The sequence below is a fragment of the Helianthus annuus genome, chromosome 4 (assembly GCF_002127325.2).
Source record: "Helianthus annuus cultivar XRQ/B chromosome 4, HanXRQr2.0-SUNRISE, whole genome shotgun sequence".
Classification (NCBI taxonomy): Eukaryota; Viridiplantae; Streptophyta; class Magnoliopsida; order Asterales; family Asteraceae; genus Helianthus; species Helianthus annuus.
Window position 1 is genome coordinate 167,983,490 of NC_035436.2, and position 72,089 is coordinate 168,055,578.

Consider the following 72,089-nt stretch of genomic DNA (forward strand, 5'->3'; position numbering starts at 1 on the left):
GCTTAAAAACAAGGTTGAGACATACAAAATCAGAGGTTAACCCTCAAATACTTTCTGTTTTATTTAGGGTTTTTAACCCACAAGTGGTGTTCAAGCTTCAAGCTTGATAAAGGTGTGATTGTGGACTAACTTGGGTTGTCCAACATAAAATCCCCACATCCCTTGATGATTTCTCATAGTGTAGATGTTTCTTATTCTTGTAATAATATTAGTTCATGACCCTCCTTGTATGTTTTTACATCAAGTGTAGTGGTGAACCATAAGAGGTACCTAAATGGAAGCTTGTTCTTCCTACCTCCTACATGAATTCTATGACACAATAGAGGTACCTAAATGAAGATTTATCTTCTACCTCATGCTTGATTATTGGACTAAATAATACATATAATACTTATACATATATTTACTATTCGAACTCTTGATGGTGGACTTGTGTTCATTCGTCAAAGTATTAGAATACATCATCCAAGACATAAGACTTGTTACGATTCTAATGAGTATACTACTCGTGAAAACATTAACCCTTGAGGTTTCATAGTGTCAAGAACAAGTACTTGGTGTTAAAGGATGATTACTTTTGAATACATATATATTCTTGTGTTTTAACTTCCTAAGTCCCTAAACGAACATATTCAACCTTCTAACCTCATCAACTTCGTCACATTGGATAATCGGAAAGCATATGCGAATTTGTGAGTATACTCGCAACCCCTTTTTATGTTTACCACTTTTTGGGGTGTAACATGTTTTACTATTAAACTACACTTAAACTTATTCTTTATGCAATGCACAAAACAATCCTTATACATGAATACTATGTTATGATACTTGATACTTACGTGGACCAAACTTATGTGATATGTTTTAGTCATTAGCTCTCACGAGCCTCCCTTCGACATGTATAGCGCTATAGGAGTAACGCACCGCCCCCCTTAAACTTGGGTCATGTTGAATTTATTAAACTTTCTTGCGTAAACAGAGGTTGGCTAGAAATATTGCATGCCACGATAGGTTGATCTCGTATAAACTAAGTTGCAATGTGGATTCGTTTTAAACTTTTGTACTTATACTTATACTTATGCTTAAACTTATATACTCGCCTTTTCTTTTGCATTGAATTGTATTTTAAACATGTTACAGGTCGAGGATTGATGATGCTATGAAAACGGACTAGCAAAGATGCCTAGATACACATATAGACGTTAGGTTTAAATGTTGTATCAATTTTGATTATGTTGTTATGTATTTCTTTTGAAATTGTTGATATTTGAAATTCCTTGTATTGTTGACAATTTAGTTTATGAAATGAAATCGGTTTATTAAATATTGACACAAGTAGCGTTATGAAGTCTCTAGCAATCTTCACACTTCGTCTCATCCCGATGTTTCCGCCATTGGTTGGGGTGTGACATCGGCGGCAAGCAAGTAAGTCTCTTCAATGATGATGTCTTGGCGGCATGAATAAAGTCGGCTTCACAATCAGGTAGAGCTCGAATGTTCTTCTTGATAGCCATGTCTGGAGTCTTGACATGATCGGGATAGATAATGCTAAGCTGCTTGAAGCGAGCAGTTAAAGCAGCGTTGTCTCCGTCCTTCTGCTTGATGTTCCAAAACTCGTCCTCCAGCTTTTGGCGTTCATAGGGAGGGCAGAATTCGTCCATCATGATGGCCTTTAGCTCTTCCCAAGTCAGCTCATAAGCTGCATCATTCCCGCGTTTGTTTCGTTCGGACGTCCACCAGTCTAGAGCTCGGGACTGGAAGACACCGGTCGCATTGAGGGTACGGAGATTCTCAGGACAGCCGCTTTGGCGCAGAGTGACTTCAACCGAATCAAACCATTGAAACATGGCGGTAAAACCATCCTCTCCGGTAAACTCTTTTGGTCCGCATGCCTTAAACTGTTTGAAACTGAAAACGGTCTTGTTAGCATCTTTAGGAGCATCGGTTCGCGACTCCTCAGACGATTTGCTGACGTTTTCATACACCTCGCTCACAGCTTTTGCCACTTGCTTGGCGATGATAGCAGCGAGACGCTTGTCTCTTTTCTCTTGGCGGGTAAGTGGGGTTCGGTGTCCAGATGACGACATGGTCTGCAACAGACATCGTCGTAGGTCTCAGACACAACAATCGAATCTCACCTCTCACGTCTACTACTTACTAAAGCTTAGGAACACGTCGAAACAGGTATCACATAAACACATAGGCACATAACCACAGATTCATGTAATCATAAAAGCACAGAAGCACATAGAGCACAGAATCACAGAGGCACATAAGCACAGAATCACATAATCACAGAAACACATACACATTTAATCATAGAGGCAGTCAGAATACAAAAACCTATCATTCAAAGCTCGCGTGTCGTTCGTATATATTGGTCGCGTATAGCGTATCGAGTAGCATCGTATAGTCGTATAGCGTGTCGAGTAGCATAGTATAATCGTAGCATAATATTGCCTAAAATTGCAGCAACTTGTTAGCGTACTGAGATAGAATAGCAATGCGAGTCGTTTGTGTTGATCGAAGTGATAGCAAAAATCGAGTGAACATTAAAATTAAACACATAAACAGGTAATTACACATAAAGCACATAAAATCGACGAATCATCAGAGTCGGCAGTTGCGGGCTCAGAATCGAAACACATAAAATCGAGAAATGGAGTGTCTGCGGCTACTAGACATCGACTACCCAAAGCGATTCGACTACTCGCAGTAGACTTGTCGTCACTTTTCGACTTTCGGGATAGCGTTCCTGCCTCGATTCTTGGGCATTCAACACGCATTCCCTAGGTCATACTTGTGAGTTCAGGTCGTTGGAGTCCGTCGAAGCTTTGGTGAGAGCTTTCGGTAAAACCGAATAGGTCAGAAATGGCTATCAAGGTTCGGGTTTCACCCCTGGTTTAACAACCTTTGTTCCTGAGCTTTTAATAAAATAGAGGAGATTATTCATCAAAATATGGATTTCACTCCTGATTTGGTATAATTCTCCTCGTTTGTTATCGAAAATAATGAGGAAATCATTGCTAAATTGATAAAATCAGCATTGACCAAACAATTTAGTCGAGAGTTTGCGGCTTTCACACCTAATCTTGACTAAATCGCTTGACTCTATTTGAAAATTCGAGTGCAGTGATAGCGAAGAGTATTAGAATATAGCACATAAGCTTGGTCTGTTGGTTCCTAACTATAGTCTAGGTCTCTAAGATAGCGACCCGGACTAGGTCGTGTCTAGCCTAATTCCCTATAGTTATGGCTCTGATACCAATCTCTCACACCCCAACCGATGGCGGAATCATCGAGGCATGGCACTGAGCGAAACAGATTGTCCAGAAGTTTCCATAAAAACTATCATTACTATTCAGTTTTAAATGACACGTCCCATACCGCATCCCAAATAATAAAACAAGTTATTACAGATAAGCATCTAGTCAAATATACTGTTCCGACAACTCAGATTTAAATAAAAATATAAATATTGTTCAAATGCCTCTAGAGACTCGATCTGCAAGATCTATAGACAACAATGCTCTAGACGCTTATTCCTAGCTCGCCTTCCTAGCAGATAAGCATCCTAATTGCCTGTCACATACGTTAAAATAAAGTCAATACATAAAATGTAAAGGTGAGCATACAAGTTTGGTAATAGCATATAGAGTTCGAAATAGTTTACGCATAACCAGCACGTACACAGAGGAAAACGAAGCATGTTAATTATCGACATGGATCTATCGATACCAATGACTGCGGGTTGACTGTCCGAGACAGTTCGCAATACATGATTACCACCGTAATCCATGCAAGTAATTGTCCTTAACAACCCCCGTGTGAACGGGTGCTGAGTCCAAACTATAGTACTACGTCGTTAAGGCAGGTAGACAACATTCCATGTGTAAACATAACAACAAGCATTCATTTAGTTACGTAATACATGCGAATCGGTTAGCGTTCAAATAATTGAGTAGTGTGATCGATTGTGATTTAGATAAGTAACGTATGTAACACCCAAAAGTGCTAAAGCAAAAAGGGTTCGAGTATACTCACAGCGATTGATTGATGGATTGAAGGGAGCGCTTGAGAGTAGGGTTAGCCTGAATAGTTCGATAGCATAATGATAAGTGACGTGTAAAATGGAAACAAGTGATGATGGGTCGAACAGCCTGGTCGATCGAACGGTAGGTTCGATCGAAAGGGTTGTTCGTTCGGTTGGACAGTCCGTTCGGACAGCCTGTTCGATTGGCCGGTAGGCTCGATCGGTTGGACTATTCGAGTGGATTGTTTCTTCCTTTGTGTAGGATGTGTTTGTGTATGATGGCTTGTCCTTTTGAAGTTTTCGTTGTAGTATTTGAGAACATTGAAGTGTTCTTACCTTTCAGGCCGATCGATCGAACGGGCCGTTCGATTGGTCGGCTTAACCGATCGGTTAGACACTTCAGTAGTAGGTCCTCATCAGGTTGTCACCTGATTGGACAGCATGTTCGATCAGGTGGCATTCCAATACGTCGAACGAGTTGAAAATCGATTAAGGGTTGAAGCATAGTATCTCATGATCCGATGAGTAATGTTATCGAACAGTTCGTTCTATCGAACATCACTTCGTTCAATACTATACATCATGAAATTGTCAAAGTGTGGGGCCATGTGCTAGCCGATCGGCTGACGTGTCCGATCGGTTGGGTTGTTCGTTCGAACAGCCTGTTCGGTCGGTCAGCATCCTGACCTGGTCGGCCTGTTCGTCTAACACTTGGTTGTTCTATTTGTTTGACGTTATATTGAGATGTTTTGACAACGAGTTGAACCATGGCACCTTCGTTCTTACTTGTTTCCCCTGCTCGGACAGGAATCACCCAAGTCCGGCCGGTGAACGGTTCGGAACGGAGTTTATAGTTTAACCCGAAGTCGGTGAATCTCATAGATAGAATCCGAATCTTGAACCACTTGACCATTGGAATGATTGGTGAGTTGGCTCAAGCTCCGTTTCTACCGGTTTGAAGGCATTGAGTGTAAAAGAGTTGAAAGAAAGTTGGAAAATCCATCTTTCAATCCTTCACACTATGTAAATGTTCAGATCTGTGATAGATCTTAGTTTGTTTATGTGGAAATCGGCTAGATCCAAGTGATTCTTGGTGGATTGAGGCCAAATCATGAAGTTCTTGAAGAACACGATGATGACATCACCCTAGAATCCTTAGATCTTGATGATTTCAAGGTTAGAAATCAAGATTTGAAAGATAGAAAGGTGTGGGAGCGTGTATTGATCAAGAAAGTACAAGATTTAGGATGAAAACTTACCGAAATCGGAAATCTGAGAAAAGAAGGGGAGCACGAGCTGGTCGATCAGAGGGTTTCCAAAAGTGGAAAGAATGACAATGACATGCCTATTTATAGGCTTCCCAAAGAGGAAAGGGCTGGCCGATCGGCCAAGCATCCCGATCGGACAGCCTGCTCGATCGGACAGTCTGTCCGATCGGCTGGGCTATTCGATCGACTAGGAGCCTGATCGATCCACAGCCTGTGTCAAGTGTTCGGTGCGACGATTTCTGATATTTCGATTTCGATTGGAGACGATACGAGTACGATAGAGTTTCCTATTCAAATTACTTTTAATCCCAACCACTATATCTACATACAAGCATCTACATTCCATATTCGACTTCGATTTCGATTGAGTTCGATTGAATTTCGAGTTTCGATTCAATTGATCACCACACATAACATGAAGTAAACATGCACAAGTAACATATAAGGCACACACACACGTATAATAACACCAAGTTCGCATAATTCGAGTTTCGAGTTCGATTGATGATTCGATTAGCTTGATTATTGATTGATTAACTTTATCGCATTGTTACTTCCTACTATTCACAGTCGTAAATCGCTTCGTGTGGGTTAAACATTCGATTACTTCGATTTCTTTGATTAACAACAGTTACTCCACATAATACAAAACATAAAAAAGACTAATTATAGTCAAAGAAGTCAAACTCGACTTGGACTTTGACTTTGACATTCGAAAACACGGGGTGTTACAATCTTCAAAGGCCACACGTCAGAAAAAACTACAACTGTCATCAACCCCAGTAACACACATTTACTTCAACCCCACTGTAGACAGCATCATAGAAACTAGAAACAGGTAAAGAAGAAAACTCTTTATCTTACTCAATTATAAGATTTACTTTCTAATCTAACAAACAACTTTACTTCTATCGGTTCAAAGATGGAACACAAGTTCTACTGACAGCAACCCCTGGCCACGAATCACATGAACGCCATCTTCGCGCAGAAGACAGAAACAAAAGAACGATTTCAAAACTCTTAGAACACCAAAAAGAAAACCAGGTACTCAAATAGTCTTCTTATGAAAGTCACAACTTATATTATTCATTAAAATAATGTCATGATCTAATAACTTTGTGATATAGGGGTAAACGTTCAGTTGCAAAGCATCAATCACAACTTACATCAAAGGCCGGGCATGGTACTACATAATGTGCCCACAATGCCCAAGAAAAATAATCGAAACAAAAAGAGGTTGGTCGTGTGGTAGCCACCAAAACCTACCTGAACCAAAATTCATGTAAGCCTAAGAAAAATAAACACAAAAAACAAAATCAAGAAATCATATATCCTAATTAATAATTAATTGCAGGTACTGCGTCACAGCAACACTCGCAGACAACACGGCTCCTACTATGGCAACATTTTTTGACGAGGCAACCGTTGGGTTAATCGGCCTCCAATGCAGAGACATGATCTTGCAACATGGCTTCGCAGACCGTTATGAAACACCAGAACCCCTATATCAAGCCATTGGAAAACAAAAGTTCACAATGCAAGTTCAATATGCCCGTTCATCAACTGCCAACTCAAGTCTTCTCCCCGTCTACAAAGTCTTCAACAACACGCTAAACATCACACCCACACCGCCTTCGCCTACCCAACAAACAACACCTGCTGCAAACAAAAAGCTGGCCTTAGAATCAAATGAATACAGGCCTTCAGCTAAGCGTCAACTATATCAATCAGGTATCCCATCCTATTCCAACTATTAACTTAGACCCATTTTTAACAAAGACATCATTACTAATAAACTTAAACAATATGCCCGTTCATCAACTGCCAACTCAAGTCTTCTCCCCGTCTACAAAGTCTTCAACAACACGCTAAACATCACACCCACACCGCCTTCGCCTACCCAACAAACAACACCTGCTGCAAACAAAAAGCTGGCCTTAGAATCAAATGAATACAGGCCTTCAGCTAAGCGTCAACCATATCAATCAGGTATCCCATCCTATTCCAACTATTAACTTAGACCCATTTTTAACAAAGACATCATTACTAATAAACTTAAACAACACATACAGAAGGCGTAAGCGACACCAAGAAACTCAGGTTCCCGGAATAGATCGCTAACAAATACCAGCCCAGCAAGAAGAACGCAACCAAATGCATCAGAATACGCTACATTTTGTACATCTGAAATAACTGAAGTAGTTATTGTAAATAAACTTATGATACGTTCTACAAAACCATGGACTGCTTTTTGTATGTATTAACCACATTTTGTAACCAAACCTTGCAATCTATTATATGAAAACCAGGTTGCACCTTTGATCCTCAACTGAATTACTGCCGCGAAGTGCAGGTCAAATCATCTATATATATATATATATGAATTTAGACTCTTGATGAACAGTGCATGAATTTTAGTTATTTTTTTTAGTTTTAAAACTATTAAAGTATTTTATAGAAGAAGAAGATGATTGATTAGTAGCTTTAATAATTAGATCGGTATTGATTCGATTCGTTACAATGTTGGTACAATACATGCATTTTGTATAGGAATCAACAAAATTTTACAAGAGCGAAAACGTTAAAAACGAACACCGGTACTGGCATCGATGTTGTTCGTACGGAACCGGTCGGTTCAAAGTGGCACGGTATCGGTAACGTTATTCGTTTATCCTAATAGATAGAGTTGTATAAATGAAAATGTTTTGAAATCGAAAACAAAAAAAATGAATACAGATATCGGTACCGGTGGTACAGTAGCAATACGATGTTAGATTATCAAAAGAAAAAAAACAATATAAATAAACTCATGTACCGAGAACGATGTTGTTCGGTTCGGTACAATATGGTAGCGATACGGTGTCAATTTATTGAAAGGAAAACAATAAAAAAATAAATACCACTACCGATACAGATGACGTTTAGTCGGTTTCGGTTCGGTTTGGTATGGTATGATAGCGGCATAATATTCGTTATCAATAAAACTTATATCGCAATGTTAATGTTGAAAAAAATAAATAAACATAAAACGCAAACCAACCAAACCGATACTAATTGAACAACATCGGTACCAGTATCAGATATTCGTTTTTATTGTTTTTGATGTAAGGTTTTCTCTTTGGATTACTATAGACTATTGCGAATATTGGTACCATAACGAAAAGAACAGACATCAACCGATTTCCCGCCGCGAAGTGCAGGAGGAATCTCACTAATACATGTTATTTAATGGTGTCGATGAATAGTGGTTCAAAGTTTTTTATTAATGTTTTTTCTAAGTTTGTGCTATTATATTGTTTTTTATTAATTTAATTGATTTTAAACAATTGTTTTCTTATAAAATGAATGCACAATGGTATGAATGTTGTTTGGTTCAGTTTGATATTGTTTTTTTTTAGGTTTTTATTATTATATTGTTTTCTTATTAACTTATGTTTTCAAACAATAAAAATAAATATGTTATTGATACAGATGTTGTTTAATCGGTTTCGATAAGGTTTGTAACGATAGCGGCACGGTATCTGTTTTAGAAATAAAAATCGCAATGTTGAAATAAATAAACATAAAATGCAAACGAACAGAACCGTTATCAACTAAACAACATTAGTTTCGATACCGATATATGTTTTTATTGTTTTCGATCGATGTAATGTTTTCTCTTTCGACTACTATAACGAGTGCGTGTAACGTAACGAACCAAACTGATATCGACTGAATTCCCGCCGCGAAGCGCGGGGGAATCTCACTAGTTAAACATTAAGCAAAACCCCAAACGCCCCTCAAACCTTAATACCCCATTCTTATTAGACTTACACGGGCCGATCCACCAACTTGTGAAGCCAACATTCAAATCTACAATATTGTAATCTTTAAAAAATGTATCACTAAGTTATGTTATGTGTTTCATATGTTATTGTACTAGAGTAGTCTCGTTTAAATATTAATGGCATAAAAGGCACAAGTATTAATTGCATAAAAAACTAAAATAACATATCTTTAAAAAACAAGTCTCACTAAGGTTTTCTAAGACTTGTTTTTTAAAGATAAGTAATTCCACTCGGTACTCTCATCTCAACACCACAGATATCACCTGCTCTCACTAGGGTTCACAAAATCACATGCCTTTGGAACCTAGTTGTTGCCACAATTGCGATGCCGCCACCACACGTTAGTCGCGCCGCTCTACAACAACAGTTATTTATGAACAGCTTCATGCGCAAGTTGCACGTTCATGCGAAAGTTAAATCGTGGGAATGGTGTACGTAAAAGTTATAATTGCACAAAAGTCAAACTTTTGTGTTAATGTTCCATGCAGAACTTGCACCTCGCGCGAAAGACACAATCACACGAAGGTTGCACGTGAATGTCAACACTTTCGTGTGAAGAGACGAAAGTTGCAGGTTAGTCACTGCCACAGGTCGCTCAAGACAACTGGAAACTCCAGCAGAAACAACCTGCATTCATCCTTTATGAGGGTTTATTCCACTACTCACAACAGACTACTTGATCTCGCCGATTTTTTTTAATTATATTTCACTCTACAATCGATCCCTGCGATTAGCTTACGAGGGAATAAAACCTACATTCAATTTATAATATAAAAAAGGAAAATGATTACAATTTACTCATTTGTTTTACAATGTCTAAATCATTTTATTTTCGTAAAATGTTTATTAAGATTGAGGTTACTACTGGCTATGTTTTGAGAAGGGATAAAGTAACTTACTTAATTTTTTATTTTTAAAGTTTATATTGGGTTAAGGTTGATATTAATTGTATTTAGGATCGTTTCTAAAAATTTGGTGGTCCTAGACGAGTACAAATAATGGGCCCTCGGGTGATTATCACCCCTTAGCCCACCTTGCTGCCTATCATAAGCAGACCCTATTTATACATTTAATTAGAACGACACTTCCTAGTATTAGGCTACTTTACTCCTCAAATTGGAGAGCCCCGTTGTCCCACTTTGGTCAGACTATGTTGTCTTAACCGGGCCCACGTTGGCATCAGAGTTTGGCTTAGGCGTTCCCCTGGAAACCATACCGCTGGCTGCCACTTGACAGTCGTTGTGCCACCACAAGAGCAGAACTCTCTGGCACAACACACGGTGGGACGAAAACCCAAGTGGGTCCAGACACCTCTGCAAGAAGGCTCTAATATATGATTGCCTAATCCACCAAAGTGACATAAGTGGGGATTGAACTTGGATTTTCATTGGAGAACCTAAGCCTCTCTACCACTTGACCACAAGTGGTAGATGGCCCTATTCTATACTATTTTAAAAGACAAAGTCTGTGGAAACCCCACCTGCATTGCCTCCCCCTCCTCTATACTTTCACGATGTTGCAATTTTAGCCCATTGATTTTGGTAGCTTCAAAGTTTCATAAAATGGCAAATTTAGTCCCTAAACTACTACTCCATTTTACAAATAGTTTTCTTTTGACACCCCAACTTTGTCGTGGTTTCATTTTCAGCCCCAACTTTGCTGTAGTTTCCTTCTTACCCAAAAACTTTATCAAATTTTATATTTACCCTTTCTTAGCCCTTAAGTTTAGGAAATGCAATTTTTAACCACTTAACTATTTATGAACTTTGTAAATGCCACTTTGACACCCTCGAGAGTTTTTGACTTGATGATATAAATTCGAGTTAGTCAGGTCACGTATAATACGTTATGATTGTACGATATAAATTCGATTGACGTTACATTTTGATCCAACCGCAATGCAACTATAGGATACATTGAGTTCAATCGGATACGTCAAAATGCGCGTTTTCATATGGTTAACACATCACATAACGCTTGGACTAATCCGTTCAATATTTGCGAAATATCCGCGCCGCAACACGCGCGGGTCTTATTACTAGTTTATACATATTTAACTATTTTGCGGATATCCTTTTGTAGATGGATTCAAATGTGAATATACTAAAACTGTATTCATAACTGTTGAAATCGCACATAAATAGTTAAAGTATTTTATGTTGAAACGTGCATAAATAGTTAAAGTATTTGTAACTTCTAACAACAATGAATAGTAAGAGTATTGTATCACCAATTCTGCTTCTCACAATCAAGATGCCATATAAAAGCTTAGTACAATTCATTGTACTATTACATAAGTGTGTTATACCAACAAATGAAACAATATGATAGTATAGACGTGTCGATATCCTCTCGGACATATCTTTTTTGATTTCTATATACCAAGTGTTGGTATTATTTCGAGGTGTAACGGACTAAATCAATGCCGACTTAATATCAGCCACATCTCGTGAGGAATCCTACTCGTTTAATATCAAGAAATAAAAATTGAAAAAACTAAACAGAAAGTCGAAAATGAATTATATAATATATTAAATAAAAAACACTTCTACAATGACTTTTTTTTATATTATTATAATTACTTTTAAACATATTTTATTTTTTCCTTATAACTTTTAAATTACGATGTTTTATAAAATTTAGAGTATGTAGTTGTGATTTACATATTTTTATCCACGTCTTGATGTAAATGTTACTCAAAACTGGCTCATGATTGTAATATACAAATGATCGAAGCACAAACATAATATTAGCAAAACTTACCTTTTTTTCATTATTTTTTGTAATACAATATAATGTTTTATAAAATTCTGAGTAGATTGTTGCGACATGTTTATTTTTACGTACCATTCATTTTTTATTAGAACGAATCAATACATTCTAAACATGCGGTATAAAATTCCATGAAAACAAAGTTGTATTCGCAATAGATTTTTTTTGGAATTGTAAGCTATAGCGAGTGTCGGTACAGTTACGATATCGTAACGAATCGAATCGATACATGATGAACAACATTGGTACTGGTACCGATACTGATATTCGTTTTTATAGTTTTCGATTAATGTAACACACGTCGACATTTTTTTGAGCTTATCTTTTTCAATTGCTTATCGAATGTCAGTACCATGCCAAAACAAACTAGTTAAAAATAAATGACAAAAGTTCGTAACATTAATCAAAATTAAATTGAACTCAGTGTGTCAATGAGTCCTAGATCAATTGGTTTGGGATGAGGCACTCTATCATGGGTTCGAGCCCACTTGGTGCTATTTGCTACAGGTGGGTTTGTAGTTTTACCAAAGTGGGTCTTAGCGCGGTTGGTTTTCACCGGAATGGTGAGTGGGCTGGGTCATTGTATTGTCTGTGTCCGTAGGATGTGGATGACCTCTCGTCAATAGATTTAGTACCCGAGTGACTGGGCTTGTATAGTATTCGTTAACGGTTAAAGAAAAGAAAAAAAAAAAAAAAGAAATGTGTGCACTAATAAGAAACATGAGACGATAGAGCCTTTGTTTGAATGGGAAGGAGACAGAATTGACACCCTCCCGGAATTACAGGGCGTCACCGGCAGCCACCTCTCTTTCTCTCTCCTCTGCTCCTCACCTGCTTCTGCTACTTTTGCAGTGGATTAAAGACCAAATTCAATCACAACCCCATCATCAAAAGATGTGATTTTTATGTAAATACACACACTTTACTTTTAGAGAGAGAAAGCCCCCCACACACACACACACAAAACACCCTATTTATCACCCTTTCTTTCTTTCTTTCCTTTTCACTTTCACCAGATGATGTGTGGTTTAATTGACCTGAACACCGTTAACGACGACGTTTCTGTCGTTACTCCGGTGGTGTGTTGTTTGGAGTTATGGCATGCTTGTGCTGGACCTTTGGTATCATTACCGAGAAAAGGAAACGCCGTCGTTTACTGCCCTCAGGGTCACCTGGAACAGCTACAGTCTGCTGGTAAATGTGTGGGTTCTGGCGAGTTTAGTGTTCCGCCTCATGTGTTCTGTCGGGTTGTTGACGTTAAGCTTCATGTAAGTTTGATTATTGTGTACTGGAGTTTGTGGGTTTGGGTTTATTGATTGATTTGTGAAAGTTTGGTGAAATTAGGCTGAGGCTGGGACTGATGATGTTTATGCTCAAGTTTCATTAGTTCAAGATTCTCAGGTTGGTTTGCATTTTGGTTTTTATGATTATGTGTTTTCAAATTTGTGTTTTATTTGGTCATTTATTTTCTGCTTGAATGTTGAAGTAATGTAGTTAGATTAGTGAAGAACATAAGTTATTGGATTTTATTTTACAAGCTAAGGATTTTAAATTTTGTTATAAACAGAAAATCATATTAAATGAAAACTAAATGGATTAAAAGCGAATATTATAATTACTATTAATAGTATGTAAAATTGAAAATTGAAAAAAAAAAAAAAAAAAAAAACTTAAGCTAAAGGCAAGTGACCGATAATCAAACAGGGGCGGATCTATCTTAGAATGGATAACCTCCGTTGCCTGTTAACGTTCCGACGGTAGTTTAAATTTTGGAAAAATTAGATGTTTTTTCGTTTTTGTTACCTTTTTTTTTGAAACGTTGCTCCTGTAATCATTTTCTAGATCCGCCACTGCAATCAAAGTGAAATACTATTCACAAAACTTGCAAATGTTTTAGAACGACATATATGATTACGTGTTATACAACTGAAAAAGAAATATAAATAGTAAGAGTTAAACATCCACTTCGGTTTACGTGCCGGTTCCAAGTTTCAAACCGAACGAAGCCATAAAACCGGCAATTTGCCAAAAACTAAATAGCTTGGATCGCAAGCAGGTCTATACTCGCTTCAGTTTGGTCGGTTTGAAGTACATAATAACATACTCCATTCCTTTTTTGAAACTTGTTACAAGTAGTAATATTACTCCTGTTTTTCTAAGCAGATTTGTTGCAGTATGGTCAAACTAGTCTCATGATCATATCTTTGTTTTTCTTTCATAAATATTAATGGACCCGGCCACAAATGATATTGAGTTAGCCATCTTCTTTAACTGTCGACTTAAAATTCTACTGGAAATATACTGATTTCCATCTAGACGGTTTTGAACACACTCAAATCTGCCGTACAAGGCAGATGTTGGGTTAATAAGAGATGTTTGAACTCATGTACCACCAACGCGTTTTACAGGCACTGGTTGTAAATGATAGCATAACTCCACAAGCGTGACTACAAAATGAACAATAGTAGTTGGTACAAGGGGATATATGTTACAAACTTTATGGTCCTTTTGTTATGTTAACTAATCACACCCACAGAATAGACGAACTAACAAATGGACACTTTGTTGAATTTTTATCGGTGACATTAAACAGTTGGAGCAAAAATGGCATGAAGTTGGTGAAGGTGGGCGTGGAGTAGAATATGCAGAAGAAGATGATAACGAGGTGATTGAAAAGTCAACAACACCACATATGTTTTGTAAGACCCTAACTGCATCCGATACTAGCACTCATGGAGGATTCTCGGTCCCACGCCGGGCTGCCGAGGACTGTTTTCCACCCCTGGTATGTACTTATATCGAAACAAGCTTACGAGGCCTAAAATCAATTTTTCGTGTAATTTTTTTTTGCTCGACACTGATCTTGTGCTCTTCATGGTAGGATTATAAACAACAGAGGCCTTCACAAGAGCTTGTAGCTAAAGATCTTCACGGGTTTGATTGGAAATTCCGACATATCTACCGAGGTATATAAGAAAATTACAAGTTTGCCGTTTGTCTTTGTTAGAAAGATTTGCAATAACACACAACGAAAACACTGGACTTACAAAACATATGTGGTTACTCGTCACTGATCTGAGCAGGACAGCCTCGGAGGCATTTGCTCACAACTGGTTGGAGTGCGTTTGTTAACAAGAAGAAGCTCATATGTGGAGACGCGGTTCTTTTTCTAAGGTACACAGGAGCTAGAAACATGACGGGTACTTTGGTCATTTTGCGATTGTGCTCTTATGCTTTCGTATTTCAGAGGCGATGACGGAGTACTGAGGCTAGGGATCCGAAGAGCCACACAAGTGAAACCGGCTTCTAGCTTCCCGCCATTTTTTGGGCATCAGTTAAACGACCGTGACTTTTCGAATGTGGTGAACTCCATATCTCAAAGGACCATATTCAGTGTCTATTACAATCCGAGGTAACTAAGTTCTTGGTTTTTTTATTCTCTCATTCACAAAATGACCATTTTGACCTTAAATTCAACTATGTATTTAGGGGTGGCTCATCGAAGTTCATAGTGCCGTATAATCGGTTTATGAAGAGCCTCGCAAATTCATTCTCTCCTGGTATGAGATTTAAAATGCGGGTCGAAACAGAAGATGCTGGAGACAGAAGGTTTGACAAATACTATGATTTCTAAATCTAAAACCCTTAACTCATGCACGATAAGCAACTAGGTTCCGTCCAACAGGTGTACAGGAATCATAACCGGGCTTAACGATATCGATCCTGCCAGGTGGCCTGGATCAAAATGGAGGTGCATAATGGTATGAAGTTCCTCGTCACTGTTTTTCAAACGTCTAAAATACCCTTCCGGCTATTAGTCAAATGTCTAGTATACCCTTACGGGATTGTTGTTTATTATCTTATTTGCAGGTAAGGTGGGATTGTGGGGAAATAGCAAGGCATAATAGGATATCCCCATGGGAGATCGATCGATGTAGTTCACTTTCGGAAATAGAAGGGTTCATGTCGCCATTAATGAAGAGGACACGAACTGGTTTCCCTTCGCTTAATTCAGATTTTACCGTTCTAAAAGGCCCGTATTTTACTCATTAGTTATAAAAAAACATCGTATATTTTATATAATAAACTAATACAGAATCGAAGATGTTGACTTTTTATGTATTCCTTACAGATCGGTCAACTGAAGGATCAGACTTCGAGGAATCAATGCGATTCCACAAGGTCTTGCAAGGTCAAGAAATATACGGTTTTTACCGTTCGTCTGAAATATCTCCATTGGGGAATGATATCAGAAACCAAATAAGCGTAGGCTCCGGTGAATCTTCAAGATTCAATAGGGTCTTGCAAGGTCAAGAAATAATATCAAATCTACAATACGCTGAAAGAGGATCAAACTCCGGAAATTTATGGATTCACCCATCATCATCATCATCATCATCTTCGCCTTCGTCTGTATTACGGTTCCAGCAAGCAGTCAGTCAAGCTCCCAATGCTTGTGCTATTCGATACGGTGATAATATGAAACCGTTAAGTGGTCAAAACCACCAAGATTATCCGTCGAAAAGTCAACAGGAAGAACCAGTGTTGACTTCCACCAATAGTTGCAGGCTCTTCGGTTTTTCATTGACCGAGGGAAGTAATGGTACAAAAGCTCCTCGGGTGTCCAAATGATGAGGATCTAGCGCGTCCAATAGGGCCGGCCCGTTGTGAAGATGATTAGAGGTGTGTTTGAAGCAGAAGTTACAGTGTTTATTATGGGTTTTGTTTATGTCTAGTGTAAACAGTTGATGGAATTTTTAGAAAGCTTTTGTTATCCGAACCCTTTAATCTAAAGTAAAATGCACGAAGAGTTTAACGACAATCAATGAAAACAAACGAGAAACCATAACACTTTTGCCACATCTAAGTAGGAGTCATATTTTCTTCGGCGGGTCGAATTAACTTCAACTCTTGTATCCTCTTCTTTTCTTCGATCATGCCCTCTTTTTCGAGCTCGGTTTCCAACAACTTAAACATTGTATCATAAGGGACAAAACCTCTCATCACCGCATCTTCCAAAAACAAGCATGCGTGTTTAAGTTTTCCGTTCTTGCATAACCCGCGAACCAAAAGGCTATACGTTCCAAGTCCAACACTAACATTATTGTCCAACATATGATTCAACAAGAAAGAAACCACCTTCATTCTTTTCAACTTTAAACACATCTTTAACAATGGCGCATACGTGTCAAAGTTGGGTTTCACGCCACACTTTTCCATCTCATGTAGCAGCTTGAGTGCATCCTCTTCTTGAGTGTGCTCACAAACACTAGTTATCATGGTGTTAAACGTATGAGTGTCGCGTTTAACTCCTTGGTCAGGCATTTCATCAAACACTTCACGTGCGTCCTTTAGTCTACCAGCTTTCGACAAAATGTGAATCAAAGAGCTGAAAAATGATGCATCAAGGACGCAATTATCGGACTTTATTTTCTCATAAACCTTTAAAGCTTCATCGATTTCCTTCGACTTCCCACGAGCATGCATTATAATAGTGTACGTTATAATATTCGGAGGGCATCCTTTTTGTTGCATTTCCTCTAAAACTTGATCAACCTTTCTGAAATCTTTTTCACTACAATAAGCTTCTATCAAAGACGTATAAGAAACAACATCAGGACAAATCCCGTGTTTCTTCATCTCCTCCATGGTGGCTTGAATCTTTCCAATATCCCGAGCTTTAGCCCAGCCATGTATCAACGAATTAAAAGTATGAGAATTCGGAGGTATTTCATCCTTAAACTCAACAAATACGTCATTAGCGCGCTCAACGTTCTTTTCTTTCGCTAATGCATCAACCAATATATTCAACGCCAAAAGATCTCTTTTAACCCCAAATTGCTCGATTCCTCTAAACTCGTCTATCGCTGCTTCATGCAGTCCCGCCTTTGCGAGCCTCCTTATGACCTTTGCGATAGTGTTCACCGTAACATAATCGTCTCCAATCTGAACCATATGTTTAACCACCTGCCGCATCAGATCAAACTTCTTCGACTTCCCCAAACAATCAACCAACAAGTCATACATATCAGGTGAAAACTTGGAACCTAAGCATGATTCAGCCCATGTAAACACACCATAAGCCGACTTCCAGTTATTATCAAATCTTTTCAGCATTTGAGCAACTAAGCTTTCAGATGGAGCAATGTTACAGTCATTTAAAGCTCGTACAACAGACTCAACCGATTCAAAATGCTTCGTTAAAACTTTCGTTATCTTTTTTGTATCGCTCTCGCCCTTGTTACCTACAGTGACTTTATCGTATACCTTGGGTTCTTCGCGTTTATAGTTTTCCATCCAATAAGATACCGAAGGGAGCATGAAATCATCCTCTGGTGTCTTTGTTACTAGACTATCATTTTCTGTAATTCTAACCCAAATTGGAAGATCCGGAGATTCGGTTACCTCTACCGGATCATCAACCTCATCGACTTTTGGGCATTCAGTCATGGTGCAAAATGAAGTGTATAAAATATCATACACTCTGTATACATCTGAACTAGCTATTGACCGTGAAGAACACCAATTTATCTTGAGAAGTTTTGGTGTTGGAATGGCCATTTGAGCATAACCTTGATCCCTAACACCTTCAATTTCAAGTTCAAACAATTAAGTATGCAAGCTCTTGTAAAAGATAGACGGACGTACGTACGTACCTAAGTTAAAGAGATGAGGAAACTGGAAATGGTGATGACGGCGGCTTTGCCGGCGAGTGGAGCGGCGTAGGCAGTCGGCGGTTGCACGGAGACGCAGGGACAGAGAAAGGGGGAGAAAAATAAGGGCTTACAAGTTGGGTTATTGTGTATGATGGGCCGGTTCAAGATCCGAATCCAGTTCTTGAAAATAATTAGTGGGTGGTCTCTAGCGGGTTTTCAGTTGGTATCAGTTCAATTTGCCACGGTAGAGGTTACCGGCTACTGGTATAGCAACTAAAACAGATATGTCAAAGAGGATATTGACACGTGTTTTACATCGATTGGAAAACAATAAAAATGAATATTTAAACTGGAACCAATGTTGTTTGGTCAGTAACGGTTTACATTTTTTATGACACCGTTACAATACTGTTACCGTACCAATGTTAATTTACAATTTTTTAGGTTTTAGTTAGATAATCCATCAGTGTTTTTTTTTTAAATAAGAGTGTTGTAGAGTAAGAGAAGGGCTGTGTTTGTAAATTAATTAAGGTTTGGTTTATTTATATAGAGGGAAAATATATACATATATATTTTAAAAATTCTAACGGTCATCAAATCACCATAACCAACGTCACCACTGAAAACCCACCACACCAATGTGACCACAATTTGCGATGGTATATCACGTGGTCATGGGCACCACGATGCACCATCACATGATGCCCTCCTCCCTTGTGTTTAGAACCTTATATAGGTAGTTTAGAGATACTATATTAGATAAATTAAGATTTGAATATTGTGTTGAATGCTTGAATTTTAGGTTTGTATCTTAAAACCCTTTTAGAATTTGTGATTTAGTTTTGTTAAAACTTGATATTTAGGGCTAATGGAACGATTATTCAAAAGAAATTCATCAGCCTTTGACTTCCATTTAGACATCCAACGTATCGTTTTTCTCTTTTCTATACCATGCATTTTTAAGTTGTTTATAAAAAACTCCCTTGATACACATACTTATAACAACATACAATAGTAAAATGAGTCGACATTCAAATTAAACATATAATTAGTCACATCGATTGGTGATTAACCCTGTTGGCTCCCTCTAGACCACCACTGCGAGCCTCGTTGATCATGACTAATTCCCTACAAGCCACCATTCAGAGTCTAACTTTGATACCGTTGTTACAACCCAATCAGGAAAATTCAACCAAAAATTCTAGTCTGGTGGTGAGAGGGCTCATTTGGTCTTTAAACCCCACATTTGTCGCCCATACATCAGAGCGGGACAATTCTCATACCTTACAATGGTTCTAGTCCGTAACATGCTTTTTATGGTTCGTTCCGATACGTTGTACCATATAATCTGGTACGATGTACTAGTTAAACATGATGCTATTTTTCTACATCAAATTTCGTAATCTCAAGACTTCAAAGTTTAAAACGGTTACTTCAAAGTCAAAACCGAATACACAAGTCAAAACTTTAACGACATAAATGATAAAGTCATAAAACTTAAAAGTACTCAAAAAGACGTGATAAAACTCAGAAAATTCGTCCACTCTATGTTTTTTTTGCCATTAGCATTGTCTTCATCCTTTTGTAGATCTTCCCCTACCATATCTTCTAGTACTGAGCTTTCCAATTTTATAGATTCGGGATCCATATCTCACGTCTTGTGTGGTCCTTTATATGCTTCAGAAAACCTTGAACTCAGGCAGATATTAGAATGGCCATAGACAAGTTTGTCTGCCCTTTTACACTTGAGCCAATATCTCTTCACAGTATAAATGTAGAAATTGGTACCCCAATTTCTTTCGCCTCAAGAACTACTTATAGGTTGCAACAATATCTTTATTGTCACTGCTGCTAATTCGGGTGTTTCCACACCATAAGTGGACCGTCGGTCAATCAATTGCTTGCGTTGTAACTGCATCCAATTAAGCATTAAGTAATTAATAAAGATTATTCTTCATGTGAAACGTAACAAATTTTCCCGTAATATCTTTGTCTCTATTTACAGCAGTCTTACTAAAAGCTTCCATGACACCTTGTAGAACTTCTTTTAACAAAGTTAGGGGCTTTTTCTTTGTATGCCACATGTTGGTAACATTTCAAGAAAACGTGTTTCGTAAAATCAAGAACTTAAAGAAAATCCCAAACAATGTAAGGTATTGTCATTTGCTCCCACCTTTTCAATAGAATTTTCTCGAATTAAGGGAAATGCGACGCATATATAGTTTCCTTCTCAATAGAATTTGCTCTAATTGAGGGAAATACAACGCATATATAGTTTCCTCTATCACGTCTTTGATTTCTCCCAACATATTATCCATCTTCACAGATATTTCGTCCATTTTCGGGCCTTCACTATCGCAAAATTTAACGTCTGGAAAATAGGCTTTGTGATTTTTAGATTGTTTTCAACTTAACAAGTTTGACCAATATTTCTAGTGTGTTCATCGCTTTGTTTTGCCAAATCTCTCCACGAATTTACGGCAATTATTGTAGAAAAGGCCTCTTCACAAAGGATTAACCTCTTCAACAAAATGCAGTAAGAGACAAATTGGATTTTTGCAACATTTAATCGCTCAAAATTTAAATTGTCTCTAAAAACGGATAAAGCTTATCCATGGTTCAAAAAAATACTTGAAATCATTTTTTTTCTTTTTATATGCTTGCAAAAAAAAATCACTTGCCAAACAGAAGAAGTTCTTGATACCTTCCAACAAGAGTTATACTCACAAGATGTCCATGTCCTGAATGGATTAAAGATTTCTAATTTACCAAATCATCGTTTGGTTTTAAATTAGGAACATTGATCAATAAAATGGCCTATGTAATGATATAAGGTTAGAAGTTACATTTCTTGGAAAGAGGGTTATAGAGGCTAAAAATATATCAGGTGCTAATGTTGGAACTAAAACATTCATTCCAAGGCTTAGCATGATACCTTCGGATAAAAAAAATTCAGTCGCTTTTCAAAGGTGATAATTTTCCGTATCAGTGTGTTTTGCCATGACAATCAACAAAAGTCAGGAATAATCTCTTTCAAGGGTTGGTCTTTTTTTAAAAGACCCAGTTTTTACACATGGCCAGTTATACGTAGCATTATTAAGAGAAGGAGTAAAAATGTTAATTCTAAATAAAGTTGACAGACTTCCAAATAAAACAACAAATGTTAACAAAGAAATGTTCACATACTTTGATTTGTTTCTCATTATGTGAAATTGAATTAATTTTTTGTCTATGCTATAGGGTCATGATATAATAGGAAGTTTATTTGGGTAGGAAGGTTGAGAAGTAATCTTGACCATCTATTTATTAATCAAGAGCTAAGATTAAATGCGTGAAATGGAAAAAAAAAAGAGGCGTGGGTTTTTCTAGTGACATTCTAGTCAATCAAAGACAATAGTTTCTCTCTCCTCCAATTCCCTCCATTTTTTAAACGTTAATAACTCTTTCATACGATATTATTTTTTATAAAAATTGCACCAAAAAACAAGCGTTTTTTATCTTTAAAACGAGTATACTATTGCTATATTTTCGAAACCTAGTTGCGTAAAACGCAATGGAAAAAAAACCATAAAAAATGATTTTTTTTTCTAAAACGTTATTGACAAAAAAAAAAACACAAAGAAATATGTTGTTTCTAAACGCAATGGACAAAAAAAACACAAAAGATGTGTGTTATTTCTAAAACGCAATGACTGAAAAACACAAAAGAATGATTTTCTTTTTCTAAAACGCAATGGACAAAAAACACAAAAGAAAATGTGTTCCTTCTAAAACGCAATGGACTAAAAACACAAAAGAAATTGTTTTTTTTTCTAAAATGCAATGGACTAAAAACACATAAAAATGTATTTTACCTAAAACACAATAAACTAAAAACACTTCAAAATGTGTTTCCCTAAAACACAATGGACCAAAAAAAATACATAAAAGTGTGTTTTTCCGCCAATGATGTCTAGATCAAGTGGTGGAGGGCTTGCATTTCTTTTGAGAGATGCAAGTTCGACTCCCACTTGATGTAGAGTGAGACATTGGTGGGCAATGATAGGAGACCTAGGGAAACCTCTGGGTTGGATCCTTGAGCCAAATGGGTTTTACCGGTAATTTCACCGTCGTGCCTACGGGCGGGTGGGTTACCGGGTTTTCCCCGGAATTGGTGGTGGACTCGGGTTACTTTCGGAGTGCTCCGTTTGTCCAGTGGGTGCCCCGAGAGTGCTCGGGATTGAGTTTGTTGGCCGTTAAAAAAAAGTGTGTTTTTCCTAAAACGCAATAGACAAAATACACAAAAGAAAGTGTTTTTTTTTTCTAAAAGTAATGGCCTAAAAACACTTCAAAATGTGTTTTTCTAAAACGAATTGAACCAAAAAACACATAAAAATGTGTTTTTCAAAAACACAATAGACAAAAACACAAAAGAAAGTGTTTTTTTTTTTTTTTTTCTAAAACGCAATGGACTAAAAACACATTTTATGTGTTTTACCTAAAACGCAATGGACTAAAAACACAATAAAATGTGTTATTTCTAAAACGCAATGGACTGAAAATAATAAAAAAAAAACTGTTTTTTCATTCCTTTGTAAAACGTAATGACTCAATTCAAAAACCCAGATCGTAAAAATGTAATTCAAAATTTTCTTACATAGATCGAAGCCGATTTCTTCAGATTTCTTCAACGATTGACGAAATTTGAATGCTAGAAACACTTATTAGCGATCGAATGGAATGGAATGAATTGAGTGATTCGCTTCAAAATCACGGAAAAAAATGAGATATTGTATGAAATTAAACTGAATTTCTTCAAAAAAGTTGAAGAACACGTTGATTGGGTGTTTGAATAATTGATTGGTGACGAAAATCACACTATCATGTAGTGATTGTTGAGATAGAAAGTGAAGAAAAGATTGAAGATGGTGGGTTTTGAAGTTACAGAGAAAGAAAAAGAAAAAAGATTGGATAAAATTTATTAAAATACTTTTCCTCTTTATTTTTAAATTTTAATACACATCATAATCGCGTTTAGGGTTAGGATCAAATACAAAGGATAAAACAAATAAGAAGGGTAAGAAAGATTCTAGTCCATTGATCTTTAGATTTGGAGGGTTGAGATTAGTTGTAGGGAAAAAAAGATAATAGAAGGGCATAAAGGGAATACTATATTTATGGATTTTCTCTCTCCACATGCAAGTCACATGCCAATTCCCCCGTCGATTTAAAACGTCCATAACTTTTTCATACGACATTTTAAAAAAAAAAATTTCACCATAATAACGAGCGTTTTTTTATCTTTAATATGAGTACCATATTATCATATAAAACACTACAAAAAAAATGCCATTTAGTGGCACACGATTTTAATGACATTTAGTATTTGTGCCACTAATTTAGGTTTTTAATGGCACTTTGCGTAAGCCACTTTCATTAACACACTTTTAGTGGCATTTAACCTTTGTGCCACTAAGTTGGATTTTTAATGGCGCTTTGCATATGCCACTAAATTTTTCAATGGGTTTTTAATAACACTTTACATATGCCACTAAAGTTTTGGAGCATTTCATTTGAAATTTTTCTTATTTCCCTCCTAACTTTAATAAAATTTCGTTCCCTCCCAATATATTAGTTTTCCTTCTAAATCTTAAAAACACAAGTTAAAAACTCAACCAAAACCAATAAATCATCTTCACCGAAGTCAATTTCCCTCCTTATTAGTTTTCACGTTGAAAATCTTTAATAGCGTTTTTTTATTTACGTTTTTAGAATTTTATAGTTATGAATGTTTTTTGTGTAATGTTACTAACCATTTAAAAGCATCATCATTATTTATCTTATATAACATAATGACAAATTATTTATTAATTTATATAAAATATGTATATTATATTTTTAATTAAATTTGTTAGAAGAATACGTACGTACTTGCAAAATTTATTTAAAAACTTTAAGCTTCCCTCCCACTTATCAATAGAAATCTAATTCACTCATCTCAAAAAGCATTAATCTTCTTCCTCCCACCTTCTTTAACCTAAAACGCTTATCTCATCCTGTAACCCTTACCGATCAATCGATCCTCACTCTTACCTGAAAAATGACTCAACTCCCCTCAAATCGCCTTCACGAGTCTACCTTTGACCATCACACATCAACAGGTGTGTGGCGTGTTGCTTCTGTCAGCCTTCACCCGTATCGTATTCTTCATCGCAACTGTGGCAACCGTTCTACACCTGGGCAATCGGCTCTCCTGGATTACTTCGACTACAATCACCTCCATCACCTTCCAATCGACCTCTCTTGTAAGTCTAAAGTGAAAGGTTTGAAGATGCATACCAATTGCTCGATGAAATGCATCAACCAAAATACTTTCTATTTCACACGTCTTACTAGATAAATGGTTATCTGTCATTTTTTTTATGAAACTTGTGTTTAGCATGTGTGGGCCTCTAATAAAATAAACCTGGGATTATGATCTTATATGGAAAATTTTGTACAGACCCCAACTCTAACATTGTCCAAGACTTATTCTGGTTTAAAGAATTCAATAAAGTTTAGTAATTGAACCTCCTGATCCTAAAATAACTTGCATCAAGAGTGGATGTCGACTGAAATCTTTCTAATTAGGAGGAGGAACTTGCCTGTGCTGAAAGATCTCCAATGCCTTGGAATCTTCTATATTGTAACATCAAATGAATAAACAAAAACTTGTGTAGTTGCTATTCGGCACCCTGTAGGCTTTTGTATTAACCATATATTAATTGAGATTAAAAATGTTTTACTTGGCTGATTGTTAATGATTACCTTTGAAGTCTTCTGTAGACATTGGAAATAGTCAGGTGCAAACTAAGAAGTTTTTTATGGATCCAACAATGGTTGTTTACTCCAGTGGTTATATTTCGACCCCTTATTATTATGGAGGTAATTGGTACTATAATATTGACTGTTAGCATAATTTTTAAAGAAACTATAGCCATGCTTAGCGGATCCAGTTTGTTAATTATGTATCTGTTTTAGGTAATGATGGGATTACGAGTGATTGGGCGTGACTACTCTAGATATGTAAATCATAATGGAGTTAGTTTGGCTCATCTAAGAACTTGTAACATCGTTTTTCATCAATCATCCTATTTGCGTTTTTTTAAACTAGTTTTCATGGCTTTAATACAGGGTGTATATCGTTATGGTGCCCAAACTTGCTAATACACTAGTTTTTATTTCCAGCATTTGACTTCAAACCGTGGTCTATAGTGTGCTAATGTCATCGCTTCTAAGGGTGAGATCACAACACCTGCAGCTATGGGCCAACAGCCTTTGACTGCTAGCACAATTAAAGCAATCTCTTTTAAAGGTGAGATCTCTCTTGATTTAAAGGGTCAGACCATCTATCATTTCTTCCAAAATCGCATTGCTTCAGACCATTTATTTTTTCTCGTTAGAAAACATATTGGTTGTTAGTTGGTTGTTCAATGGCTTAGTGATAATTACGTACTGGCCTCTAGTTAAAAAACATATTTTATAAAAGTTCCGTTTCGCCATAGAAAAAGAAGTCATCATGTGTAGGGATTTGTAATACATTTAAATCTAAGGGTTATGAGTAGGGGTGCAAATGAGCAGAGCCCGAGATGATAAGTGATTATAAAAATATGTAAATAATTGGCTCGTTTAGGCTCGCGAGCTGGCTCAAGATCGATAAGTGAAGCTCGGGCTCATTTACTAATTGAGTATATAATAAGTCATTCTTATGTGGAACATAAATTTACATAAGAACTGGTGGGTATTAAGTGGTGACACCAAGTAAATAGATGAGAAACAATCAAGGATCTTGATTTGCTTATGATATGTCTGTAGAGCCATACTAGTTGTTGAGCAATTTATACGAGTTGATAATTTTTTAAATCTTCACAAACTGTCAACTAACCCTTTTAGTTTCCCATTCAACAGATGTACTTAATTGTGTCATTAGGATGTGCATGCCTTTAATGGTTGAGGTTGGTTTGATGCAATTTTTAACTTCCCTTTGGAAACAATCCCGTTAAAGCAGGTATTTTTTTTCCAGCAGAATCTTTTTTTCTTTTAATCCTATAATTGTTGTCATTTTTTATTATTCCAGTTCGCTAGCAAATTTTGATCCAATTACTTTGAGTTGATTTGTTCTGCACTATATTCTATATCTCTACAGTGGAACGAGCTCACTTTAGAAATTAATGTAGCTGGTCAATTGGGTCAAAGTACCAAAGTTTTTTATACTCTTATGCCTCTTTTTTTTTTTATTTGAACGGCAAGGAACGACGTGCCAACCACCGTGGCACCGGGCGTTGTGGCCAATAAGTAGTAAGTGCCTTTTAACTGCTCTTACATCTTTGATAGCTATGGTTATCAGATCTAATCAATTTAACATGAATTGGAAATTTCAGGTTGAGTATAGTCAGTTGGCTGATTTAATGACAATAAGTAGTAAGTGCTGGGAACTATGAAGTGGAAGTATGACTACTAAGAAAACGTTAACACGATGATTATTTAACTCGCATGAAGATTGTGAAAGAGATTCATGAACACAATGAAGTTTTGAGTTTTTATTCATACACTTGTTAGTTTATTTGGGTGATATGTTTGATCATTAGACTTAGATCGACACTTATTAGACATTTGGAATCTTTGGAAGATTGATTGAACTTTTAATTGAAGTGATTATTTTATGATTTCTACATTTTACAATTTTGTTTTTATTTTTTAATGTAAATAAATGATAATTGTAATTAATTAAAATTAATATGATAAACGTTAATGGCATTTAATTTGATGTGATTTTTGTGGCTAAAAATATGTGCCACTAAAAGCTCAAGAGTTTGTAATGGCAGATAAAAAAGTGCCACTAAAATCCTAAAACCTTTTTGCGACACATTGAAAAAGTGCCACTAAAAGGCTTTAGCGTCAGCGCTTCTTGTGGCACTTTTTTTATGTGCCGCCCATTCTTACAAGGTTCTTTAGTGGCACTTTCTGGTTTTTCTGTGGCACTTTTTGCATGCCACTAGATGGCATTTTTTTGTAGTGAAAATAAAATAAAAAATTTCATTTTTACTGGGTTTTTTGCATTGTGTTAAAGGTTCAGGTCATTGTGTCTTTTAACTGGGTTTTGGTCACTAAAGTTTCTATACATTGTGTTATTATCAAAACCTATAACACAATGTTAATTTGGGTTCTATCCATTGCGTTTTTATAAGAACCTATAACACAATAAATGACACAATGAAGATGGTGTTATATCTGTGTTTTCTATAAATTGTGTTATTAGTTTAGGTCATTGTGTTTAATATGTTATTCATTGTGTTTTAATATGTTGTCAATTGTGTTTTTATAATTTGTTCAATTTTTTTATTATCTTTGTTCATTGTGTTTTAGTTTGTTGTGTATTGTGTTTTTAGTTTGTTTTCCATTGTGTCTTCATCTGCTCTCCATTGTGTCTTTTATCTGTAGGCATTAATTGTGTGTTTTATCTGTTGTCATTAATTGTGTCTTTTATCTATTGTCATCAATTGTGTTTTTATTTAGTCTGATACTTATTATGTTATACGTTATCGCCATTGTGTTATACGTTATGGTCATTGTGTTTTAGTATGTTGTCCATTGTATCTTTATCTGTTGTCATTGATTATGTTTTTTTATTTACTTTACATTGTGTTTTACATCATGTCCATTGTGTTAATATCAAAACCTTTAACACAATGTTAATTTGGGTTCTATCAATTGCGTTTTTATAAGAACCTATAACACAATATATGGCACAATGAAGATGGTGTTATATCTGGGTTTTCTATAAATTGTGTTATTAGTTCAGGTCATTGTGTTTAATATCTCATTCATTGTGTTTTAATATGTTGTCCATTGTGTTTTAATAATTTGTTCAATTTTTTTATTATCTTTGTTCATTGTGTTTTAGTTTGTTGTGTATTGTGTTTTTAATTTGTTTTCCATTGTGTGTTCATCTGCTCTCCATTGTGTCTTTTATCTGCTGTCATTAATTATGTCTTTTATCTGTTGTCATCAATTGTGTTTTTATTTAGTCTGGTACTTATTGTGTTATATGTTATCGCCATTTTGTTATACGTTATGGTAATTGTGTTTTAGTATGTTGTCCATTGTGTCTTTATCTGTTGTCATTGATTGTGTTTTTTATCTACTTTACATTGTGTTTTACATCATGTCCATTGTGTAATATGCAACTGGGTTTTTGAATTTTTTTTTGAAAAATATAACAATATTCATATTAAAGATAAAAAACGCTCGATTTTATGGTATATTTTTTTTAAAAAAAAACAAATGATGTATAAAAAAGTTATGGACGTTTAAAAATTGGGGGGGGGGGATAACATGTGACTTGTATGTGCATATTCCCTTTCCTCTTGTAGACAAAATTACCCTTTACATTTAATTTCTTCTAGGACACTTGTCACTCTCTGGTTGCTTCTTACCCTTCTTATTTTTAAATACTTTGTATTATAATTCAACTCCATCATAATCATATTGCTTTATATCATTACTAGTCAAAATAAACTTCCATCATCTCTCGAATAAAAGAGTTTTAGATAGTAAAACTCTAAGACTGGAAGGTATGGGGGCCGGCTGATGCCCGGCTAGGCCCGGCGCCGGACCCCCACACCGCCCCCCTGGGGCTTGGCTCGTCCAACCCGGCACCCCACAGCCGGGGTTGCCGCTCCAATGTTTGAAAAGATAGCCGTTGAATAACGACATTTTTAATAAAAAAAAATCATTTTCATTTAAATAAATACCACAATCTAATCCATTTTTATACCATTCTCTCTCATTCTACTCCCATTCTTCTCCAATTCTCTTCCTTTTTTATAAAAACACTCTATAATTTTTATACCATCTCTCCCAATCATGAATCCATTCAACCCAAACAACCCCAACCCGAATAATCCCAATCCGAACCAACCTAATTTTTTTTCGAGTCCCGCTTACACTCCGACTATGGATCCTTCGTGGGGGGCTTCGCAATTTCCGTTTTCGGGTTTCCAACAAACACCCAACGCCTTCTCACAAATGTCTCAACTTCAACAAGTTCAACAATATCAAGCGCTCCAACAAATCATGCAACGCAACACGTTTGAACAACTTCAATCGTAATCGCAACCCCAACCCCCGGTTCAACTTGAAGATGATGATGAAGAAGTCGTCCCCGAATCACCACCGCAAGAGCTCACGCGCAAAAAAAACAAGGGGAAGGGAAAGAAGGTTGAACCCGAAACCGCGCCAAAACCGAGAGCAAAGGGGAGACCTTGGACTAAAGTAGAAGAGGAGGCGCTAGCTATGGCGTATGTTAAGACCTCTACTTGCCCGATAGTCGGTATAATTTTTTTTATTTTTATTTTCGGTTTCTTTTTTTTTAGGAAATTTTAATTTTTTTTTACTAATGCACTATTTTTTAAAATTTAGGAAACAACCAATCGGGTAGTAGTTTTTGGAAGAGGTGAAAAAAAAAATGGACGTCGTAGGTTTTTTTTTATTTTTTATTTTCGGTATTTTTTTTAGGAAATGTAATTTTTTTTTATTTTTATTTTCGGTTTCTTTTTTTTTAGGAAATGTAATTTTTTTTTATGTTATGAAATGAAATTATGTTGTTTTATGTTGTGTTTTTTATGTTGTGTTTTTTAAATTTTATAAAGTTTTTATTAACTTGGGTTATTAAATTAAACCATAGGAAATTATAAAATAATGAGGTGGGGCCCCATCCTCCATCCCCCTCCATCCTTCATTTGGCTCATCCCCCACGAGCCGCCTACATGGCGCGTACGTGGAGGCTCATCCCCATAAGAATGAACCGAACCATACCCTTTAGTCTAAGAATCTTTTTGTGTTTTTTCACATGTTTAGGGCTTTAACGTTGGAGGATTTTTTTTTTTGTAGGTTTCGTTTTATATTGTTAACCTTTTTTTTCTACCTGGCTTTAGTATTAGTCACCCAGTTTGAACACAATATAACTTGATTTTTTCCCCAACCTTACATGTTCGTTTTTTTTTTCTTCTAGTAACAAGTTAATTATTCCAAAATCCAAATTAATCACCAAAAATCTTTTGATAGCCGGTGTCATGACTCTTGACTAAAGAACCATTATTTCATATCACATAATTCAAAACAATTACGATATAACAACAATAACAGTGAAACTTATATTATTATTATTATTATTATTATTATTATTATTATTATTTATTATTATTATTATTATTATTATTATTATTATTATTATTCTGAATTTGCAAATTGACCCCGAAAAAATACAAACGGGCCCTTATGAGACTGATAAACTCTTAGTTAACTCGATTACTACACGAGAATGATCAACATCTTGCTACATAAAAGTTATTCCTTATTCTTTGCTTGATCCACTTGGCAGATGAACAAATGGTGACGTATCATCTTGTCGAACAAAACTTGGAATAACATGAGATGAGACTCCCCTATTCATCGGTCTTCGATCAATGTCATATGACATAAAAGGGCAATCGACATTATAAGTTTGAATGAAGCTCGTGTTCTTAGTTTTAGTGTTTCTCTCGGCTTTCTCATCAAGTGATGATGATTCTTTAAGACCCGAGGCGCAATTTCTTGGTTGTGTTTGATAGAAAACTTTTGAGAGAACTATCTCTCCATCTTTCTCCTCCTCATTGTTACCAAGGTGATATTGGTGCATCACCCAATTCGTTTTCTCTGGTTTCTTTTGGCGACCATAGTTTGTGTAAAGCACAAGTATCTTTTTGTACCCTTGGACTGAGCCTGACATCAAGACTGGTCTAGTCTTGCCTGTTTTGTGCCACCTTGTTTCTCCCCTTTCGGCATCCATGTGCACCTTTCGTCGTTTGCGTGTGCCTGTGGTGTAAGCCTTTGAAGGACGGTGAAAGAAATGACGAATTTGTCCGCCATTGCTAACTCCTGCATTGTTAATACATTGGTTTTGCTAATCAATTTGGTCTTGAATTGTTACAAAACTAATTAACTAAGCTTACTTATGAAAATAAATTATGGTTGTTGAAAATGTAATCGAATTTAAAGGCGTAAATCAATGTAAACATGGTCTAAAATGTTGATTTGGTGTAAATATGTAATGTTATATCGCGCATATAAAGTGAATGTCCCATAAATATATTTACTGTTTTTTTGTTAAGAAAGTTAACTCATGTCTGTTGATAATAGTATGCAATTCCTTTTGGTTTTGTTAAGAAAGTTAACTCATGTCTAATGTTTTGAAATCTGCTTTTTGTACCGTACCGGATTTGACTAAAAAACGGTTTAACCGTTTGTATCAGACGGTGCAACCGGGTGTACCGGGCGGTTTAACCGGTTTTACCGGATGGTTCAACCGGTACAACCGGCCGGTTTGAACCGGTTTTTTAAACCTTGCTCATGTCTGTTGATAATAGTATGCAATTCCTTTAGAAAGTTAACTCATGTCTGTTGATAATAGTTTGCAATTCCTTTTGGTGTTAAGAAAGTTAGCTCATGTCCGTTGATAATATTATGCAATTCCTTTTGGTGGAAGATACTACTTCTGAATTTTAGAAAAATACATATTATTAAAAAAATAAATAACATATATATACTTAGCAATACGTACGTTAATTGTATAAATATAGAATGTTAAATATTTTCATATCGTATACTAATCATAGCGATTCTTATATATTCTTTTAAATCCTAATTATACCTTTAATATGTAAAGTGTAGAGTTCAAATGAGAAGAAATTTTTTGTAAGAATAAAAAAGAAGAAATTTCAACCAATAAGAATACTTTATTTTACTTCATTTAATTTTTGTATTTAATATTAGTGTAAGGATATATTAGTAAACTTAGATGAATCATTAATTGGTAGTCTTCCTTTTAATAGCTAACTACATTAAATTTGTAACTTATTTTAAAAAAAACATATTTTCAAAAAAAAAATATATATATATATATAATTTAAAGTGTAGCATAATATACGTGGTGTGTAGCATAAATTACGAGTTGTGTAGAATAAGTTTCAAAATGTATAGGATAAATTTTGATGTGTGTAAGCAAAAATTTAAGTTTGGATGATGATAGTTTTTTATGACTAATTAATTAGTCAAAGATAATAATAAATGAGTTGAAAAAAAAAACTATTTAATGTTTTACATTTGTACCTTTTCTTCTTTTTCTTCTTAAGTTAATTTTTTTCTCAAATGAACCTTCCCCTAATATGTAATATTATATATATACACACGTATGCTATTCTATATCTATATCTAGTCTATACTATATAATAAAAGAAAATGTTATAAAACATGTGTTACAATAGCACCTAAAATTGAGTTTTCTGTCTAAACCACAATAACACCTTAAATTGTTTTTATTAACATCTTAGAGTAAATTGTCAAAATCGTCCATAAGATTTGGGCATATTTGTCATTTTCATTCAAAACATTTTTTTTTACAATGTAGTCCTTTACTTTTGGGATTTTTTTGCCATTTTCATCCAAAGATCTAATTTACTTTATTTTTTCTGTCAAACATTTAGTTGAAAATGACAAAAAATCCCAAATCTCAGGGATGATTTTGACAAAAAAGATGGCAAAAAAATTACAAAAGTGAACGACTATATGGTATAAAAAATTGTTTCGGATGAAAATGACAAACATACCCAAACATGAGGGATGATTATGGCAAGAGTAAAATGCACGGATAGTCCCTGTTGTTTTGTAAAATAACACCTATAATCCCAAACTTTTGGAAATTACACCGGTGCTCCCTGTGGTTTGACAGTTTGTTACTCGGATAGTCCCTGGAGTGGATGTCTGTTAGTTTTCTCCGTTAAATCTATGTAAAATGACAAAATTATCCCTTGCCACCACCTGCAACTCCACCATGAATGACCCCTGCCTCTGCCGCTCATCTCCTTATAAAAAAGAATATGTATACCGAGAGCCTCGTGATGTTAGATTAGGTGACATAATGGAAAAGCTTAGTCATACATATGAATTAAGAATGGATTGTAATCACACGTTATATATAACTCCCGATTCATGAGAAGTAAAAGCTGATGAATTACAGCTCGATGTGTGTTATCTGCAAATCACAACCGTTGATCCGATTATGGAAGATGAGGATTTAGGAAGCAGAAGGGAGAGGATTTTTTCTATTTCAACTAGTTTTGTTCGGGCTCGTGTGTTTGACCGGTTCTTGTTTGATACCCCTTTTACTAAAAATGGTAAGACTCAAGGTGGGTTGGATGACCGAAAAGAGGAACTGTGGTTCAAACTAAAGGTTTGTTTCCTGCTTTAGTGAACCGCCTTTTGGTTACTAAATCTGAATCACTTGAGTTTTCGCCTGTGGAGAATGCTATTGGTATGATTGAAACCCGAACTATTGCGTTAAGACATGAACTTGAAGAGCCACATAGTTCTGCGGTACACATATTTTTTTTATAAGGAGATGAAGAACACATTAGTGGCAGAGGCAGGGGCCATTCATGGTGGAGTTGCAGGTGGTGGCAAGGGGTAATTTTAATAAAAGCGAGGGTTAATTTTGTCATTTTACATAGATTTAACGGAGAAAACTAACGGGCATCCACTCCAGAGACTATCTGAGTAACAAACTGTCAAACCACAAGGAGCACTGGTGTAATTTTCAAAAGTTAAGGACTATAGCTGTTATTTTTACAAAACCACAAAACTATTCTTGCATTTTACCCTTATGGAAATTTACTAACATTTTATCATCTTACAAAGAATTGTTGTGTTATTTAATGCTTTAATGGAAGTTACTAGTATATTAATTGCATGATTTTAATTTTCCATATATATATATATATCTTTTGAACGACAAATTTCTTTTATTGCATGTTGTCTATGGGATTTGAACCTAAGACTTTCCTCTTTCAAGGTGTTTAAAGGCTTTGTCTTTGCCAATGGACCACAACCCCATTGGTCACGTAATATGTATTGATTTTGAGTTCTTGTTTGAAGACTCAAGTTCAATTCCTATTTGGTGCAAAAAAGGAGTGAGGCACTGATGGACAGTGATAGGAGATTCAGAGAAACATGGGTTTGATCCTTAAGCCAAACGGGTTTTACCGATAATTTACCGTCGTGACTACGGGCGGGTTACCGGGTTTTCCCCGGAATTGGTGGTGGACCACTCGGGTTACCCTCGGAGTAATCCGTTTGTCCAGTGGGTGCCCCGAGAGTGCTCGGGATTGATTTGTTGGCCGTTAAAAAAAATTAAAAATTTTGTCTTTTCTAAGACTACGGGTGTGGAGGGGCTTGCGTTGAGGCATTGCTTGATAAGTGGTGAGGGTGGGATCTACAAGATAATACTCAAAAACTAGGTGTGCGGTGTGGCGTGGCTTAGCTTGGCGTGGCCAGCCATGTGAATGTTTTTTTATAATTTTTTTGTTGTTTAAACTATTTAAAATTTCACCAACCAACCAAAGCCAACCATGTCACCTAGCCCACGCCAGGCTTAATACCCACGCTAAAGGAGCAACGCTATGCCCAACCAAAGGTGGAGCAGATGGCGTTTAGGAGCCAAAACGCACCCAAACTAACGCCCACACCCCAAAGCATAATGGATCACCATCCTATTGGTTTAAATTTGAAATATTAATAAAGTCATTAAAAATTTCAAGTTACAAACTATTATATATATATAAGGCAGGAGTTGGCTACAAAGTCCAAAACTCCTAAAAACGTAAAAAGTCATTAAACACCATAATATTATCCATAAAACACACCTACAACCCACATATTACAGAGTGGAGATTATTAAAATACCATAGTTGTGAGTTTTGTGTTGTTTTTTTTATGTTAATTGAGGATTTCCTACCAAAATTACCGACTAAAAAAATTCATTCGGAAATTCCGACCACTTACCGACAAACTTCCGACTAGAATAAAAGTCAAATATTACCAACCAATTTCCGACCATTTACCGACAAAGAAAAAAGTCGTCGGAAATTTGAAGGAAAGTTCCAACTAAATTCCGACAAAAAAAAAATTGGGTGGAAAGTTGTCGGAAATTTCCGACAATTTTCCGACTAAAACCTTTATTTTTTTATTCAATTATATTGAGCTATATGTATACATGTGAATGTATTTGCTTGTGTCTATATGTATGTGTATGCATATGACTCGGAGTATACACATACACACACATATATATCTATATATAATTATAGAATAATAAAAGCCTAGTTTAAGTAATTAGTCCCGATAGCGTACAAGCACGTATTTTGTGGTTGAACTTGTAATTTGACACCGTGTCATATTGTGGTTGAACTTGTAGTTGGAAAACCATATTGTATTTTGTGGACGAACTTTAGTTTAAAATGGTATCGTATTTAGGATTTTTATTGGATTTTTTCTCTGCATTTTTAGTAAAAAAATCTGGATTTTTTGGTTTTTTTTTTACTAAAAAGTTTCTAGTCGGAAAATGGTAGGAAGAGAAATTAGAAAAACTGGTCGGAAAACAGTAGGAACATGGTTGTCGGAAAACAGTAGGTACACGGTGGTCGGAAAGCTGTAGGAACCTTTTGGTCGGAAAATAGTAGGAAAACGGTGGTCGGAAAGCTGTAGATAAATTGTGGTCTGGACTTTGTCGGAAATAGTAACTTCTTTTTTTTTGTCGGAAATTTGTCACCAATTTAGTCGGATACTTGTCGGAAATATTTTCCTACAAGGGTTTTTCCGACAAACGTATTTCTGTCGGAAATTGGTCGGAAACGCTGTTTGCCGACAGTTTTCCGACAAAAACGTTGGTCGGAAACAAGACAGTTTTTTAGTAGTGTAATCATCATGTTGTGTTTTATATTCGTACCTTTATGATGGTGTGTTTGAAGTTTTTATGAATTATAAGGGTTCTAATATAGTGTTTTAGTAATATTCACTCTCTTTTTGTGTGATTTCAATGTATTTTATTGTTGAAATTGTGATGTTTTACGACTATTTACACTTTTAAGAGTTTTTGACTTTGTTACCAAACTTCACCCTATATATATAGTTTTTGAAAATTATTGTTATACTCTAAAATGGAAAATCATTTTCGTATTATTTTGAAGACCATTTTCAAACTACAGTTGAATTCTTACGGTATTTTTAAAATTCAGATTGTAATCAACAAATAAGGTAACATTTAATAATAAAATCTAAATAGAATAGAATGTTAACTCAACAATTAAAAATTTGAATTTCGACTTTGAAGCCAAAATTTTTATAACTACATAAATTCACGAACTTAGAATAATCATTTATTGGTACCTAGGATTAAGAAATTTTTTATCAGATAATGTATTATTTATGTATCCGTGTATTGCACGAGTCACTAACCTAGTGTGTGTGTATATATATATATATAAACTAGGTTAGAAGCCCGTGTATTACACGGGTTGAATAAATATAATTTTATATACTAAGTAATAAAATAGTTACATCTTATAAACTCGTGTATTGCACGATTTGAATAAACACATGTCTTACACGAACAATGTAATCCGTTAAAACATTTAGTCATCAAGATGTGTTTTCTAACAAAAGAAACTTTGAGGTACTATTTACTTATTGTAACATCTCACTTTATTTTTTATTAGGTTAGAGAGTTGTATATTACATGGTTTATAACATTTTACTTTGTTTTATTTATTTATTATTAGCTTAGAAACTTACGTATTACCTGATATTGGATAATCAGCAGAAAAAAAGAAAAGAAATATTTTAGTAAAAAATATTAAATATACAAGAGATAATCTGGATATTATGATTTAATATTATTATTTCATTGGAGTGTAAAACGTGATAATGGGATCCTTTATTAGAAATAGGATTCTAAATATACCATGTATAAAAAATATATATCTTCTACATGTATTGAATAAATTCTTTTAACGAAACAATTGATTAAAATAAATATTTTTATTTTAATATGTGATTATCAGTTATCCTTGTCCTTATCATTAAAATATAAAAACAATTAAAACTACCAATTAAATAAAATCTTTATCTTTATAAATATTTAAAACGCTAATATTTTTTTAGCTTTTAATAATTAATATATGATTATAATAATTAATATATTATCAGTTATCTTTGTCTTTATCATTAAAATCTCTTCTACAAATTTTAAATTTAATATTATCAATAAATGACTTTTCATAATAAATATTTAGAAAAATAATTAAGACTGTCTCATAAAACGCCATGTGTCCCTAACATAGTTTCTTTTATTATATGTATAGATAACTAAATAAACAGAAATTCACCTGGTAATTTTTCAGGATGAGTATAACAAATCCCAGTTTCACCTTCAATTGTAGGAATGAATTCATCAATAAGGGGATGCAACTCATTTGTATCACATCCAACCTTAGCCTTCAAATGCTCAATAATTTCTTGATCAGTCGGGTCGAATTTCACTCCGGCTGGTAATCCCGGCAAATCATGAATCAACTCCTAAATTTTAAACACACACCAATATGTATCTTTGCAAAACTCATATAAAATCACAAACAAAATTAATCAACACTACAAGAAATTAATGAACATGGTACCTTGGCCTGAAGTTGTATGGCATGACCACAAGAAGGGCAATTTGTGACAACATTTTTAAGATTTCTTGAAGAAGTTGAAAGGTTACTGCTTTCATCACTAGCACCAAGCTGTGTCATTTCTGTTGTTTTTAGCTGTTTTTCATGCTCATTCCAAACCGGGTAATTTGTGTACCCTCGAAGTAAAGCAAATAGTAAAGAATGCCCGATTAATATATATAATATTCTGAACAAAGAAAGATAACTAAATAGTTGGAGTACACAAGAATTAAAGAGCCAGTAAAAGAAAATTCTCTCTTTTAAAGAAGAATATTTGTGAACCAACTCTAGCTTCTTGTGGGTTTGTTCTTCTTCAACTTCTTTTATACCTTGAATCGTCTAAAAGGGCGAGACTCGAACGTTAAATCAGATGTTTCTTGATGTGGGAAAAGAATAGAATCCTTCTTTACTAACTTTATCTTCTGCGAAACCCTAATTTTGCATCAAGAAACACCTCAAAGACTCTAAGTAGGATATATAGAGAGAAAAAGGTGGAGACTTTATGGGCCTTGTTTTGTTGATTATTTATTTGGTATGGATGAATGAAGTTGGTATTTTGTAGACGTAAAGAATTAGAATTGCTTGGAAGCCAAGTTGGGTTATGTTTAGGTGGATACACAGATAAAGTACAAAATCTTAAAAAAGTGGAGGGTTTCTTTGCAACTACAAAGAGTAAAATTACCAAAATACCCTAAACCTTTGCTTAACCCTAGGGCAACTTTCTAACATCAGTGATTGATATTAGGTCGTCATCCCATCCATTAATATCAGTTAACATGAAGAAACCTAATTATATATACAATGGAATATGATGGATGGAGTGGAGATGAAGCAACAGTGGATAGAGCTGGAGTGTCAACCTAGAGTATGATCAAAGCTATCCATGTATATGGCTTCTTTACCTTAACTATGTGTAAAATTGGTATATATGTGTGTAGTTGTAGCAAATTCATTAATGGTAAAACTACTACACACCAACTTCGTAACTTACGTATGTCGTCTTTTGATGTCTTCAAGTATACTTCTCATTTTCAAGCAAAGTGTTTTTTTTTTTGAACGGCAAATTTGGATCACTGACGGACTACTGGAGTATCATCGTGCCACCAGCAGAACCACCCGATCATATCCATCTCCACTAGGCATAATGCCTATACACCAATTCAGGAGGAAACCCAATAAATATGGGAAAAACCCCCTTGTGGGAATCGAACCCAGGACCTATTGGTCCCAAAGTCTTATCCCACCACCAAGATACCACTAGGCTATAAAGCCATGGGCTCAAGCAAAGTGTTAGATGGGATATTCGAACATGTGAAAAAAGATAAAATCAACCAAACCACATGACACTTCGAATAAAACTTTTATATGTATATGCATGTATATTTACATCGGAAATTACGTACATGTTAGTATTATATTTAGACGAAACGCTTTCACATGTGGAATATTGTTGAAGTGGAAGGTTATGTTATATACGAGAGTTGTTGATTAAATAATTATGAGCTTGAATAAATAGCAAAATAGTTGTAGTGGCGACCTAGTGGGGTGGGGGAGGGATGAGAAGTTTCTCTTGTACTCTTTTCAGTTTATCATTAGTTTACAAAAATATTATTGGGTAATGATTCAACTTTATCCTTAATTTAAGCAAACCTTTTGTGGATAAATGCATAGTTGATAAATTTTTATAAGATGTATTCCGTCACATACATATATTTGTGGATAAATGCATAGTTGATAAATTCTTATTAAGATGTATTCCGTCACATACATATATGGATCCCAAACTTTTTTTTTTAAATGGATATATATAATTTGCCCACCTACACACCCGGTTTTTTTTATTAAGATGATATATTTCTCTGCTTTATAAAACACAGAACCCGGTTTATTTATTAAACCAGACTCCTTTAAATTTGCCCACCCACATACAATCTCCTTTTGCATCATATATATACACCGAGTTGTTGACATGTTAGTTTCCATAAAACATGATTCTTAATATTTGTTGGATTTTTCAACTGTTATAAAAATATTCGTATAATAGTATTTGATATGTGTTTCTTGATTTTATAAAAAACGATATTGATTTGTAGAACTGAAAATAAAATAAAGATAAGGATTATTTATATGTGAAAGTGTAAAATACAATATCCCATAACGTACATTGGGTACGAGATGAAATTACGCATGTTGAAAACATAATTACGTATGTTGAAAAACCATAATCACTAAAAAGCATAATCACGAATGTTGAAAATCATAATCACGCATTTTGAAAAACCATAATTACGCATATTGAAAATCATAACCATGCGTGATTATGTTTTTTCAGACATGCGTGTTTTATGTTTTTTCAACATACGTGATTAGGGTTTTGTGTGTTTATAACGTGCACAATTTCATTTCGTACCCAATGTACGTTAAGTAATATTGTACGTTAACTAGGCCCTATTTATATTACGCGAAAAAATATATATAAAACAAAAGGAGCGTGTTGCACGGAGAGGCTAACTAGGCATAGTCTAGCAAAGTGATGTTGTGATTATTTCTCAAGTACATTCAGGATCACTATGTGTAATACCTGTTGGGTAGGAGATGAACATGTTAATGAATTGTTCATGAATACTAACCAAACATAAATGTACGTCCCTAGAATGAATCTAAGAGAAACCTATTCCTTGTTGTTCGATATACAAACAAGTGTGGAATTCAAGTTTGTATACAACCAAGCAAGAACACAACCAATAATAAGATGAATATCACTTCAAAGCTCACAAGTATTGATTTTAGTAGAGTAACGTTACACAAGTTTACAATATATGCTCTCATTCTTTGAATGTGCTCCCCTCTAAAACAGAGTGACAACTGTTAGTATTTATACTCGTACCAGCAGTGCCTTACATCGACACATGACAAAACACATCGACACAGAACAAACGCTATCGATATATGTAACACCTCGTAAAATCATGCCCAATATAATAAAAGACACGTGTCATGAACTTTAAACATGTTATAAATCCGGATCAAGTTAAAAGATATATGAAGGGATTAAAAGTGTTAACATATTAATTATTACATCTGAGTGACCTTTTAACGTTTCTAAACTTTTGTAAAATATAAATACATTCTCATGAATATCTGATAAGGATTTCATAAGTATCCGGTTAAACTTTGTAATGAATAATTCAACATTCAAGAACTTGGGATCACATGTGCAAAAACCGACAATACTTCATTCAATGGCTTTTTCAAAAGATTCCAAATCAATGCTAATGCATGACAACACTTCCAAGAGCATTGAGGCCTGATAATGTGGCCCCCTTCTGCTGAAAGTGACTATAGAATCGAGTTCAGAAAGTTGCATGGTCAAATATAAAAGTTCTCAAAATTTTTGTCTCTGATGGAAGGCTTACGGACCGCAAAGCTTTCGCCTTACGGTCCGTAAGATGGGTTAACTGGGCGATACAATTTGAATTACGGATACGGACCGTAAGGGCTTAGGCTTACGGTCCGTAAAGACTGTATCTGGGACTTTGCAACTAGTTTTAACAGCCTAGGGACACTTGGGAACATCTAGTAGGACACTTGCTTTGACCTTAGGACTTGCAAAACACTATATAAAGGGGCTTGGTTTTCACTTGTTCTTGCACACTTGAAGTTTTCATTTCTCAATTCACTCTCTGAAGCCCCTGCTGATTAAGGAAGCTTTCTAAAGTTCAAAATTCGTGCTAAGGACTCTAGTAAGTGTTCTTAGCTTCCATAGTTAAAGTTTTATCAGCTTAATGACCAAAAGTCAAAGATATCGTAATTAAGCTTTGACTTGGTGATTAGTCACTAACGGTCTAGCCATTATTCAATTAAAAATGGCTATGTGTTGGTAATTATGTAGGTATCAAACCCTTAAAAGGGCACCTTCAAATTATCACGTTATCTCAGTTTATTGTCGGGTCAAACTTCTTAACAAAAAGTCAAACTGGTCAGTTTTTGCAAAATAAATCATAACTAATAATGCAGAGGTTATGAAACATGTTTTGATACTAAAATAACTTGGTAAATAATATAAGAACATGTTTAGGCATGTTCAACCAGACAATTCTGAGTTTAGGCTCGGTTCGCAACCGAAAGTCGCAAAAGTAGACTTTTGCTTTGACTTTCAGTTCTGACTCGATTTAGCTTAGTTTTGTAGGTCCCTTGTCGTGGAGGATGACGAACCTAAACCTTGTTATACAAACTCACTAGCGAGTGCGGAATCCAAGCTAGCAAGCAAACCGGGATGAAGCAAGTATAAACACAACACACAAGGGTTCACCGATTAACACAACTTGTATTAATGCAAATGAAGGTTTCGGTTACAAGCACAATGTTTACAAATCTAACTTGCAAACTCTCAAAGTGTGTGTGTGAGTTTCCGGACAGAATGCTCTCAGCCTATCTCTCGGATGTGTGTGTATTCTCTCTAACAAGTCTTGTGAAACTCAACACACTGCATGGGTATTTATACCCAGCCCATGATGTCTGGTCCGAAGGATCCGATAGATGGTCCGAAGGATCATCTATCGATGACAAAGCATTCGAAGGATCAGCAGGGACCTCGAAAGATCACCTTTCGAGGTCTATCATTCGAAGCCTATCTTTCGATGCCATCGAAGGATCTACAATATCCTTCGATGAGCTATCCTTCGACACAGAACATCCTTCAACATTTACAAACTGTTGTCCAAGTCAAACCGGAGGATGGTTGACCTGGTCAACTTACAAGACCGACAAGGACATCGTTTACATCGTGACCGAATACAGACAAAGTACAGACACAAGTGCACCAACAAACTCCCCCTTGGCTGTAGCTTTGTCTTTATCTTCTATAGTTGTAGACTCGTCTCGAACTTCGATGGTCTTTGGTCTTCGAGTTCTCAAAACTCTGATGTCCTTTCAAGTCTTCAAAGTCGGAGGATCTTCAAAGTCTTCACGTATTGAAAGCAGAGAGTGTATCAACAAACTACCCGTATCATGTAGGAAGTGTGTTGACAAACTCCCCCTTGGCATAAGCTCCCCCTTGAGTTATGCTCGTGAATGACTTGATCTTTATGAAGTGAGATCCTTGTGGTGTTGATGATGGCCAGCGGCAACTCGATCATCTTCATCTTTTGAGCGCCTTCTCGTCGTGTCTTCATTCCAAAGCTTGTCATAGACCATGTTCTCCTAGCCTTTAGAATCTGCACATGCAAGAAATCTAAATGCGTAATGAGAACAACTGCTTGGAATAGTTAGTATATCCAAATGACACACGAATGACCATGTCATAATCAAACACCGTCCGACAGTTTGAAAGTTTAATAAAATTTGTCAATTTTAGTTTTAACTTTCAAAATTTGCAAATTTTGACCGTTTATGAAGATTTAGTCAATTCGGTTTTCGTTCAGATTTCAGGTAACGAAGACTCGAGCTCCAACATCGTACGATCGAAAATAAAGTAGAAAGAAAATCTTTTTGGCTTTTATAAAGTTTATATTAAAACACGCCTAAAATCTTTTTGGTATTTTTGAAATTAAAAGACAACAATTTAAAATCCTTTGAGTGTTATCAAACGACATCACCGCTAATGTCGTGCTGATATGCACCAAACGACGAAACTGTTTAAAAGAAAGCAATAAAGGTTAAGCAGCAAATAAATATATACAGACATTCTTTTTGCGAGTTTCGAGGGTAAGAGAATCATATCAGTGTACGGTCATGCCAAAACACTCTTGTTGTTCAGTTAGTTAACATTAAGATAAGCATCCTATAACAATTTTCGGTATTGTTGTCCACTTAAGCTCAACTTATCAGATGTAATCATGGCGAGGGGATACGTTAGGGTATGATTTATACTTACCGACCGGTGTTCATCCACATCACGACACATTCCCGTATCAAGGTATGCACGAGAATTCATCTTACCGGTGAGTATACCGATTATCATCTGTTTGACCGTATATGATGTGAGATTCTCACTTATTTTGATTTGAAAACAAGCCCTATGTGATATAATCACTTATTGATGAGGAACTTGATTTTCATATGCATGAGGGCACAGGTGCAAGTCCGTGAACAGGTCAGTACTTCCGTACAGCAGAGAGACGAACTTGACACCCGGATAAATGTGATATATTATCACTTATTTGATATGGACATGTGATTGTTTATCACTTATTGAGGTCGAATGCAGTATGCAGTATATAATATGTACACGTATGTATAGTATCATGGAAGATCTAGACTTGCGTCCCCGTTATTTTTCGGTAAAAGATACAACCATGATACCCAGATGATAAGCAGCATAAAGACCGAATATCTCAGAACCTCGGCAATCTATCAAACGAAATTTCGGTACTAAGACCATATGCCAATGAATGGTTCCCACCTGATCTTCAGTCGATTAAGATTTATATCACCCTGCACACTTTAAAATGATTGTGAGCCTACCGATACATCTTATATAGAGCTGCTTATCGTTTTTCATTTAAGGTTTAAAGAGGTTTGGATAGACCACTGATGTACTATCATTTTCTCTTTTGCTCGCCAGGAAACTCATTTTTGTTTTTCTATTGTTTTTGTGTTTTTGAATTTTTTCGATGTTTTTGGATTTTCTGATTTTTTGAATTTACTCCCCCTAAAATCAATAAACTAAGACAAATTTAAAAACACAAAGGTATTTACAAAAATGATTTTCCGATGTTGGTTTTACTCTTGCTTGACCTTAATGCCGTTTACCAATAATAAAAAGTCAAATCTTGATTTGTCAAATGCTTTGGTAAATAAGTCGGCACGTTGGTCATCGGTGTGGACCTTAACAACATCGATTAGCCTTTTCTCAAAGCAATCACGTATGAAGTGATATTTGATTTCGATGTGTTTGGTCTTTGAGTGCTGCACAGGATTTCTAGTGATATCTAAAGCAGCAGAATTATCAACGTAAATAGGAGTAGTTAGGAATTCAAAACCGTAGTCCCGCATTTGTTGTTGGATCCAAAGAACTTGGGAGCAACAACTTGAGGCAGCAATGTATTCAGCTTCGCATGTTGATGTAGCGACACACGTCTGCTTCTTGCACTGCCATGTGACTAGGCGATTCCCTAAAAACTGACATCCAGCCGTTGTGGATTTACCGTCGATTTTGCATCCGCCAAAATCAGAATCACTGAAAGCTACCAATTCAAAGTTATTATCCCTAGGGTACCACAGACCGGTGTCAGGGTACGCCTTCAAATAACGAAAAATCCTTTTTACAGCTGCAAGATGTGAGGCCTTCGGGTTAACTTGATATCTGGCAAGCAGGCACGTTGGGTACATTATGTCTGGCCTTGATGCTGTGAGGTACATAAGAGATCCGATCATTGCGCGATAGTTTGAGGGGCTAACAGCTTCTCCCTTCAAGTCAGGAGTAATTCCGTGATTTGTTGGCAATGGGGTACCAATGGGGGTTGCATCAGACATCTGGAACCGGCTCAAGATGTCACCAACATATTTAGTCTGATGGATGAATATCCCAGACTCTGTTTGTTGTACTTGTAGGCCCAAGAAGAAGGTCATTTCCCCCATAGCACTCATCTCGAATTTATCCTGCATAATGCGCTCGAATTCCCTACACAAGACATCATTAGTAGAACCAAAAATAATATCATCAACGTATACCTGTACCAGAAGAAGATCTCCATCTTGTTCTTTGATGAAAAGAGTACAGTCGATAAGACCTCTACGAAAACCATTCTCCAGCAGATAGTGTGATAAGGTTGCATACCAAGCTCGTGGTGCTTGATGAAGACCATAGAGAGCTTTGTTGAGCAACCAAACCCGATCGGGATGGATAGGATCTTCAAAACCTGGAGGTTGTTCGACGTACACCTCTTCTTCAACCACACCATGTAAGAATGCACTTTTCACGTCCATCTGATAAACCTTGAATCCTTTGAAGGACGCATAGGCTAGAAAGATTCGAATTGCTTCGAGACGTGCCACTGGTGCATACACTTCGTTGTAGTCGATCCCTTCAATCTGACGAAAACCTTGAACGACTAAACGTGCTTTGTTTCGGATAACAACTCCGCGGTCATCCTTTTTGCATTTGAAAACCCAACGGGTACCAATCTTCTTGTATCCAGCAGGTTTCTCTACGAGTTTCCAGACACCCAGCTTCTGGAATTGTTGCAGTTCTTCCTGCATTGCTTCAACCCAAGCGTTATCTTTCAAGGCTTCTTTCCACGTTCTTGGTTCTTCCTGTGAGACATAACACGCGAAGGACCAATCGTTTTGTTGCCCGGATTCTCGAATAGCTGCATACAAGCCTGCATTGTTGTTGTTTCGCAACATGTTTCTTGTTTGAACGCCACTTTGCACATTTCCAATGATGTTTTGTTGAGGATGGGTATTATGAATCCTTGTTTCTGGATTATCTGGAACTGGAACATTTATACCCAGGTTGTTTAGATTAAGATCAACAACCAAATCAAGACCCGGAATTGACGAAGAGGATGATGCAGTAGCCTCAGCTGTTCTATGGGCATCCACTGGAGGAGTACCCTCAGAAGTACCATGAACTGCTGTTGTGGGAGCTTCCTGATCTGCATCTAGAAACTCATCATCCTCTGAAGATTCGTTCAATTCGTTTGCATCATGAAAATCCTCATTGTTGAGAGTATTATTGTTCACCGAAGAAGATGGTTCTTGATTAACAAGAATTGGATGAACCACCGGTGAAACTGTTGCATTGTCACTCTCGAAAAACATCCTAGCCGCAGCATTTTCTTCAACTGTTTCAACATTGATCGAATTGAAAAAGTCATCGTACTCAAACATCCAAGGTTGACCCGGATTTTTAACTGGCAAGGTGTGCCTTTGTACTCTGACCTCAGACCATTCCTCGACCCTTTTAGTCTCTAGATTCCAGACTCGTAAGTTAGGGGTGGCATACCCAAGAAAGTATCCATCAATTGCTTTTGCCCCAAACTTTCCGTTAGGATCGATGATTGTGCATGGAGCTCCAAACGGTTCTAGATAAGACAAATCTGGTTTCCGTTTTTGAAGAAGCTCAAAGCAGGTCTTGTTGTGCCTTTTGACTGTAAGGACTCTGTTCAATGTATAACATCCAGAGGCCACAGCTTCAGTCCAGAATGGAATGGGTAGCTGCGACTCTACCAACATTGTCCTAGCAGTCTCGATCAATGTGCGGTTCTTACGTTCAGCGACACCATTCTGTTGAGGAGTATAAGCTGCACTAAACTCATGAAGAATACCCTTTGAAGTGCAGAACTCCGTCATGGAATGATTTTTAAATTCAGTACCATTGTCGCTACGTATCCGCCTAACCTTTAACTTATACAAATTCTCAATCTGAATGATCAAGTTTTTGATGATGCCAAAGGTTTCACTCTTGTGTGCCATGAACGCAACCCAAGAAAATCTTGAATAATCATCAGTAATCACGAGGCAGTATTGATCACCCCGAATACTCTTGTGCTTGACAGGACCGAACAAATCCATGTGCAAACGTTCAAGAGGAACTGCCACCGTGTTGATCTTCTTTGTAGGGTGCTTCTTCTTTGTTTGCTTTCCTTTCTGGCACGAAACACAGACGTCTTGAAGATGGAAATTTTTGAGGGGAACACCATTCACCAATTCATTTGAAACCAAATGATTCATTTTGCGTAAGTGAATGTGACCCATTCGTCTGTGCCAAGAGATAGTGTCTTTTTCTGTGGCTTTGGAGACGAAACAAGTTGCTTGTGCAGACGTAGTAATAGCTTGGCTCATATCAAGGACGTACAAATCATTTATCCTTGGAGCCGACAAGAGAATCCATTCTTTTGGAATTTTGAAGCCGGGCTTCAGCACATAACATCCATTAGCATCAAAGTGTACTGAGAACTGCTTGTCACAGATTTGAGAAACACTAAGAAGATTGTGATCAAGTTGTTGCACAAAGTTGATCTTGTCAAAGCTGACAATCCCGTTGGATATCATTCCTTCACCCGTTATATATCCACCTTTATCTCCAGCAAAAGCAACATAACCTCCTCTAATAGATTTGACGTCGTAGAGAAGCTTCATGTCGCCTGTCATGTGCCTGGATGCCCCACTATCAACAATCCAATGACTACTAACAGTTCCTCCTGGAACACCCTGCACATGAACTCAAATGAATTAGTTGGAGATGGGGACCCAAGCCATTATGGTCTTGGGTCTCCCATTTTCATCAATGACAATAACTTCTTGTCTTTGATGGTTGGTGAATTGTGATGGCCCCCTTGATTCAGTAACCGATTTAGGTTTCCAGGTCTGTTTTGTTTTACCAGTGTCTTTCTTTAAAATTTCAACTTCTTGATTGTTTGAAGTTTTAGAATTGTCTGGTTTTATAGCAACAGATTGTTTTTGAACCACGTCGATTTTAATTGCTTTCTCAATCTTCTTGTCCTGTTGGCGTTTCTGTTTCTTTTCCCTTTCTTTTACAAGTCGGGGATCTTGTTTTGTGGAAACAGATGGCTTATGGTCAGTCTTGCCACGGGGATCATCAACCTTTTCTTTCTGTTTATGAAGATATGGGCAGTTTCTAATAATATGCCCAATGGTTCCACACTCAAAACATGATCTTCGTTCAACAAACCCCGAAGAATCATGTGATCGTCTAACCGATGATGTTGAACTTTGTGAACCCGAGGTACTAGGTTTTGAACTGCTTGGTTCATTTCTTTTCTCGACGATAGCTTTCTTGACAAAATCTAAGTTAGATTGATTTTCAAACTTTTCAATTTTGTCCGTTCCCGTCGATTTCACAAAGTTAACCTTTTTCTTCTTCTTTTGGTTCGGCTTCTTTTCAGCTTGAGCCGGTGTTTTACCTTTGGGTTTGGTGTGATTTTGCTGTTTTGGCATTGTTGGCAATTTCTTGTTGCCAAATTGCTTTCAGATTTCAGCTTTTGGGATAGGAGGACACTGTGTAACTGTAACTTTAGGTCCTGCCTTTCCCAAGAACTTACTCGTCGAATTCTCAAAGACTTTACTGATTAAGGATTGATTAACATTCTTAATAGGAAAATCTTTGTCAGAGTAAATTTTGTCATCACCAACAAGAGTGTACAGCAAATTCACACTCTCCGGCTCTTTTACAGACGAGGACTCGATTGCAACAGTCTTAGCGGGCTTCACAGGGGGATCACATAGAATGTGATTCTCGAGAGGTATGTCCTCATTCTTGGCTACCGCATCAGACTTTGCTGGGACAGTATCATCAGATTCATCATCATAAGAATCAGCATCCTCAATCACAACTGGAGGATCTTGATTCTGTTCAGCACTTACAAATGTATCTGCTGACACATCTGAATCTGAGGACACTTCCTTTTGGTATCCGAGTCCTGCAGCAAACTCCTTAACATCTAGAGGCACAGAAGGTTCAAATACCACTCTGTCCTCCTCATCTGGCATGGCATCATAATTGTGTCTAACTGGTGGTGGACATTTCTTGTAGCCAATGCATGTGACATCCCTCTTTTCCTTCTGAACATCAATGATGTGATCCAACACATAGCTAGAGCTCAAATAACTGTCTAGCTTAAGCTGGATTGCATCGCTTTCTGTTTTCACACAAGCCATCTCTTTTTGCATAATCTCCAGGCGAGATATATACAAATTGATGTCCGTCTGTTTTCTTGAAACCATTTTTGTCAATTCAGTTTTATCTTTCTTTAATGTCTCAATCATTGACTTAAATTCTTTTTCATGGTTTTCGTAAAACATGTTGGCTTCTGTGCATTTGGAAAGGTCCACAGTCAATTTCTGATTGTGGATGAATGTCACATCATATTTCTCTTGCAAAGCCTCATGCTTGCTTTGCAAGTCACACCACTCAGCACTCAAGGAACTATGTTTGTCTTGCAAGTCAAACAAACTAGCTTGTAAAGCATCATGTTTGGCTTGCAACTCAGACATGTTTCCTTCTAAGTCAGCACACCTAGCACGCAAACTATCACATTCATCACAGTTAATAGCAGTGGGTTCATCGACACATACCTGACTTGATGAACCGTCGACATTAGCCATAAAGGCTGAATGGAGAGAAGACGAAGTATAAGCAGCTTGATCCACCAGAATAGATCTTCTTTGAGCTTCTGCTGCAGCTTCCTCCAAAAGTTCATCAATATCTGCATCGATTGTTGCATTTGATGTCTCACCCACATGATCATCACCAGAATTGGATGATTCTTCATCAACACTCCTGCTGTATCCGGACGAATCTTCATCTTCAGACGATTCACCACCACTGGCAGAAGATTCCACCACTGGTGTGAACTAACTTCTTCACAATCTGAGCAAAACATGCTGTTCCATCGGGAGCATCACCACCCAACTGGATTGACCAGTCACAACCTTCATCCACCTGAACTGCAAGTGCCCGGTTGGTTTGGTTGTTGACAGGCACCAATGTACGCTCATTGTTTCTGTTCTGCTGGTTGCCTTGGTTTCTGAAGGGGTTTTGATTCCCATGTTGAGCTGGCTTTGTACATTCCCTCTTAAAGTGACCCCGTTCACCACAGTTGAAGCACTTAACAGCTTGTTTGTCGAACCCATACTTGGTGTCTCTCTTACTTTCCAAGCTGGTTCTTCCAGTACTTTCCATCCAATCCTTTGCTCTTCTCACAGCACTCGCAAAGGCCCACTTGATATCCATCAAGTCCATCTCTTCTTTATCAATCTGCCTGTAATCTTCTTGTGTCAGATTAATGTTGCCAATCTGACCTTCTATCAACCCACAGTACGCGCTCACTACAGTGTTAAGCAGCTCCATGTGTTCTTTAGCTACTTCTACACTGACTTTAGAGAAGCTTGAAGTGTCGAGCTGTACTGTACTTGGCTTTGATTGTTGTCCAGCAGATGATGTTCCTCCATAACATGCACGTTGTGTTTGAGCAGGAGGAGGAGGAGGAGGTGGCTGTATTGGATTTCCATACATGTCTGTGGTAGGAGGTGGCTTTACAGGAACTTGCACCGGATTGCCATACATATCCGTGCTAGTGACAAAAGCCGTTTGCAGAGGAGCATGTGGACCTGTTCTTGTAGACGAAGTATTGGAAGTTCCACAATACATTTCTGGATTTTGTGGCAATGGAACTCTCTTTGCCTTTAATGTTTCCTCCTGATCCTTGTTTTCCAGCAGCTGCACGAAGTCGTTGATATTTGTAGTTTTCAACACTCCGTTATACTTCAGGATTTCCAAGAAACTACTCCATTGGGGAGGCAAAGCATCAGCAAACTTTTTCACCACTTCTGCTTGAGTTGTCGTCACACCAAAATTATTCAGCTCAGTAAGCAAATGATAAAACCGACTTGTCATGTCTCCCAAAGACTCCTTATCTAAACATGTGAAACAGTCGAATTCTTTCTTGAGCAGATCATGACGCAATTGACGTGTTGCTTCATTCCCTACTCCCCTGGTTTTCAAACCGTCCCACAGCTTCTTCGTAGTCTTGAAGCTGACAAATTGATGATAGATGTCTTTGCTTAACGCCTGAGTGAGAATGGCGTAGGCTTTCTTCTCCAGATCATATATTTTCTTTTGATCTTCTGGAAGATCGGCAAAACTAGCAGTTGTTGAAGCGGCGACTTCGATAGCTTGATCAAAGTCTGTGGTGAAGCGTATCCACAGCTCTGTATTTTGACCCAGAACATATGTACGGAATCTGTCAGCCCAACCCGGATACTCATTTAAATGCATCAGCTTTGGAGGTCGATTCAAACTTCCTGTTTCGCTTTCGCTCAGTAAGATACTTTGGATACTCGGAGTTTGATTCGATACCAATGCCCATTGATTTCCCTGAGAAGATGTCGATACCGGAGACTCGGCCCATGAAGGCGATAGACTTGTAGATGTGTATTTTCCACTGTCTGGCGCCGGTGTACCCCACCATGAGGGAGTGACACCAGAACTTGTATATTTACTGCTGTCGGGGGCCGGATTCCACCAATTCGGATTCATGATTAATGAGCAAAATAAATGCTAAGTGAATAATCCGAAAGATCACACAGCCGAAGGATCTTGGTCGAAAGATCTGAAATCACAGAAACTTGTTAACAATAAACTGACCACAATCGAAAGATAAACTCTTGTTCGAAGGATCAACAGTACTCGAAAGACTACTGTTGAATCGCGAACAATGATTTCGAAAGATTCAAGAACTCGAAGGATTCTCCTTTGAAAGATCCTTATCTTTCGAGTTAAATCCTTATCTTTCGGACACCTGTCTTTCGAATAGATTCCTTTATCGAAAGATATGTTTCAGACTTCGAAGGATGGGTCGAAGGATGATAATCTTTCGAGCCTTCCTTGATCGAAAGATGGTCTTTCGATGTCGAAAGATATCTTTCGAGGGATTCTGACACAACTGACGCTGATTTGATAGGTTGGTGAAAAGGTGATGGGTAGGTAAGTCAACTTTCGGCAGAAAGGGATGTGCAGGTTGTACCTTTCCCACCAACTTTGAAAAATTGCCCAAAATGGATAACCTTATCCCCAAACCAGTCACCGGAATCCTTACCGGAGAAATGGCCGGAAATTACCAAGTTACTTAAAAACAAGTTTTCAAGTTACCCAACCCAACCTTGAACACTCCCGAAGGTTTAGAATCCGTTTTTCAGTTTAAATATGCAAGAAAAACCACCAAAACGGGTGCTAAACCAAGTGTCCAAACACACCAAACACTTGAACAAACCCGGTTTTAAACAAGGTAAAGAGCCAGGCTCTGATACCACTTGTAGGTCCCTTGTCGTGGAGGATGACGAACCTAAACCTTGTTATACAAACTCACTAGCGAGTGCGGAATCCAAGCTAGCAAGCAAACCGGGATGAAGCAAGTATAAACACAACACACAAGGGTTCACCGATTAACACAACTTGTATTAATGCAAATGAAGGTTTCGGTTACAAGCACAATGTTTACAAATCTAACTTGCAAACTCTCAAAGTGTGTGTGTGAGTTTCCGGACAGAATGCTCTCAGCCTATCTCTCGGATGTGTGTGTATTCTCTCTAACAAGTCTTGTGAAACTCAACACACTGCATGGGTATTTATACCCAGCCCATGATGTCTGGTCCGAAGGATCCGATAGATGGTCCGAAGGATCATCTATCGATGACAAAGCATTCGAAGGATCAACAGGGACCTCGAAAGATCACCTTTCGAGGTCTATCATTCGAAGCCTATCTTTCGATGCCATCGAAGGATCTACAATATCCTTCGATGAGCTATCCTTCGACACAGAACATCCTTCAACATTTACAAACTGTTGTCCAAGTCAAACCGGAGGATGGTTGACCTGGTCAACTTACAAGACCGACAAGGACATCGTTTACATCGTGACCGAATACAGACAAAGTACAGACACAAGTGCACCAACAAGTTTAGATATGCCTTAGGGTTACTTTAGGACCATATTACATGTTAGTATAACTCTCTGAGATTATACTATATGGTTCCTTTGAAATCAGAATCATTTGCATGTTTTCGTTAAATGCTTAAAAGTTTACCATTATGCCATTTTGATATAAAAACGAGATTTTTGAAAATGTGAGAGGACAAAAACCTTTATTACTAATTTATAAGCATGTCTTAAAAATTTGACATCAGTTCATGGTCTAAAATAGAAGTTATGCGAGATATCGTAAAATGGAAGCTTTTTATTAATTAAATGGCATTTTCAATATAAATCATAATTAAACCCAATTTTTGACACCAAACTTTATACCTACTGTTAAGATATAATATTTAGGGATTTTTAGAAAGTTTTGCCAAATTTTATACTGACCATAACATAGAGTTCTAGTGTAAATTCGGTATTGACGAAATTGCCCTTTTCATTGATTAAATGAGTTTTATGTATTATTTTGATACCAAACCTTTTCCTATTGATTTAATATGATAAATAAAATATTTTAAGCTTTAGAAACTGATCAGGACTTCAAAATTTTATAAACATTTCAAATATCGTCAAATACCGACTTTTATGCTTATTAAGCGCATAGTATGGTTTAAAACCATATTCAACGCTTAAAACTTATTACCTACCTGATGTTATAAATAAAGTTTTATACTTTAACAGTAGATATAAGTCTTGAACTCAGATTTCCAAATTTGACCCTTAAAGCATATGTGAAATGACCAAAATGCCCCAACGGTGCATAGTTTGGCCATAAATAATAAAATTCACATATGTATGATATCTTACTGATGTAACTTATTAAAATAAGTATTTTTACTGATTATTTTAGACCAGAATCTCAGATTACTATTTAACCTCTTTTATAAACTTTAAAATGACCAAAATACCCCTACGGGGCTTAAGTTGTTTTAAATTCGTTTTTGGCATAATAGAAGATATCCTACAGATATCCTAACATATTTAAAGCATACTAACTTGTGGAACTTGTACATGATTCTTTTGGTTACCCGTTATGCTTATACGCGTTCGGTACAATTTATGTAACTAGTTAACATAAATTAGCCAAAACGGGTCAAACCTTATCATTTCTATGTCAAAATCCAGAATGTATTTTGTCTACCCATTTTATACAAGTCTTCATACTTGTTGGGTCTAAATCGCATTCTAATCTGGTCTTTGCTTAATCTTGCGTTTTGAACCGTAAACCTTTCATTTTAAACTAACCGGTCTAAGTTTAAACTTAAATAAGACCCGTTAGGAATCTAATAGATTATTAAAATCTTCGTTCCAGATTAGGAGCCCGGTAAAAGCTATTGTACTTGCTGATTTGATATACGGCTGAGATTAAATTTATATTTTGGTTCAGGTAAATACGTTTAACTTATTTTCCGTTATACGGGCTTAGGATACGATATTTAATAATACCGCTTGGTCGGGTATGAAATCTTTGAATCGGATTGTGATTAATAAATTTACATACTCGTTTTAATCTGTTTTGTTTGATGCAATACCTTTGGGGGTTAATGACCATGTCTTGGATATCCTCGGCTCATTTATTAAGAAATGGCCACGGCTTAAGCACGGGGTGTAAGCATACACCTGACAGTTGCGTATGTATAAACGGTATCTCACTCTCTTGTGGGCATATACTTGTGGTGTGTCTATTAATCTAATCCGGCTCTTCTAACCAGGTCCTGAATGGACGACAAACATGTAAAACTGTATACAAGATTATTTAAATAACTGTCCCAAGTTATAAAAGAATTTTTGTGCCTTGTGCATTTAAATCAATTTTATAAACACTTTTCAAAAGAGTCAGTTAATTGTATTTACCACTGTAAACTGACGTATTTTTCAAAAAGGTTAAGTGCAGGTACTACGCGTAATGGGCTGGAAACTCCTGAGTGATTAAATAAAGAGTCTTGCAAATTTTTATCACTTTAAGTATGTTGAACAATATTTCTTTCTGTTTAGATCCGCCTATGGATCCTTCTACAATCCGTTGTATAATATTTTATTGTATTTTCGAATCGGTTTGTATTATTATTACTTTTAGTCTTCCGCTGTGCATTGAACTGTGATTATTTGACTATGATGTTATCAACTACGTCACGATACTCCCCGCCGGGCCCACCGGTAATACGTGAAAATATCGGGGTGTGATAATATAGAACATTATGACATCGATACATCAAGTGACAGATCGATATACATACTTTTTAGGGATGGCAAAAAATCCCAAGCCCGACGGGTATAACCGAAACCTGAAACATACGGGCCGGGTATACCCGAAGCCCAATGGGTATGGGCTGCATACGGACTTAAAAAAAGAAAAAAATCAGGTACGGGTACGGGTATGGGGTTTAGTGATACCCGTCCGATACCCGGCCCATTTACCCGAATAATACACGATAGTATGATATTATAGATTTCCATATATATATAAACTTAGTACATGTACTTATTACCTTCTCTATAGTTATATGTGGATATGTATTTGGCATGTGCTTAGTGAATAAATTACTTATTTTTGAGCATGTATATTAGATATGGAAGCTATCATCCTTTATTATGTGGACGTTTATGCAATTAGGTGGTCTTGATACAATTACTTAATTAAGTAATCGTTTTGATTTAGTTTGGTATATCTGGTCTAAACATGATATGTAAGTTATTAATCATATTTTCATTTGTTATAGTCATTAAAATAGTAAATTATATAAACATCAAAGTTAAAATTTGCACATTTATCCCAACGGGTATTTTTATGAAATTAACGGGTATACCCGATACCCGACGGGTAATTACCTGACAAATACCCGATGGGTAACGGGCCGGGTATGGGATAAAGAATTACAACCGGGTACGGGCTTGGGATTAAAAATACCCGACCTAAGCCAGGAAAATTGCCATTCCTATCGATACACATATGTATGTTTAGATCTTTTATTTTATCGATACATATCATGATTTCATGATAGCATTATGATGACATCAATATTCAACCGAGTCATTCCCGAGTCGTTCTCGTGTCTTCGTCATTAGTATGTCATTCTCCGGGTCGCACGACGGAGGAATGTCGCCGACATCGATCTTGAACAGAACCGAGCCACATCCACACAAAAGTGCATCAACAAACTCCCCCTTTGATGTTGCTGGTGATGGTTCGATCTTCACGCTGCAGGATCTTCAAACGTCTTGACTTGTCACAATCAGGAGGTGCATCAACAAATTCCCCCGTGAATGCAGCTTGTAAATCTTTGATCTTCAAGGCTTCATATCCTCGTAGTATTGACGAGTGGTCAGCTGCAACTTGATCCTCTTGATCATCTTGATCCACTGATTGCATCCATGTCGTGTCGTCACTCCACAACTTGTCCTCTGACGCGTTCTTTTTGCCTTTAACTTGTTCGAATACCATATCTGCAAATACAGCAGAGCTAAACACGTAATGAGAACAAGCGCAAGGAATTTAACCAATCTTACAGAATTTTCAAATGAAAACCTCACTAAGGATTTGTGACAACCCGAAATTTCAAGCTTTCCTACGTATCACTCCCTTTCACGTTCTGTTTTGTGTTGTAACGATGAGTACATTATGTGAACTGATTAGTGTGTTGTTTATGATTGACTGTTAAATGATAGGTGCTTATGTTATATAAAACTTAGCCGCATACTACACACTAGTGTAACCTGATCTCGGCCCATAACCCCTTTCACTTTGTGTTGTCGGTTCTTGGCCCATAATGGAGCCCAAAAGCTGGGCTCGGCTCACCTATTCCTAACGCATACACACACATAATGTTGTGTGTGGTTTTCATAAACTTGCAAAGCATACAAACACCAAAACCCTACTTCTCTCCTCTCTCTCTCTCTCTCTCTCACTGACCGACAACAACCTCTTTGTTCCTCCGAAACCCTCTTCTTTTTGCAACGTCATCTTCCTTGTTCTAGCATACACTTCACACTCTGTCGGTTAGTCATTATCACTATTTTATTCGCTAGATAATGGTTGTGTTTATATTTATTGATGGCTTGTATGAAGGGCATGATGTTAATATGGTTTTAATCGCATGGAACATGGTTGATATGATTTGATAATTTTATGGTGATGAATAAACTATTGACATGAATCTGAAAACATGAATGGTGGTTATCGATGAACTAGGATTTCCATGAAATTGGTGTTTTGATGATACGTATGGTATGCAACCTGTAGATCCCTTGAACGATTCCTGTTAATGTTGTCCACGGTTGTGCATATGTAAATATATGATGATAAAGTTTGAAAATACATTAGTTTTGATAAACGGTGGCAATTAGGGTTTGTATGAAGATGACTAATTGTTGAAATAATTGTTATGTTTGATCTGTTTTGAATGTGATAAAGTGTTAGCTAATTTTGCGGAACAATTGTTGATAAAGGGTTTGATCAGTTACACTTTACAAGGTTCCGACTGAGGTTACAAGTCGAAACCTGTTGGTTCCGACTCGAGACCTTCGTGGTTCCAACATAGAATTCGACATCACACAACAAGAGGACTCGAGACCCGCTTGGTTGCGAGTCGAGACCAGTTCGGTTCCGACTCGGGACCTGACCCAAAATCTTGAGGTTTCGACTAATACAATTGTTACTCGAGATCTATGCTTTTGACTCGAGATCTCGAGGTTGCAAGTCGAGATCTCGTGGTCTCGACTGAGGTCCAACGTGCAACTTTGGTTGGGCCGTACACTGTATGTTTGGGCTTAGAACTAGCTGGACCGCACACGTATTTGGTATATGTATTGGACTGTTAAGCTTTTTCTTGGATCATGGATTTGTGTGTGAATTTGCATCTAGCCCCAATGGCCTGCTATGTGCTATGTGATGACTTATATTGCATGCAACTCGTTAAATACGTGGATTACTTGTACATGAACCTAATTGTTATTTGTAACCATAATAGGACATGGTTGACCAACCTTGAACAAAGTAAATTAACTTACCGAGCAAATCTAAGGTGAGTTAACTGCTCTTTTCACAAGCATTCGTCCTGTAGGGACAAACAAACAAACTTGCATCCCTGTAGGGGATACTTTACACACTTACATACCTGGAGAGGATACTTTACAAACTTATATCCTTGGAGGGGATATGTTGCAAACTGTAGTTTAAATTCGATGTTAGTTAATCTACTCACCTCTATCACCTAAGTCCCAACTTACTACCGACGTACCTGGATAGGACGGGCGTGAACTAATGACCTTAACCACTCGACCAATGTTGATAGGCATTGGGGAAGGGCAAACAAACAGCCGTCTTATGGTATCGAGTTATTATCAGCATGCCTTTAAACTAAACGCATAATACGATTTTCGGTAAACAAAACTGTGAACTCGCCAGCTTTATGCTGATATACTTTTCTGCATGCTTGCAGGTCATTAGATACAGGGCATGGGACTTGCAGTCTAGGAAGCTGGAGTAGTCATGGGTCGAGTCACGGGTAATGACACTTATTGGTGAAATGTTTTCAAACAATATGACATTAAATCATTGAACAATAATTTATGCTTCCGCTGAACGCAAACTCGTTTTAAACATATGTTTTGAATTGCATTATTACCTTGAATGGGAATTTCAATTTATTATTTTACTACTGGTTCTATGTGATTAGTGGCTAGATCCTGGTACGACACACGCCTCGCTAGGGTTTCCGCATGTGGTATTTTGGGGGTGTGACAGTTTGGTATCAGTGCCAGTGGTTATAATAAACTAGGTTTTAAAACGTTTTTATAAAACCAGACTATAACTGAACAGTTCTGAAATCGACCATGACAATCAGCTCCAGATTGCAAGGTTCATCTTTTACTTACTGTATACATTACATGTCTAGCTTACACTTATTTACGATATTGCCTACGATTACATACTTAGTACAACAGTACAAATACATGTGTTACTTGCTTATATTATGATGCATTGTTAGTATGACATTACCTCTAGACTATCGTGATCTTTACCATCTTGACAACATTCGTTTTGCTACTCGAATCTGAGGAACCTTTTAACACAAGTTAAGAGGAGCTGATATGAACATGCAAATTACATTATCATTATGGGTGCACACATAATAATAATGTGGGGTGCATGTGAGTCCTAGTGAGGCTTGGCAAGTGTGAAGTGGTTCTGGCCCATTATCCGATATAATTGGGGATTAATCAATCCATAGAAGTCATAACGATGATTGACTTCTACTCAAACGTGATCCTTATCCTTATCCTTTCCGCTCTTCTCATAGATAGAATCAGGAACGGACGCGGTGGAGGTAATGGTGGATGCGGTGGTGGACGCGGCGGTGGATGTGGAAACATCGTCATGACTCAAGCAGAGTTGACGGACCTAATCAACACTCGTGTGGCTGAAGCATTAGCAGCTCAGCAGGCTGGTACGATACATACCAGACGATTCTTGCTCCTCAATCGTATACTTAACTCTTATTCATGCGTTGTACTTTCTTTCATCTCCAGGTCAGCCTGGGAACCAAAATCAGAACAATCCGGCCATCTGTACTTTCAACACGTTTATGGATTGCAAGCCTCAGACATTCAGTGGAACTGAAGGAGCAGTGAGACTACTCCATTGGTTCGAAAAGGCAGAGTCAGTTTTTGCGAAGTGTAACTGTCCAGCTGGGGACAGAGTGAAGTATGCTTCGAGCACTTTGGAGGACGGTGCCTTGACCTGGTGGAATGCCCAGGTACGGATGTTGGGGATCGAGATGGCAAATGCTACTACCTGGGATGACTTCAAGGAGTTGACACGGGAGGAGTATTGTCCTCGTGACGTGGTGCAAAAGTTGGAGAACGAATACTACGATCTGAAAATGGTGGGATCGGAGATCGAGGCGTATATGAAATGATCTCATGAACTGGCGAACATGTGCCCAAACTTATCACGACCACCACACAGGAGAATTGAGCTGTACAGCAAAGGTTTAGCGCCACAAATAAAGGGTATGGTTACCGCAGCAAACCTTGATAACCTACCACGGATCATTCGGCTAGCTCATATGTAACACCTTGTAAAAATCACGTCCAATGATGTGTTGACACGTGTACAAAACCCTAATAAAGTCAAACGTTGACTATGAAGGACCAATTTTGCGAAAAATCAAAAACTTTGATTATGGAAGGACTGGAAGTGTTATCATGCTTAAAATAAGTCCCTGAATAACCTCTTATGGTATTCATATTCACAAATGAGCCACTTGTTGATCGAGAGTAGCCGTTTGCGTAATAGTTTGAAAGTTTGCGCGACGAAGGGTTAAAAGCGTCAACATGTTAATTCTTACCTCTGAGTGACCTTTTAACAAACCCGAAGCATCGTGATGTTTAATAGTACACGCGAAAAACACTCCGGAACAGTGACATGGGCTTAACATACCCTAAATAACTTTTTCATAACCTAGGAATAAGTTTTGGAGGGTTTGGTGTGTTGAAATCAAGTTTATTTGATCGCAGGGACTATTTGCGTCAAACTGCAAAAGTATACCGAATCGAATGGTAGCGAACATTCTAGAACTTAATCATAAGTAAAACATACCATAAATATCCTTTACATAGCTTAGAATTAGGCTTTGAGGGGTTCGGTGTGCAAAAATAAACTTTTGAGTCAAAAGGGGGCTAAAAGCGTCAAAAAGTGCATAGGTTTGCATTTTCGCGCATATCTTACGTTCTGAATATATCCAGACATCCAAAAATCTGTGTAATCATTAAAATATTTTATTTTAGTGATTGGCATGATAAAATTCCATTCGTCGCTTAATTTGGATCGTTTTTGCGTCCGTTACGACTTCCGTCGTAATTAACCGAATAACGCAACCCTACGACCAAACGAACCGACATCCGAGATTTTTTTGAGCATATTTTAAGTTCCCTATATTTTAGCTTCATTTTAGAGCCTTGAAATGGGGTTAACGGAGCTTAAACATGTCAAAAATGCATCGAAAACCAAGTTTTGGGCATTCAGGGACTAAAATTGTAAATCTGTGAAACTTGCTAGGCCTGGGGCGTAAGCCTAAGCCTATTCATACGCGGCCCGCATCAGACCTTCAGCACAGAAACATTGAATCTGGTCTTTGAGCCTATTTTGATGGTTTTTAACCCTTGATTTTGGATGCTATGGGCTGGTTTTGAGTACCCATTGTATTTTAAAACCTTGTGCCAACATGTATGGCCAAGATCGAAGCACGATTTGCGAGAAACGATCCTAACGGTTGTGGGAATTCTATAAATACCCAAGCTTTCATTCTTGCAACTCAGACTTGATCTGAATAATACTCTAAGTTGAAGCCTTATGCTTCATACCTGAGTATTCTAGATCAAATTCTTCCTTGCTTGGACCCCTTGTAAGTGCCCTCTTATGGCTAGTTATTTTTACTTGGCTAGAAAGCCGAAAAGTCAAGCGTTTGCGATAAACGCTTTGACTTTTAAACGGTCAAGCCATTGTTTGCAACGAACATGGCCACATGATCGTAATTAGGTAGGTATTAAACCCTCAAAAGGGCACCTCCTAATTACCACGTTTGCTTAGTTAATTGCCGGGTCAAAGTAATTAAAATAAAAGTCAAACGAGTCGGTTTTTAAATAAAATTCATAACTAATGATGTAAAGGCAATAAAATCAGTTTTGTCACTTTAATAACTTGGTAATATTAATTGAACATGTCTAGGCATGTTCAACCCGACAATTCTGAGTTTAGGCTCGGTTCGCAACCGAAAGTCGTAAAAGTTGACTTTTGCTTTGACTTTCAGTTCTGACCCGATTTCGCTTAGTTTAGTTATGCATTAGGATTCCTTTAGGACCATATTATATGTTAGTATAACTCTCCGAGGTTATACAACATGGTTCCATAGAAATCCTAGTTCGTTGCATGTTTCCGTTAAATGCTTAAAAGTTGACCATTATGCCCTTTTACCATTAAAACGAGATTTTTGAAAATGTGAGAGGACAAAAACCTTTATTACTGATATTTAAGTATGTCTTAAAAATTTGACATCAGTTTAAGGTCTGAAATGAGAGTTATGCCCGATATCGTAAAATATAGGCTTTTTATTAATTAAATGGCAATTTTGACATAAATCCTATTTGAACCCAATTCTTGGCAACAAACTTTCTACCCACTATTATAATATAATATTTTGGGATTTTAAGAAATTTTTGTTAAATTTTAAACTGTTCATAACATAGAGTTCTTGCATAAACTTGGTAGTTGACGATAATGCCCTTTTCGTTAACAAAATGAGTTTTACACATCCTTTACATGTCAAACCTTTTTCTACTGATTTTATACATTAAATAAATTATTTTTAACAGTAGAAGCTGATCAAAATCTTAGATTTCCTTAATCAACCCGAATATCATCAAATACCGACTTTTATGCGATTTAGGCGCATAGTATGGTTTAAAAAACTATATTTGGCACCTAAGGCTTGTTACCTACTGATGTTATGGATAAATTTTTATACTTTGATAGTAAGTTTAAGTCTTGAACTCAGATTTCCAAAATTGACCCTTAAAACATATGTGAAATGACCAAAATGCCCCTATGGTGCATAGTTTGGTCATAAATGATAAAATTCACATATGTATGATATCTTACTGATGTAACTCGTTTAAATAAATATTTTTACTAATTATTCTAGACCAGAACCTCAGATTTCTATTTAACCTCTTTTATAAACTCTAAAATGACCAAAATACCCCTTCGGGGCATAAATTGATTTTAAATTCGTTTTGGGCAAAATGGATGATATCCTACTGATATCATAACATATTTTAAGATATTAACTTGTGGAACCTATACATGACTCTTTTGATTACCCCTTATGCAAATTCGTGTTCGGTACGGTTTATGTAACTAGTTTGCATAAGTTAACCGAAACGGGCCAAACCTTATCATTTTCACTTCAAAATTCAGAATATGTTTAGTTTACCCATATTATACAAGTCTCCATACTTGTCGGGTCTAAATCACATTCTAATCCAGTCTTCGCTTAATCTTGCATTTTGAACCGTAAACCTTTCCTTAAAACTAACCGGTCTAAGTTACAACTTAAATAAGACCCGTTAGGAATCTAATAGGTTAATAAAACCTTCGTTCCAGATTGAGAGCCCCGGTAGAAGTACTTGTACTTACTGATTGAATATACGGCTGAGAATAAAATTTCATTTTAGCTCACGTAAATACTTTTAACTTATTTTCCCTTATACGGGCTTGGGATACGGTAAATTATTACCGCTTGGTCGGGTGTAGAAACCTTTTAATCAGAGATAGTTAAATTGCATAATCTCGTTTTAATCAGTATTGTTTGATAACATATAACATTGGGGGTTAATGACCGTGTCCTGGATATCCTTGGCTCATTTAAAAAGCGTAAATGGCCATAACTTAAGCACGGGGTGTAGGCATACACCTGCCTATTGCGTATGTAAAAGATATACTCGCTCGTGAGGTAACTTCTTGTGAGTTTATATTTGTGGTGTGTCGATTAATCTTGATCGGTTTATTTAATACCGGCCCCAAATGTTGGACAAACATGTAAATCTGATACAAGATTGTTATTAATATAATTGTCCCAAGTTATAAAAGAATATTTGTGCCTTGTGCATTTAAATCAATTTTCATAATATTTTCAAAAGAGTCAGTTAATTGTATTTACCAGTGTAAACTGACGTATTTTCCAAAAAGATTAAGTGACAGGTACTGTACATAAATTGGCTGGGAGCTCAGGGCGTTAATAAGGAATCTTGCAAGTTCTAAACGTCTAAAGTCTGTTGAACAATGTTTATATTTCTGTTTTAAGATCCGCCTGTGGATCCATATACAACCGTTGTGTAATATTTTATTATACTTTCGAATCGGTTTGTATTATTATTACTTTAGACTTCCGCTGTGCATTGAAATGTGATTATTTGACTATGATGATATCAACTACGTCACGATACTCTCCACCGGGCCCACCGGTATTACGTGGAAATATCGGGGTGTGACATGTTGGTATCAGAGCCAACATTGAGTGAATTAAACACTAGCCTTTTGTGTTTAATCTCAATGACACAGTAGCACATACCTTGACTTCCGAGTCTAGACATGAACTAGGAATGATCTTATCCTTGATATATGTATACATTGTTTTCGATATTTAAGCGTCTCAGGATCGTGTCACCGAGCAAAGCTGCCATTGCTGGAAGCTCTCCAAACCCGAAGACTAAGAATGTTAAGCTTCGTACTGCAGCTCGAATAAGCGTACGACCAGTATGGAGAAAAGACCTTTTTGAACCCATTCCTGAAAATCAAATCAATTGAAACCATTAACCATATTTCAGATTCTGTACCTAAGACTTTTGAAACTTCAAATGAGAAGCCAACGTTGGAGGAGTCCATACCAACAGTCCCTGAGACCCCCACTCCAAAGATGATACCTATGGACCCAAAGGACCCATATTTCTTACCTCCAAGTCTTGGAATCCCAAACTTGGTTTATACCAGTCTTGACCTTATTCGTGATCCATATTATTCGTTAACCATAAAATCCTTGGATTTCACTTTTGCAAAGATTCCTAATACAGAGGGTTTCAACTACCCACCAAACCTTCAGTACTCGTACCGCACCCAACAAACCAAGGAGAAAACTTTCAGAAATAAAATGTAGAAGAAACTCCCTTTGTTATATTTCATTTCTATAAGTAGGCCCTATAAGGACAAATACATCTTTCAAGTCCCTGCGTGGGCGAATTTTTTTGGTTTAAGACCTGTTTAGGGCAATTATAGTAACTTTTTAGGGCTTTCTTTGAAAGATTTCCTTTTTAGAAATTTACTTTGGTATTAAACAATATACATACGTATTATGTCTTAAATCAGAACGTCATTTCAATTTATGATTGCTCTGCCATTTTATCTCAAAGAAAAATCTTAAAGGTATAAACTAGCCTATATGTCGTTTTAGACATGATTATAATGATAAAGCCTTTTCAAGATGATAGATCCTTGTTAACACCTAAGAACGTGTTAGCACTCTTGACAAATGTGATTCGAGAAAATCGCAAGAGTCATCCTTATATTGGATTCTTCCAATTTCTTATCTAGCCTACTGATTTAGAAATCATGGCTCAAATCATCAGAATGATTATATCATAACCATCCATTAGTGATGAAGTACCTACGGGCTATATCTATTGTCCTAAAAGACAAAAGACAGTTGTAGTTTTTGACTCCCTGTCAAGAAAGGTAATGAACTATGTTCAAACCTTAATGCCTCGATCCTATAAGATCATGGCTTATAAATTCAAAACTGTCCTCGTGATAAGGCTTTTTGTACCATTTCAGTATCCTTAATAGTTTATAATTGGATTAACTATAATGAAAAGTTAAAAATGACCCTGATTATCAAATTAACCAAATATGGTCTATTTATACCATGGTTAATGAATCACCGAAGATGATGATTCCAAAATAGACTTCTAAGTAAAATTATTGGCAATTGTTTTCTAGAAAACATGCTTCAGCATGCCTGAATTAGATGAGGTTAGCAGTCATTCCAATATGTGGAATGACAACACAAGGATGAATGTAACGACTGCAGATTTACAGACAATGATAGATAGTGCTGTCACTCGAGCCATGGACAGACAGTTCAAGAATCAAGTGGTACTTATAGTGGGACCCAATCTGTGCCTCACACAAAACCACCTTCTAAGACACATACGTCTTATAAGAATGATTCTCATCATTCTTCAAATCAGAGAAGTGTTCCATCCAGACAAATGGTGCTCAATCAGGAGCCACATGTTAAGACCTGCTCTTATAAATACTTTATCTCTTGCAAACCAAGGGACTTCACAGGAGAAAAGGAGCCATTGATTGTATGACAAGGCTGGATGAGATGGACATAGTAGTAGACATCAGTGGTTGTGCAGAGCAGGATATTGTGAAGTTTGTTTCGCAATCATTCAAAGGAGAAGCTTTGGCTTGGTGGAGGTCTCTAGTCCAAGCCACTGGGAAGATCCTACTTTATAACTTGTCTTGGGATCGATTTGTTGCACTGATCAAGGAAAACTTCTGTCCTCAGCATGAGGTAGAAAGGATAGAAACAGATTTCTTGACTCTGGTCATGAAGAATTTAGATTGTCAGGCATATGTGACAAGTTTCAACACTATGTCCCACCTAGTTCCCTATTTAGTTACCCCTGAACCTAAACGCATAACGTGTTTTATTGGAGGCCTAGCACCAGAAATTAAGGGAAATGTTAAAGCATCTAGGCCTACCACATATAGGTCCGTGGTGGACTTATCCTTATCTCTCACTTTAGATGCAATCAGGAATAAGTCTGTTAAGACTTCTGACGAGGGAAAAAGGAAAAGAGAAGAGGAGAACTCTCATCGATCTGACAAGAAGAAAAAGGAAAGTTCTAAGCACAGGAAAGATTCTGAGTTTAGGAAAAACTTGAGTCAGTCTAATAATAGACCCAAATGCAGTAACTACAGAAAGCGTCATTCTGGAAAATGTACGATTGACCCACGTGCTAAACTGTGTGGAATTTGCAAGACCAAGGGTCACAAGACTTTAGATTGCAAGGAGTTGAAGAACGCGACTTGTTACAACTGTAACGAGGAAGGGCACAACAAAACCAACTGCCCAAAACTTATAAAGAAGCCTGAAGAGGCCAAGAAAACAAACGCGTGAGTCTTCCAGATGAACACCCAGGAGCCAGTACAGAATGATAACATCATAACAGCTACCTTTCCTTATCAATGATGTTTATGCGAGAATTTGTTTGATTCTGGCGCAGATAAGTCTGTTGTGGACAATAAATGTTGTAAACTGTTGTATCCGCCTGTTAGGACTCTAGACATATAACGCGAGGTAGAAATGGCCGATGATACCTTAGAGATTGCTTCAACAATTTTAGATGGATAATTTATATCCATTAGGAATCACTCTTTTCCAATGTCCTTGCGGCGAGCTTTCAATCTATCCAAAAGCATCAATATGACAAAGACAATTGTGACATTTTGATCCCCTGTCAAAAAGGTAATGGACTAGGTCCAAGCCTTAAATGCCATTGATGGTCCTTTTGTGACCTATGCTAAATATAATTGATATACATTTAAATAACATTCATTGGGAATGTTCATACCATATTAGCCTGTATGGTTTAATGATACCATGGTTAGTATATGTTAGGTTATCAAGATGATGAATAGCTATTGTTGTACAACTAAGTAATTGTTTCATTTGGTGTTAGGGACCAAGTCTTGAGCATTATAAACTCGGATAAGACAACCGTCAATCGCGCCATTGATGATGCGACACATGCTAATGATGCTACAATTGTGAACCTCAGAATTAACAAAGATGTTCTCCAAGCTATGATTGACGCAGCTGTTGGAAAAGTTGTGAGAAAGTCATGAAAAAGTTCAAAGAGCCCAATGCTACTTGCTCCAAATCCCATTTAAAACCACACTTCCTTACTCACGAGAAGGATCTTGTACATGCCTCGGATGCAAAGAATGAACTAAAAAGGAAAAGGGAGGAAGATAACTCCCAGACTTCTAAGAAAAAGGGTAAGCTTGAGCTCAATAAGAACCAAAAAAAGTCCAATAAGAAACCTGTATGCAAGACCTGCTGTAAAAGACACTGGGGGCAGTGTCGATTGGATCGAAAGCTGGCATCTGTAAAAGAACTGATCATAAAACCCATGAATGTAAGGACATAAAGGATGCAGTCTGCTTCAGCTGTAACGAGAAAGGCCACGTCAGGACTACGTGCCCTAAATCTGTCAAGGGAGGTGCGGCTAAGGATAGAAAGCCTAAGAATGAGAGCGCTTAAACTCTCCCGATAAATGCCTGAGGCAGTTCACGTCAATAATGACATCAGGTACATTCCTTATCATTTATCAGTAAAATAAATGCCAAGAGTTCTGTTTAGATTCGGATACCAATAAATCCTTCATAAATTGTAAGTATAGCAAACTTTTAAAATCTTCCATAAGAACCCCAGAGATTAAGTGTAAGGTAAAACTTACAGACGAAAATCATAGGAACCATTTCTTATGTTCCTGTCAGAAATCTTCATTCGTAAAATTCTAGAGTACTCTCTCTCCAGATGGAGTACGTCAGTATATGTTAGTTTGATATCTCTTTGATTTCTATCAATTGCGAATACCAGACTGTATGATGAAAGTGCCATATGAGGATTGGTGTATCTTAATATGTTCCATAGATTGCTTCCATGCCTGATCAGTATGGAGGTTTAATGCATGGAATAACTGAGATATCCCAATGGTCATATTGTACTAAAGTCAGCTAATAGTATTCAAAGAAGATATCCAGAACAGAAATGTCCAAGTGAGTGTCACTGATTAAGGTATCCATGGATTCGTAAAGAAAATGTGTCATTTATCTGACACAGGCAAAGATAGTAGAACCAGGGCTTGAGATTTGGAAAATCTCTGTAATCTCCTTGCGTCTTGACTATCTTCTCCAAAGAAGTACCCTGTTACCTCCGAAGACAAGTAGAGTTAAGAATAATACCTTGCTTAGAGTTGCATCTATTGGAAATCCCCATATTGGTTAGTACCAACGTAAAGGAATAACTAAGAGTCAATCAGAGAAGCTTTTAGAGAAGATTTCATAAATGCCTAAATAAAAATTCTGGAAGCTCCGGTATTATTAACTAAGAAAGACGGTTCATTCTGCTATGCATTGATTACCGCAACCCTACTTAGGCAACAATTAAGAATCGCCATCAGCTGCCCAGGATCGTCGATTTGTTCGACTAACTGTAAGGATTAGCTATTCCTTAAAGATTGGTTTTAAGCAGTAGTTGGAATAACCATCTCACCTTAAATAAGCTTTTCTATAATAGTTGTTATATAAGTATCAAGGCTGCTCCCTTGGAGACTTTGTATAAATGGAATGTCAAACGTCCGTTTGATGGATGGGACTTTGGTAACTCCAATTATTAGGATCTGAAAGTTACCCTGGAAATGACGGATAAGACCATATAAATTTATGATCGTCTGGAAGCTACCAGTAATCGGCGGAAAATCAATAAATGATGAAAGTCACAAACCTCTTAAGTTTTTGTTAAGGAATAAGATTCAACAGAAAGTATCACCCTTGAAAGGTGTGCTGGAATTTTAATATAACAGACTAGTTAAGCTCTGGATATATAGGATCATTCGGGAAAATCGAATATGTCAGAATCAGTAGCCTATAAGCTAAAACTTACCTAAGGAGCTTGATGATGATCACAATGTGTTTCACATTAATGATTTCAGGATATGTCTAACCGTTAAATCAATAGCATTATCACTTAACGATAAGCAGATTAATGAGATCTTTTGGTTTATTGGGAAACCCGTATCGACTAAGGATCGACAGGTTAAGAAGCTCCAAAAGGATACATGTACCTATTATAAAGGTCATCTTGGGTGCGTGGAGAGGCCCCAGATATCCTGTGGAAGATTAAGTCCATTATAAGACAGAAAGTACTTCCATCTTTTAAGCAAATCTCGAGGTCGAGATTTCAGATAAGGCAGTGAGGATGTAACACCTCGTAAAAATCACGTCCAATGATGTGTTGACACGTGTACAAAACCCTAATAAAGTCAAACGTTGACTATGAAGGACTAATTTTGCGAAAAATCAAAAACTTTGATTATGGAAGGACTGGAAGTGTTATCATGCTTAAAATAAGTCTCTGAATAACCTCTTACGGTATTCATATTCACAAATGAGCCACTTGTTGATTGAGAGTAGCCGTTTGCGTAATAGTTTGAAAGTTTGCGCGACGAAGGGTTAAAAGCGTCAACATGTTAATTCTTACCTCTGAGTGACCTTTTAGCAAACCCGAAGCATCGTGATGTTTAATAGTACACACGATAAACACTCCGGAACAGTGACGTAGGCTTAACATACCCTAAATAACTTTTGCATAACCTAGGAATAAGTTTTGGAGGGTTTGGTGTGTTGAAATCAAGTTTATTTGATCGCAGGGCCTATTTGCGTCAAACTGCAAAAGTATACCGAATCGAATGTTAGCGAACATTCTGGAACTTGACCATAAGTAAAACATACTATAAATATCCTTTACATAGCTTAGAAATAGGCTTTGAGGGGTTCGGTGTGCAAAAATAAACTTTTGAGTCAAAAGGGGCTAAAAGCGTCAAAAAGTGCATAGGTTTGCATTTTCACGCATATCTTACGTTCTGAATACATCCGGACATCCAAAAATTTATGTAATCATTAAAATATTTTATTTTAGTGATTGGCATGATAAAATTCCATTCATCACTTAATTTGGATCATTTTTGCGTCCGTTACGACTTCCGTCATAATTAACCGAATAACGCAACCGTACGACCAAACGAACTGACATCCGAGATGTTTTTGAGCATTTTTTAAGTTCCCTATATTTTAACTTCATTTTAGAGCCTTGAAATGGGGTTAACGGGGTTTAAACGTGTCAAAAATGCATCGAAAACCAAGTTTTGGGCATTCAGGGACTAAAATTGTAAATCTGTGAAACTTGCTAGGCCTGGGGCGTAAGCCTAAGCCTATTCTTACGCGGCCCGCGTAAGACCTTCAGCACAGAAACATTGAATTTGATCTTTGAGCCTGTTTTGATGGTTTTTAACCCTTGACTTTGGATGCTATGGGCTGGTTTTGAGTACCCATTGTATTTTAAAACCTTGTGCCCACATGTATGGCCAAGATCGAAGCACGATTTGCGAGAAACGATCCTAACGGTTGTGGGAATTCTATAAATACCCAAGCTTTCATTCTTGCAACTCAGACTTGATCTGAATAATACTCTAAGTTGAAGCCTTATGCTTCATACCTGAGTATTCTAGATCAAATTCTTCCTTGCTTAGACCCCTTGTAAGTGCCCTCTTATGGCTAGTTATTTTTATTTGGCTAGAAAGCCAAAAAGTCAAGCGTTTGCGATAAACGCCTTGACTTTTAAACGGTCAAGCCATTGTTCACAACGAACATGGCTACGTGATTGTAATTAGGTAGATATTAAACCCTCAAAAGGGCACCTCCCAATTACCACGTTTGCTTAGTTAATTGCCGGGTCAAAGTAATTAAAATAAAAGTCAAACGAGTCGGTTTTTAAATAAAATTCATGACTAATGATGTAAAGGCAATAAAATCAGTTTTGTCAATTTAATAACTTGGTAAATATTAATTGAACATGTCTAGGCATGTTCAACCCGACAATTCTGAGTTTAGGCTTGGTTCGCAACCGAAAGTCGCAAAAGTTGACTTTTGCTTTGACTTTCAGTTCTGACCCGATATAGCTTAGTTTAGTTATGCCTTAGGATTCCTTTAGGACCATATTATATGTTAGTATAACTCTCCGAGGTTATACAACATGGTTCCAAAGAAATCCTAGTTCGTTGCATGTTTCCGTTAAATGCTTAAAA

The 72,089-nt window shown here is 36.8% G+C and overlaps 3 protein-coding genes and 1 long non-coding RNA gene across 5 annotated transcripts; 2 read left to right on the plus strand and 2 right to left on the minus strand.

The window, feature by feature from the left end:
• The first annotated feature begins 12,608 nt into the window (after positions 1-12,608).
• On the plus strand, positions 12,609-16,754 carry LOC110937249 (auxin response factor 3). Its single transcript, XM_022179644.2, has 10 exons — positions 12,609-13,168; positions 13,245-13,301; positions 14,494-14,685; positions 14,782-14,866; positions 14,984-15,074; positions 15,148-15,312; positions 15,390-15,509; positions 15,586-15,661; positions 15,771-15,933; positions 16,033-16,754. The coding sequence occupies exons 1-10, from the start codon at positions 12,917-12,919 to the stop codon at positions 16,530-16,532; spliced, it is 1,701 nt and encodes a 566-aa protein (XP_022035336.1). The 5' UTR covers positions 12,609-12,916; the 3' UTR covers positions 16,533-16,754.
• LOC110937250 (pentatricopeptide repeat-containing protein At3g22670, mitochondrial) lies at positions 16,652-18,713 on the minus strand. Its single transcript, XM_022179645.2, has 2 exons — positions 18,557-18,713; positions 16,652-18,487 (listed from the first exon to the last, which is right to left on the minus strand). The coding sequence occupies exon 2, from the start codon at positions 18,459-18,461 to the stop codon at positions 16,764-16,766; it is 1,698 nt and encodes a 565-aa protein (XP_022035337.1). The 5' UTR covers positions 18,462-18,487; positions 18,557-18,713; the 3' UTR covers positions 16,652-16,763.
• A 5,820-nt stretch (positions 18,714-24,533) lies between these two features.
• Positions 24,534-27,248, plus strand: LOC110937248. 2 transcript variants are annotated; one of them, XR_004890474.1, is made up of 4 exons: positions 24,534-25,889; positions 26,483-26,582; positions 26,721-26,872; positions 26,956-27,248. It is a non-coding gene; the product is annotated as an uncharacterized LOC110937248 (long non-coding RNA). The 2 variants fall into 2 exon arrangements; XR_002590663.2 differs by having other exon boundaries at positions 26,483-26,872.
• Positions 27,249-30,836: 3,588 nt separating this feature from the next.
• On the minus strand, positions 30,837-38,874 carry LOC110937246 (NAC domain-containing protein 73). Its single transcript, XM_022179643.2, has 3 exons — positions 38,119-38,874; positions 37,831-38,020; positions 30,837-31,492 (listed from the first exon to the last, which is right to left on the minus strand). Exons 1-3 carry the CDS (start codon positions 38,233-38,235, stop codon positions 30,930-30,932), a joined length of 870 nt encoding a protein of 289 aa, XP_022035335.1. The 5' UTR covers positions 38,236-38,874; the 3' UTR covers positions 30,837-30,929.
• Between the last annotated feature and the right edge of the window lie 33,215 nt (positions 38,875-72,089).

Excerpts from the sequence above, each read along its gene's own strand:
- LOC110937249 (XM_022179644.2), top strand. The coding sequence starts at position 12,917 with ATGATGTGTGGTTTAATTGACCTGAACACCGTTAACGACGACGTTTCT. Across the intron at positions 13,169-13,244 it reads TTGTTGACGTTAAGCTTCAT|GCTGAGGCTGGGACTGATGA; the intron begins GTAAGTTTGATT and ends TGGTGAAATTAG. Across the intron at positions 15,313-15,389 it reads AGTGTCTATTACAATCCGAG|GGGTGGCTCATCGAAGTTCA; the intron begins GTAACTAAGTTC and ends CTATGTATTTAG.
- LOC110937250 (XM_022179645.2), bottom strand. The coding sequence starts at position 18,461 with ATGGCCATTCCAACACCAAAACTTCTCAAGATAAATTGGTGTTCTTCA.
- LOC110937246 (XM_022179643.2), bottom strand. The coding sequence starts at position 38,235 with ATGACACAGCTTGGTGCTAGTGATGAAAGCAGTAACCTTTCAACTTCT. Across the intron at positions 38,021-38,118 it reads CCATACAACTTCAGGCCAAG|GAGTTGATTCATGATTTGCC; the intron begins GTACCATGTTCA and ends TTTAAAATTTAG. Across the intron at positions 31,493-37,830 it reads TCATCCTGAAAAATTACCAG|GAGTTAGCAATGGCGGACAA; the intron begins GTGAATTTCTGT and ends TTAACAATGCAG.